The following is a 56,321-nucleotide window of genomic DNA, read 5'->3' on the forward strand; positions in this document are numbered from 1 at the left end:
AGCTGGGTCCTTTTTCTCCATGTTGAACTTGAATGACTAAACCATTAGGCCGACAGAGTAACAGATATACCAAAAGAACACATCCTCTGAATGTGGTGCCAAAAAGAGAACTGAGGAGATTACTTCCTCCCCATCTGACTCATGACTGTTTTGGTGGGAAATCTTCTTGGCCAAGGTTCTGAAATGAGGAAGCACTCTGTTGCTACAGGAATGCCTGAAGAAAAGCTTCTTTGTGACAGGTCTGCACATGGGCAGTCCCATGTGGGACTGAGCATAACACCACAAAGATGAAACAGTGATGCCTCATGGTGGAAAGGTCTTAAAAATGAAGGAAAAGTCACAACACCTAACTAAAGCAATAGTGGGCTAGTATGTATTATGATAGAGGGGATTACAATGAATCCCAGTATAGAAACAATCCAAACTGGATTATCCTTTCCTCATGGAGTTGCACAACTCAGAGAAATAAGCAACAAGCTTTTCAGGTATACCACAGAACAGTAATATTAAATGACTACATTGAGAAGGACGATTGTGCAGATATAATGGTATCAATGTCTGATGCTTCTACACTGCTGCAACCCCTAATACTAAAACGATTGAACACTTCAGAAATACAGTTGGGTCATTTCAGTGTTCCCTTGTCTATTTTCTATGAAGAAAATTCATCAATATAGACCACTTTTCATTTAAAATGAAGACTTAATATAAGGTCACCATACTACACCTTAAATGGCAACACCAAGACAAAAAAGTTCAAGGCAAACTTAAAGTTCCATTAAAATGTAATTTATTTTTCTTCAATACAATGTAACTTCTTTAGCAGTTTAAAAACGAACAAAAAGTTGGACAGCAAGTTCTTAACAATCACCTAAAGGCTGGAAAGAAAGGTAATAAAATCAAAGGATTAAAAGTATCAATATGGAAAGTTTTGATGAACCACATTTAAAGGCAGATTAGGCCTTTTAAGTCACAAGTGTAAATATGACCCCTCTTACCTTGTGAAGATATCAATGTCCAGAAATTCAACATTATACAAATTGATCTGTGGGCCACTAGTTTAGAAAGCCATTAGAAAAATCAACTCACAACTAATTAACCAGTAATTTAGTAGCTACGCAGATTGGTAAACAAAATGCTAGGCAACATAGCAAAAACTAAGCCAAAATCATGTGAAAACCTCTAACGAAAAGTACTTTGCTTGCAGGCATTCTACAAGAAATTCTCACAAAAAGGGCAGAAAATATTTTAAATTAAATCTACTTGTAATCAGTAAACATTGATTTAGATTTAGAAAATCAAGCTATTAAGGAAAATATTGAGCAGATCTCTTCAAACCCATCAATGTAGAATGCAAGACTGTTGTTGCATTGACTCAGTGTTCTTATACAAAAGTAATTTCCACAGAAGTTAACTATATACAGTATACTTCTTTCAGTGGTCATTTAAGTTAATGTTCCAGCTAGAGCCTTAGGAGATGATGCTTAACATCTACAAATGATCCTTGGTGACTGCAAAGAGGCAATTATTCAAATGTTACAATTTGCAGCCATGTTACATAGAAAGGCAAAACAAGAAATGATCAAAACTAAACAAAATTCCTAGCATTCAGCATTATAGGGAAATAGAATCTGAATATAGAATATTCATCTGGATCAGTTTTCAGTTCTGAAACCAGATTACTGGGGAAGGGGGGGAGGAATAAATACATAGGTCATAAAGAAGTATTTAGTTTTATATCTGTCAGGCTTACAACTGGATCTGAAGTGCAAATAAATAAATAAAAGCCATCATTAAACTTTTACTTTTAGAAATTATATGCTATGCGAGCTCACATGGGTACAATAACCTTGTTTCAATGGACAAACCCAGAGTTAACTTTAAGGAAAGAAACCAGCCTGAGATGAAATAGAGAAATGAACTTGTGGACACAGATTTCCCAAACCCATAGATGTGTTTGTTCCAATATTACGGTATTTTAGAAAATAAGCATGTAAAACATCCTTAACATGCTTGTTAAAAATACCATAAATTGCGCTTAGAAATCAATATTGCTACTGCTCACCCCATCAGAAAATTTTAATATTTTTATTTCAAGAACTCTACAGTTTTTTTCTACCGACTTCCTTCCAAGACTTTATTTCACAAACAATTGAAATCTTATTAAAATGTACATTTTACAGAGGATGCCATAATGTTAAAAGCTGCATTTTAAGGCTATCTGTTCTGTACAGCATTCTATATCAGCCAAATAAACAATGTGACTGAGAGCCTATATATAAAACTTGGAAAGTACGGTTAAACTGTACATGAGTGAAAAATGAAATAGTCCATTATTTACATGGCATTTTCAAAACTAAAGTCAATACATACAACATTAAAAACTTGCAGCACTTATCTGATGGGAAAAATGCAAGACTTAAGTATGCAACTAACCACTGTGACTCAGAATAAAGACACCTAACATTGAATCTTAACAGTTCCAAACTAATCATAATGCCCCTCAAGATCACTCCAAAGTCTAAACATTTGAAGTCTAAATCAATTTGAAGTCCAAAATTATCATGTAATAAATGGGCAATGCAACATTCATTTAGTAGGCCATCCGGTTTGAGGTGTAGTGTGCAAGCTATTAGAACAGTTAAAAATGGGAATGAAAGCAGAAGGCAGCACACATTTCTCCAGTAGTCAATTTGAAATGGCTTTTCTAGAAGCACTCCAGCAATTAGTATCATTAACTTAGTATAGAATTGAAATAAAACACAGTCCACAAAATGCTATAGTTTTTACTTAGAAAAGCCTACATACAGCATTACCAGGTACTTTCCTGCAAGTTATTAACATTTCCCTAAAAGAAGCAAATTAAATACAGTTTATCACCAACATACAATTCAGTAGCAGTTAAGACATTTCCCAGACTTCAGTTTATTGATTCGTGTATGTATCTCCCAAGAGAGCTCGGGAAAATTCTTAGCAATCTTTACTAATCTGGAGATATTCTGATTTTTCTCAAGACCTAATCATAAATGGAATGCTTTCTGACATTTTCTTCCATGTGCCTAAAAAATCTTTGGACTTTTAAAAAGTATTGAAAAACATTACTCCAAAGACATCTAGATCAGGATTGCTTACTACTTGTTATAAAAGGTCATTCTACACATATAAAAAAACTACCAAAATCATTTATAAGATTGGGGAAGGGGAGGCAGATCCATTGCCAGCAATGGTACATCTGTTGAAGAAAAATGTAGGATAATTTGCACCTAATAGTATTACCCCTGTTCAATAACTAAATCTACAATGTATGTTCCATAAAACAGAATTATGGTTTAAAATTTTAATTTTGGTTCCCAAATATTTGAAGCTATTGTTGAAATAACAACTTAATTGCATGTACAATCTAACTTACCTGTGATTTCTTCAGGTTTAGCACCGTAATCCAGGTTGCTTTGCCATCACCCCCCCCCCCCCGTCCCATCCCCACACAATAATGAGAAATAATACGACATTGGATTTCTCAGAGTTGGGACAATCACCTACTCTAAATAGATAAACAATTCCAGGATGTTGCATCTACATCCCATTTGATGATTATCTTGAACCATTCAAATTACTCTAGGGGCTTTTGCATTCTCAGTCACCTGTAACAAAGGAAAAAATGCTTTTGTGTGTGTAAAGTGCTGTCAAGTCAGAGCCAACTTACAGCAACCCAGTAGAGATGGTTTGCCATTGCCTACCTCTGTATAGCATCATCATTTTACCCCAGAGCAAAAATAAAAAGGTGAACCAGGAGTTCCTGATTTTGTCTTTGATTCATTTCAGCTTCTGAACCATCCTTCAGTGCATAAACATGCCAGAGGCTAAAGTGAGTTCAGGAATTTTCATCCTTAGATAGCAAACTGCAAAATCCATCCCCAAATAGTATTAAACTTCACATTCCAAGTGTGATAAACAGAACATATTCATAAAGCAGGAATGGCTTCCAAGAAACCCCAAGTGTACAAAAATAAAAAAACCAGTTTCATATTAAAAGATAATGATTCAAAACATTCAAATACTGAACAGTTCACACTCTAGTTACATAATTCAGAAAAAAAAACCAGTGTTCAGAAACCGGGCAAACCAACTGCATTGGCCTGAACTGTACAGATAAAAAGCTGATAACTGCAGCCTTTTGTTGTATAGGATTTAGCCTTCTGAGACAATAATTCGAGGGATCCCAACTGTAGCAAAAGTATAACCTCAGGGTCATTTCACACATTATGGCATGGGTCCAATGATGCCATAGAGTGAGTGGAAAGCTCTTCTTCATGCACAAGAAAAAAAAAAGCAAATACCTCATTATACCTCATTTTCCCTGATCTCTCTTCACTGTCCTCAGCTGCAAACACTTATAGTGCCCTAAACACCATCAGGAGGGCTCCCCAGCTTTCAAGAGCAGGCTTTTGGGGATATATAAGGTCTACAGGTAGGATGTGAGAATTCTGCTTTACACGTATAACTCTGTTTACAGTTCTTAAGGATCCTAACCTACTTCTTTCAGTTATATGCCTAAACAGATTTTGAAAAGTGAGAATGTTTTGTGTAATCACATCTCTTATACATATAAAGAAGCTGGTATTGGTTACAGTTCCCTGTAAAGTATAGTTAATCATATGGCCTTCATTCATGTCTTGAGTAAACATTATGCATCTCAGTTGTTTTACTAAATATTACAGACTATTATTATTCATTTGAAGTTAATATTAAACTGTAGATTCAGTTCCTATAATCATTTGAATCATAGATAAATGAAAATGTTATAAACTGATGTCTTGAAATAATTATAAAATGTTAAAGTTTGTATGTTTGTATCAGAAAAATCTGGGATTTTCTAAAAGCATTTTTCCAATGAGTATATTTTTGTTTTTTTATTTTAAAGGCAATTTTAAAATAAAATGTATGGTATATGGTTTTATCATACATGATTAAAAAGCCAAAATAATTTATTTAGTTATGTTATGACATAGATTAGATGTTTTATCCAACTTTAAACAATCTGTTTAGGAAAAACCTGCAAAACCCCAATCACTAAGAATATTAGGTCTTTGTGTGTTAAGGAACGCACTCAAAATGTATCTTTCTTTTATACAGTTGTGAGTGCCAATTTTGTAGTTTAAAGCCCCCCCCCCCCATCCATTAGAAATCTTGATTTTAAAAGGGGGGAGGAAGGAGAACTGCAATGGCTGCTGCATTCTAAGGAGCTGTCTGGGTCATAGAACCCTGTGACTGACAGGGAGTTTGAATGGAATGTCAAGGACAACAGTTGCAAACTGACAGTTTAAGGAGAAGACTACTAGACAGAATGGAGGCAGCTCAGTGAGCTGAAGCTGTCTGTAAAGGATTCCTTTGAAATGAGAGGGACACACTGGTTTCAGGATAAAGTAGGATCCACAAAGGGAAATAACTCTATTATAGAGAGGGTGATCCCAAGTATTTTATAATAGCTCTAAGGAAAAGAGTGATCCCAACCCTGTTTAAGGAGAAAACTGGGAAAGTGTCTATACATTTCCAACTCCTATTTAAAACCTATTGTTTAAAGATGATTCATATAATCTGTCTCTACTCTGTCAGTTAACTGTTACCTTCAACTGTCAGTTTTCAATCATTTGCATTCCATTCGAACTCCCTGCCAATCACATGATTCTGTAACTGGGACAACTCTTTAGAATGCAGCTGTCCATCAGAGGAGCATTTATCTTCCATCATTTTTAACCAATGTACAATTATGTGTACAGACTTGCCTGTGATAGCAGATAAAACATAGGGAAATGTGTAAAACACTGCAACATCATTTGCAACTGACCAATTATTTTGTCAACAGTATGTCTGAATAAACTTTTTAGTGTTGCATATTGTAATAAGCAGGCAGTAGCATACTACAACTCAATTTCAGACTTCCATTTTCTTAAAAGAAAGCTCAGTCTACTCAGATCACAAAATGTTAATCTACAGTTTTTACAGTTTTACACACCTTCAGCAAGTTCACAAGTCATCTATGCAGAAAGACTACATATTTTTAAAGGAACCACTACTCTAGTATCAATATCATGTGCTGGACACAAATGCCAGTTATTTAGATACAACAGGTTGATGCATATGCAAAAAGTATGCAATGTTTTGTTAGAGACAACACCATCAAATATTGCTGAACACAAGACACTCCCTGAGGTGTAAACATCAAATAACTTGAACAGCTTTACACATCAGCCCCATTAAACAGTTTATTACAACACTACATCTACTGCAATCAATTTGGTGCTCTTTACAGACATTATCATATGAACATTTAAACAAGAACCAACTACTATAAAAACAAGCATTTACTTGACTTTTTTCCATTGCTTGCACATTTTAATTTTCAAACGTATATAACCAGTAATAAAGTTGCAAGAAGCTATATGTTTTAAATCACACAGTTTCCTTCAAATAAAACAGCTAAGCAACATAAAAATGTAAGAGAGCTACTGGTTACCATGTATGCAGATTTGCCTTATTCAGATCTATTCCTGTTCATTTTATCCATGAATCCTTACAGGCTCTGATCGATCGCATGAAGCAAACTGCTGGACAAGCCTTTTTCCATGAAGTTTCTTGTCTGTTGAGGTGCTCCTCTTCCTTCAGCTGTAATGTGTCAAAATTTGTGATGTAGGTTTTTGCTAGATCCCACAGTAAGCAAAAATTGTTGGTTTAACTACACATACACAAATCGTGCATCTACTTCAACATAATAGAGTTTAACAACATACGACAAAGAAACTACTTGCCCAAAAATTAAACTACAATTATTCCAGGACACTTTTAGAACCATTAATTTACAGCAGTGCAGAATGCCATTTAATCATCAGAAGCCACAAACACCTATGTCTTGGGAAATCAGTAAGGAACATTTCTTTGTATTTAAAAAAATCACCAAAAAGCATGCTAAAGATAATATGGCAGCCGGAGCAAATTGTGTTATTTTCAGCCACCACATTGTTTTAAAGAGTTCTTAAACGAAGATAACTTGAACTAAACATTACCCCCTCATCCATATAAAAGCTGGGAAGTGAATGAGAGGCAGCTCAGAGCTAGCTCATATGAACTTGCACAAATGTGGACAAGTGAGGGAGTTATTGCTCGATGAGTTAATTCACTGTATGAACAGAACCTACAGAAAAGGCCAGTTTCCACCCAGATACTGCTGCCAAACAGTCATTCTGAAATATATGAACCAGCTCTGATAATATCTCTTTTTATATTAACACCTCAGTCCTGAATACATTAATCGTATCCAGCTGTTCCTTGCTCACAAAAGACCCAGTTGTGCTTCTGGACATCCATATTAAACCATTATAGAGCAAGCGAGATCAGGAGTAAGGCCACACTTTTCAGTACAGACTAGTAGGAACAACTGGAATTTTCTTTAGTATACACTTAACATACCTGCATCTTCAAACACCTGCGTACATATGTCAAGGATCTCAGGCACATGAACATTTTATTATTAAGTTGTCTATACTAGGAAATTCTTGTTTAATTACAGCAGTCACTTTCACTGCTTAAAGTGTGGAGTCAAGTAAAATATTTAACAAACCACTAATACAATAGCTAAGCTGAAGAAAGAATGATTAATTCTAGTAAGTTTGTTTTTTCTGTAGACATTAATTCATCCAGAGAAAGAATCACCTACCCTAAAAGTTATAGGAAATACAAAAATATTACTGGGTTAACTTTACCCAGTCAACTCTTATTTTTAACTCCACTTGAAAGCAAATGTCTGTAATTTCAATAATACTGACATTCAAGCTTAGCAACATTAAACCGTAACTCTAAGCACTCCTGCTCAGAAGTCAGTCATTGGGAACCCAGGGGAATTTACTTTCAAGTAATGGGCCTAGAATTAACCTGTAATTCATAACTGCAAAGCAGTAAATTATCACTGATATCAATTTTCAAAACGTTGTGAAGAATTTTTAACTCAAACTATTTGCAAAAGTACACACATCAATAAATTATTTCAAATGCAGACATATGGTTGAGCAATTTCAGAAGCAGTATGCAGCGATCACAAAGTCACTCCTAACATTGTTTAGATATGGGTTCCAGATTATTTTTCTTCTCCCATCACTCACTTGTTAATATATCAAAGAAAAGAATAAGAGTTTGGATTTATATCCTGTCTTTCTCTCCTGTAAGGAGACTCAAGGCTGCTTACAAACTCCTTTCCCTTTCTCGCCCCACAACAGACACCTTGTGAGGTGTGTGTGTATGTAGATATATGGTGTGTGTGTGTGTGTGCGAGAATTGTGCCAGCAATATGCAGAACTAAGAGATCAATTCATTCATTTTTATGAAGGATGCTAGACACCTTTTTGCCACAGCCAAATTTTCCTATCCCATGTAATCAGGAGGTGCATTCTAGTCAGTAGTTTACTGAAAGACAGGACTGCACCAGTAGTTTCTTAATGTTTCAGAGGAGTTAGGTGACAGCTGCAAGACTGCAAATTAGAACCTGAAGCTTTTGCAACAACATGTTCTACTGGCATTAATGATGTCTACCACCTCTAAAAGAATACTGTACAGGAAGAAAATCATTTAAGGAACAGTGATATATATTATGAATAAATAGCAATTTTTATCCATGGTAGCACAGACATATTTTTAAGGACTGGCAACACAAAAAGTTTAAGACTTTATTATGTAGACAGACTCCCAGAGTTTAATGAAAAGTTGAACACTGTTCTTTAAAACTGGTTTTTAAAACTATTTAATGAGAAGTTGAACACTGTTCTTTAAAACTATTTCAACATACATTGATTAGTGATCACGGACCTGCTGCTTCTGTTGCAAAGAATCTATGAACCCTAGAACAATTTGCTCTCCATATTTTATGGGTTGTAGTAAAACAGCTTAACATATGCAATAAATTGGCTGTAACTTTTAATTGTGCATAAACAGAAACATTCTGTAGCAACTATAAAAGTTTTCTACATATGGAAGTACAAGCTTATTGCTATTCAATGATGCCCCCCAATATTTCCATCAAAATTACTGGAATGCATCAGTGACAAGAGTGTTAATAATTTTGGTGTTGGACTTTTTCCTTCACACACACATTAAACCTGCCTTCTAAAACTGACATAATATATATGTATCATAAATAATTTTCTATAAGACTTTTTAGTGGACAAATTTTACAGTTTGTATCTTTCTCTACAGCAGTATGCAACTGCAAATTGCAACATCAAAACCAGAACCTCTGTTGATTTGTCAGGCCATGGAACAATTCCAGCAATTAATACTGTAAACCTAAATGATTCTTGATCCAAGGATTTTCAACACAGTTTGGTAAAGATATGAAAACTGTCCATGACTTAGAGCCTGGGAGCAAGAAGACCACATGCTCCTTTCTCCCAATATCATGGAAGTTCTCCTTCCATTTTCTATCTGCATCAAGCTTTCAAGAGACCATTTGTAACTTGGCTAAGCAAGCTCTTTCGAAGCTCGCTCATTCATTCACTGTAAAACAAATGAATTTAGAAATAGCCTCTAGTTGGTGATGGTAACAGGGGATGCCAAACAAATGTGGCAGTAATCTTTGCACGGGAAAATCTTTGCACGGGAAGGCCAAAGAAGATATCGCATGCAATCCTAATGCTCACTTACAGTTCCTAGACCTTACTTTTTATTACCTCTGAACAAATACTGTTTCTTTTGACTTTTCCCCCCAACCTCTGTATTCATAACTGTCAATTAAAATCATAAATAAATATCTGACAAATGAAGCTGGTATCCAAATTATACCCTTCTGGCACAACATCTAATTTTTCAATCATATTAAAAACGTTCAATCATATCCCAGCCTTGGTCGGGAATGGCGGGAAATAAATTTAATAAATAAATGGCTTAGAACCAAAGGAGCAGATGGGGTGGGAAGTGGGAGTGTAACTAATTTCCATCAACTATCATCCCAGTTGCAGCCATTTCTCCCATTCCTCCCTGTTAAGGAATATCTTTTTAGAGGGCAAGAGATGAGAAAATCTTGTTCAGCAGAAGCTCTGCTCTAGATCCAAACCACTGTTGTGTGCCAATTTAAGTTTACTATTGTTAAAACACATCTAAATTCAGTTCTTTTGTGAAGTTAAACATTTTTCCATTTATGCATTATAAAATTACAATTTTGTAATTCACACTGAGCCCAGGACAAAGACTAATGCATTTACATATCCCTCTGTCTGACCTTAATGGTCAAATGGCACTCTGCATTGGATTTTTGGAAGGGAATGCAAGCAGCAAATGTTAGCTATATGTGGTTGAATGCTCTCTAGTCATTCAGTTAGTTTAGTAGATACAATAACAATTTACTGTGTTGTGTGTTGTGGGCACATACAGTGAAAATATATCAATTAGCTTAATAAGCTGGAATCATAGTTCTAAGGTTATTCAGGCTTATATTTTGTTTTCTGAGCTAAAACAATTTTGTTTGTTGTGTCTGGAGTCTGCAAATTTATAGTTTGCAATACATATAGACATTTTATTTCAAGCCTTGACAGTAATAGAGACCTCTCACTGTATAAAAAGCTTCACATGAAGGGTTCTCTATAAAACCAACTTTTTCTTCATAAATTTTACAATTTCATCAACAATGTTTTCCTAAACCGTTTCTCATTCTGATGCTGAAGAATGACACAGACCAAAATAATTCTCTCCAATATGTTAATTAGTTTTTTAAAGGCAGTTCTCAAACCACAGTAAGCAAGAGATTCAGAGCAATTAACTAGCCAAATAAAATTTCCTCAACTACCTGACTTGTCGTCTCCTGCAAAGAATCATTCCAAATGTATAACACAAATTTCTGTGCATCTACTGAACAATGCAAGTTGTACTCACAAAGAGGATAGAACTAGATTAATATCAAGTCCACAACAAAAAACTAACAGCAAAATTACCAACACATGTACAGGATCATTATTCACTATGGAATTATTTTTTTACAAAATAAAACTAAAAGTTTGCTAAAAATAGTAGATGATTGTATTTGTATGATGAATTAAATTGATAAAAGATTATTCGTAGACTATCAGCTCCAAGTAGAATGACTCCAGCTAGTACCATAAATAAATTTGATATGTCATAAGAGCAACACATATGACCTTCTACAATGGCACTTCGAAATGCAAATAACCATGTGCCTTTTATGAGGAATGCTGACTTCAAAGAAATGCTATTCAACAAAGCACTTAAACACAATGGCAAAGATTGATCACAGAGACATATGGCTGTTTGTATTTCGTCAGTTTGTAAATGAAGCATCCTCTTCAACAATTTCATCTATTCGAATAAGAAATGCATCCTAAAAGAGGGGTAGCAAGGTTAAGTAATCTAGCAGTACTGCTAATCCATCTATACACAATTAGGCATTTAATACAGATATCCAATCTATTTTTTAAAATTATAATTTGCTAACATAATGAACAAAAAGTAAAACAACTGAATTAAAATATAGTAGGCTCATTTATCTGACATAATAATATAAACATATTCTACCCGTGTTGTGGAGTATGTGAATAGGAGTCTTCAATCAATTCCTCTCCAATAATAAATAGATTTGTAACAATATTTTTCAGGCACAGTATTCTTACTACATGAATGAAGAGTTTATAAACACTCACTTTTTAAAGAAGGCACACTTCAATTTTGCACAAACAGGCCTAAAATACTCTTCTGGTTTGTGCATTCAAAACTAATCTAAAAGTTTGAAGAGTTTTGCTTATAGTGGTTTGAGAACAGCATACAGAAAAATGTTAGGTCAAAAAGAGATCAGACTCTACATACATATTGATCATTATTGGGGTATTCTGTTCCTTCATAATTCTGCATCTAGTTTCGCTTTTAAAAGAAATCACCATCAACAGTCATACCATGCAGTATTCATTCATCCTACCGTTGACAAATTAACTTTATCTTATTTTAAATACACATCAGATCCTAAGAAAATTTCAAACATTATTTTAAATATTCCACACAGAAATGCACTTGTGCAGGGTGAAGCATAAAATCAGCTCGTTAGCTCATCATGTTTGAAGCAGTCCTAGGATTTGTGATTATTTTTATGAAATTATACTGTCACATATTCATGCTACTATCAGGTTTTGATCTAGATGTGTATATGGCCCAACATGAAAATGTTCATAACCTACTGATGATTTGCACACAGGTTGCTTGGATTTCTAGCAGACTGGTACAAGAAAATAGGTACATTTTAAAACATTCACTATTTTCTTGTATTTTTATATTGACAATATACAAAAAAGACATAACAAAGATACAGAATTTCATGAACACAAAATAACCCAGTAGCCAAGGTACACTGTCAGTGAACATTAAACAACTGACCAAGTATAAGTACATTAAAACCATTTTTGATCAGTTCATGTACCATTCAGTACACAAACGGGAAGTCTGGAAGGGTATATCTGACTTCGGAGAAGCTGTGCACCAATTCGACCCTTGTCTGTTTATTTACCTAACTATGGATGACCATGCAATTTAATCCAAATACCCTATTGTTCCATTGAAGATTTTAAAAACTCGTATTATAAAAGTCATACAGTGTTAATGTGCTTAGAACCCTTATTTCTAGATTGGTTACATTTACTACCAATTTACAAAGCTTCTGAGAGAGAAATGTCATTTTGCTAACCTGCCCAGGTCCGATTATCCCTTGCAATCAATTTTATCATTGCCACAATTACAGTAAATAAAAGCAGCTCAAACTAGCATAGTAAAAATCTAGTCTGAGGCATATACATGGGTTTAAAAAACCAAAATTTTTCAAAATTATCATTTTTAAAGTTTGCTCTTGAAAAACTGTGTGGCAGCATACTAGTGGATATCAAATAGTAAATTTGAGATGTTTAACATACATATTTCAATTCAATTTAATTCAGGCTTCAATTGTAGAAGCAGCAGCTCAAATTAAGCCTAGCAAACTAAAGTTTGAACAAAAATATCTAGAATGTTGGTTTACAATGAACACAGAGTATGACTCTGATCTTGCAACCATCTCCTGTACAACCCAGACTGAAAAAGCACACATGATTTAACTGTTTGCCCAATATGTATACATACACACATATCCATCAGAAATAAATGCTTTACAGAAACCAAATAGAATAAATAACAGATTTGTGTTTTACAGTGATATGGTAAAACACAGTACTCCATTTATGCTGTATCTCCTTTCATTAGACCTGTAGTATCCTGGACCATTAGACAAAGTACTGGATATTTTCTTATGAGATGAAATTAGTGTACACGCATGTGCATGTTAAATAGAACTTGAACATTTGAAACCATAGGAATAGAAACCAAAAGTGATTCTGCATTATGTTTAGAACATTTTTTGCCATAAACCCTCTTACTCAGTTATTAATTCATATGAAGTACTCTAAAGAACCTAGCACATGAGTGCAAAGTCAGTTTCCTACACTTGGCATTTCATTCCTAAACACGTGCATTTGAAGTACTCGTGTCAAATAATTGACCAGGATACGTAGCTATCCAAGTGGAGCATATCCCATTTACTGTATGGGAAACACAACTGATTCCAGCCAAGGAAAAAGGGACACAGCATAAGATCAAAATTTTAAAATAAAGCTTGGATTGACCATTAAAATAAAGCTTAGATTGGCCTGAGCCCCTTGGGGAAGGGCAGGGTTTAAAGAAAGAAAGAAAAGAAAGAAACTATAAAATTTTGTGTTTATATAATTCCAGATTTAGAGCAGTTATCAGACTCCTTGAACATAAAGATGCCACAAAATTTCATTGTTTTTGCTACCAGGCTGTCATTGTTCTAGTAACTGCTACTGAAATACTTTCAGCTACACTTTCATTAAATCTCATGGCCATTTTTATTCTGCTTTATACCCACCTTGAATCAGTCCTCACCCAAATAAAGTTAAGACTGAAATGGGCTTGTAAATGTTTGGTTTGGGGCTTTCATACATTCTAAGCTGTTCACTGAACTGTATATTATAATTAAACAGAAAAAAACATTTTAACTATCACATAGCAGCAACACCTAGAAAAGGTGTCTTCAATCTTTTATCCCAATATTTTAATTAGTGGCAGAAATATTTCTATAGCTATATTTCCCATCATTTATATGCTTGTGAAAAACAGCAACATTCTAAAAATAGCTGTATAATCATTTTCTAATCTCAGACTTCAAGAGTGCAATCCTAAACAGAGGACTTTAGTCCTTTGTAGGACTGTGCTGTCAATCATTCAAGAAAGCAAAGGCAGATTATCTAACTAATGGCAATTTACGCTTTTGGTGCACTTGCCAAGACACTCTATTGAGCATGCTTAGGACCAAAAAGCCTTTTTGTTGTTGGCTGTCTTCTGTAACATACCTGCATTGAGTACTTCTTACACCATGCCTCTGCTTACACATAAGGTAGAGTTAATGAATTGAAACTACTCTTGATGCAATAAGAAGCCATTGACGTTAAAACACAGTTTAGTGCTAGTCATACCCTTCAGGTAAATAAGCCCTGATGCACATTTACATTGTAAATGTTACATATTTTTGGAATAGTATTGGGAAATAAGAATCTGCAATTTTAACATTTTTATATATTTATAAACCACACTGAACCTGTTGCAGGGGTAAAGCTTAAAGTATTTTAAACAATTTTGTTCACAGTGATATCCAAAGTAGTGTTTCTGATGAGTTGGAAACAGAATAACATATAGGAAAACCACATCAACAAGACATACTGAGAAATCATTTGCCAGAGATGAGAATATTCTTTAAAAGAAGCTGGCAAGGAAAAAAAAATAGGAACTGAAACCAAGGTATCAATTCAGTTTCTCTTCATGTGAAGATGGACAAAAGTTCTAAAGATTTAGAGAACTCTTCTAACAATATGAAATTAAAAGCTATTTTAAGTCAAAGTTTTAGCCCCAAAATATATATTTTAAAACTTTTCCTCTTAAAAAAAAACAAGTCAGGATGCTGAGAACCTACTTAGATATATGTGAGTATTGATCAAAACACCATCCAAAGAGGAAGATATAAGCTACTTCACCTTTCCATGTCATTTCTCTGTTCCTGGTTAATTAAACAAAAGGAATATTTTTTTAATTGAGAAAAAAGCACACATATCTAAGTTGGTCCTCTAATATAATAAAGAATATCAGCCTATTGTTGAGGGAACAGCCATGATATTCTGTGTTTTCACGAGACATGATATAGAGGTGTAAAGTCCTTTCAAAATTTAACACAGAAAACTTTCAGAGGTGGAACAAGAACTTGTCAGTACAGTTAGAAGTTGCTAAATAAGCACTATTGATGTGCCATAAAAGAATACGGTACAGAAAATACTGTGATACTGTGACCCACACTGATAAACTGCATTTGCAGCCCCATTATCCTTCATGAAGGTGGTGAAAAGGACTACAGAAGTAACTATGTTGAATTGTTTCCAATCTGGTTTAAGGCCTGGCTATGGGACTGAAACAGTCATGGTTGCTCTGGTGGATGACTGACTCTGGGAGGAACATTTTATTGTGCTGATGTTTTAATAAGTTTCTGTTACTTTTTAAGATTCAGTGTTATTATGCTTTTAAACAGTTAGCCACCTTGGTGGCCCTGAGAAGGGAAGAAAGACTGCATTCCTCAAACAAATGCATACATGTGAAAGATGTCTTTCATTCAAAGAGACTACTACACAGTGCTGCACCACTAATGTTGATCTAAATTCAAATATTTATTCATGTGCAAGTTATTGTACAAGAATAATAATTTGTTTCATGTTCTAGACTATTAAGAGGTATGGAAAATAGAGACCATATGTTAACCATGCAACAATGAAAGGAAAATAGGGTTTTCATAAAAATTCCTTTTGTAGTCCAGGCTTTGTGAAGTGGTAAACAATATGTTTTGAAAAAATGACCAAAGGAATGTACTACTTATCACCAGACCTGATGTCAGTCTGTTAACTCAGCATATGTTCTTCACCTTGAAAAGGAAATCAATGTCCCTGGTATAAATAACAACTTCCTTGTTGGTGCCAGAAACAGTACATTTGTGTAACTTTGTATTGGTATCACTTTGTCCAATAAGCAAGAACAAGAACATAGAGAGTTCCTACAAGGCTATAAAAATTCCAATTCATTAAAGACCTTTAGAGATCACTTAGCAGCAGCTTTGGCATATTATAGCCATGCAAAGTTATTGGAATGAAAACATGAGACTGCCCTGATATATGGGCACCTCATATCCCCAAATATTTATGTTACCATCCTCTGAAGTGGTTATGGAAAAGCTGCTGCGATAGACCCAGCTTAATTATATAGATTGTCATTTAAAAAAGCAACATTACAAAGCATTTACACAATACCAGAAGACATTAATTTAGTTAAGCAAATAGGGACCGGGTGGTGGGACAGGAATTTTTTTTTTAATACTTACCTGAAATTGCCTCAACACGGGAAATGAATTTAGGATAGCATACAGCTTTACAATTTTAACATTTATTCTCTAACACAATTCCAAGTTAATGTTGATTTAAAATTAAACCAAACCGTAATCGTGAAATCTGAAACTAATATACCCACCTCCTTTAACGATGACGATACTCTCGTTCTCGATCTCGCTCTCTATCACGATCTCTATCACGGTGCGATTTTTTTGATAATCTCTCCACGTTCATAGGCTTCTTTCCGGTATGCTTCGATAATCATCATGGCGATCGACTTCACCGATTTGTGGTACTGCTTTTTCTCCTTGACCTGCTGTACAGCAAACGGTCCTACTCTCTCGATGCGGCTCCACGTCTTCTAAAAGAAATTACTTCATTAATTCTCTTAAAATGTATGCATTTGGTAGCAGTAAACCCAAACCTCTGGTAAAGAGTATTAGGCATGGAGAATGTGGCCTCAGTCAAGGAACAGAACATGCTGAACTTCAGGACTCTTCTAGACCTCGGTGTCTAAACTGCAGAGTAAGAAGTGTGGTATCACCACATTTTGGTGTCACCAAATAAGTTAACAGCTTAATGTATTTTCTCATTCAACAGTTTAATAAGGTTGTGGATACTGCAATGTCACTGAACAGTACTTGTATCAGTTCTAACTATTTGAACCCAGTTATAGCATGTTCTCCTAGCCAAGAAACTGAAGCTTCACAAAACAGGTGAATTATTCTAGGACTCATATCAAGTTCATTATAGTACTCTCTAATAAGGTTTCCCTCCCAAAACCTATATCTGTTTATACACAAAAGGTTTACCTTGACCCAGAACCATAAGATTTTGACTCAATTCCATGAAGGCAATCTTGCAAGGAGCTAATAAGTACTTTGCAACGATCATCAGCCGACACTTTGGATTGTTTAATTAAAGAAATTGCAGTCACCAACGTTTCTATAGCACTTCCATAGTCTCCTAGAAGGTGAAAAAACACATATGGATGAATATGGTTTACATATATGGTTTCTAAACATCCAACCCTACTGTTCGTTGTCTTCTACAATTATTAGAACATGTATTACTGCAGTCTAAACAACAATTTCCACAAAGAACAGATGGCTTGGTGATCCTGCACCTTGACCATACTGTTGTCGGTTGTAGAAGGTGGCTTGCTCAGACCTGAATAGCCCCAGGCTAGTCGGATCTCATCAGATTTAAGAAGCCAAGTAGGGTCAGCCCTGGCTAGTATTTGGATGGAAGACACCCAAAGAATACTAGGGTTATGATAGAGAGGCAAGCAATGGCAAACCACCTCTGAACATCTCTTGTCTTGACAACCCAATGGGGTCACTATACATCAGCTGTGACTTAATGCAAAAAAAGAAAGAAAAAGAGGTTGCTTATATGACTGAATGCTCTTCAATGAAGAAAACCAGATATTAGGGAGAAGGCTTCTAGTCTAATTAAATTCATATGTTGTAGGAGCCCTTACCTATAGTCTGGACTGATGTAGTCCAGTCACAGACTTACCACCTGTTTCTGGAAATATAGTCTAGTTCGATCTGATGGGGCTTTTAGAAAGTTATATTTTCAAAGATAATATTCCTCCCAGGATTAGTTGTTACAGATTCCCAACACAAGTAATTTCTATGACTATAGAACTGGTCCTAAGAATCCATCCCACTAGCAGCAGAGTCTTCCACCAGGACTAGAAGCCTTGGTTTAGCAGACAGACACATTCTTGGTTCAGCAGAAATACACAAAAGGAGAGACCACCACTAGAAGGAATTTATGAATTATGATTATGGATAGGAGGAAAAAAGCCATACTGACCAGCACTGGCATCTGAAACAGCTCTTGAAATGGCACTGCTAGAGATGGCCCTATTTCTATTCATGATTTCTTCAAATTCTGCTTCACTTAAAGGTGTCCTTGCAGCATCCATTTCTCTGCAAACATACACAAGTTCAAGACTTTACTTCCAGCTAATCACAGCTATATATTTAACAGTCTGCAATCTTAAGCAAAGTAACACATAAGAGAAAGGGGTTTTTTGCTACATCAAGATTTTTAAAATGCAAAACCTGCACACTAGAGAAAAAGGGGCACTAGCACAGAAGCAGTAGTTCTGTAAGTAGTGCTGAAACCTTCCGTCAGATGGTCTACTTAAGCAGTGCTTTTCATCATCAGAGAGCTTTACAATATGCTTACGAATCTTCTACACTTACGTAGGTTATTTCTTCAAGCGTATAAATATATATAGATATAGAAAATTGCCCTGCCCAGTGAGTGAGTATCAATGAAGATGCTCAGCACATGTGTTACAACAGCTAGAAATCAGACTACATAACAAGTAAATGCTGCAATGTGCTGGCTGTACACCTAACAGCTCAATTACTCATCATTAGTAGCAGAAAAATACCTAACAATTCTGAAAATCCCCTCTTGAACACATTTCATCTGTCAGTAGCACTCACAAGATATTACACATGTACCATAAACATGTACAAAATGGGAGCACAGAAGAACATTCTAATACCACCCCCTTTCTATACGCTATTACCAGATTATGATTACAGAGTCTATGGATACAAGCTCCATCCCCCGTAATAGGGAATACAATTTTGGGACTACAACCCACACACACAGACTTCATGCTCAATCATCCACTGGGCAGGACCAGTGTCTTCATGCCCATTCCTTGTCTACTCATGTTGATTTCAACCCATAAAATGTCATCTGCAGAAGGCTGCTTAAAACATAAAATCTGGATCTGATAAAAACATGCTTTTTTCTATTCCTAACTTTCGTACGCCTAGAGCAGAGGTCTGCAACCTGCGGCTCTCCAAATGTTCATGGACTACAAATCCCATAAGCCCCTGCCAGCATGGCCAATATGCTGGCAGGGGCTGATTGGATTTGTAGTCCATGAACATCTGGAGAGCCGCAGGTTGCAGACCCCTGGCCTAGAGACATATTGCCCACCACTTCTTCCTTTTACATGGGGCAAATATTAATCTAAATAATATAACTTAATTGACTTGACTAAGGCATCAGGAATGAAGATCAAGCTTTAGAGGTTGGAGTTAAGACTATACATCCTTCATATTCCTTTCAGCACTGCAAAGCTGTATGGCTTAACTTGCTTTTGAGAAATGTTTCTTTCAAGTGTTAGTTCTTTTGGTAGAAAGAAAAATGCAGAATGATAAGCAATGCTATCCTCTTAAGAGTAAGAAGTGGATCAAGATCCTATAGCCGATTTAGCATAAGAGGAAATGTCTAAAAATTCATACCTCCCTGCGTTTTGAGTATTATTTTTCGATTGTCTCCAATACAATGGCATATGTAATTGTTCTCTTATGGACATGTTATTTCCAGTGAAACGCCTATGATATATAATTGACAATTTAAATATAGTTATGGATTGTAGTTGAGATCATCATGAAAATATTGGACATCATGTGCAGAGATTCTACTTCGGCTTTCACCACCCTCAACCCTCCCTTGCCTACTAGAGATCTATCTTGATATACAAGGATAACAATTTGGTTTTATTAAGAGTTCTCTTAGGTATTTTCAAGCAATTATGTCCCAAACTCTACATTTTGGAATGGTGCTTGGTGAAGTTTAAAACATAACATTTTCAACATTAATTCAGTGGATTTAGTCAGAAGTGCAATATAAGACTAAACTGGTTTTCCAATAAATAATCAAGCCAACAAAACCTTCCTAGCCACCATAATATACAACTAAATTTTACATAACTGACAGCCTATTATGAGACAATGTAACACGCACAGAAGATAGGCAACATCAAAGAAAGAGAAGCAGCAACAGATATAAATTAACAAGAGTTCTTCAAAGATGACTGGAAAACAAATGGGGGATTCGAACAAGCAAGGCTGCTTGATGAAGAAAGCAGCAATGGAGTGTTTTAATACAACTACCCACATTTTGAGAGCAGTCAAGGGACTGCAGTGGGTGAAGCAGACAAAAAAGGAATACATCTCAAGACTTATACAGTGCACAGAGGGTTTCCTTTCAGAGAATCTGTCCAATGGCAAAAGTGGACGAAACACAGAATGGACTAGCACTTATTCTGTGTTATATAGCTGAGGAACAGAATTAAACCTTTTGTGCAGAAGTAATCTTGGTAATTGGGTCATTAAGATACTAACAATAAATAAAGGTGTAATACAAGGTAAAATGCTAACATATCCTTGCAAATATATCCATATATTTATGCACAAGATATAAATTATATGAACAATAAATGCATAATCAATCTAAGGTAAATATGTAGCTAGAATACCTGAGTACTGTATTTCATGTACTGGTTCTCAAGCTATGTAATAGCATCCTCCAGCCCAGCCAGGTGCAAAACACCAGGAAAAGTAACACCAAGATACAGGGAAGGAAAGGATTTTGAGTCAGATATATATTTGTTCTTCTTGACAGTCAAGGGACAGGTGAGTTGAATGACCTCTTGAAAGGATCACCCCGATTAGTGTTGTCTCTGTTAGAATGACTGCTGTCCCAACTTGCCCTAACATTACAATTAATTTGGGAACTGTACCTTTGGTGTTTCAATGACATTTTTAAGGAAGAGGAGGCAAACGTCCTGCCTAATTTTGATGCTTGCTTTTTTTTTGCTCCAAACCATGCATCTCCGCACACAGCAGTGCACATCACTCCTTCCAAGGATCTCTGTGCAATCTGCTTTAGAATACATGCATGGTATAATGTTCCAGGAGTAGATATCTAAATACTTTAAAAAGAGGATCCCAATCTAAAAGTCTGTGAAACCATGATTTAGCAGCAGCCTCACATTTAAGCAACTTCCAACACTTCCTAGTGCAAAGGGAAACAAAATAACCTAAACAGACTGAGTGTGGAACCCCTAAATGGGAACAATTATCTAACAACACAGAAAGGCACTCACCTGCCTGGTGGCCCATAATCACCTCTATCATATGGTGGAGGTCGGCCGTATGGGTCTGACGGTGGTGGACCACGGCTGTCTGATGTGGGTATACCACTGTTGGCTGGTGGGGGGAAGAAAGCTGGATTCACGTGTGGGGCTGGTGGGGGAGCACCAGGTGGTGGCCCAGGCAAGTGAGGAGGAGGAGCCAGTGTCAAAGGTGGCCCTAGTGGACCAGGTGGACGAGGGGGGAAAGGGCCTGGAGGTGGAGGAGGACCTTGTTGTGGGGGTGGAGGGCCTGGTGGTGGGCCATATCCTGGAACCGGAGGTGGAGGACCAGGGGGGAGTGGACCCAATGGAGGCTGGCCAAAGGGCTGTCCAGGAAACAGAACTGGAGGAGGAGGGCGGTCACCGCGATTGGGAGGACCAGTTAATGGAGGAGGGAGAACCTGGCCAGGTGGTGGAGGACCTGGAGGGCCTGGAGGGCCAGGAGGACCTAATGGCGGACGTGGAGGAGTCTGTCCAGCTAAAAGGGGGGAAAACAATTTCCACAATTAAAATCCTTCTGGCAACTTTTTCAGCAAGATTACAGAATGACTTCTATTTAAAAAAAGGTTGGTAACTGATCTTTATGTTTTCCTTTATGAATCTACGCAGTTAGCAGAAGATGGGACAACTTTAGAAAAGCATAAGGCATGACAGTTTACTTAAGCTATCTGTATATCACAGCAAAAAGGAACATGGCATGTCAGCAAAAAACAAATTCCTATTGGTTATTGATTGATACAGTAAAAACAATAAACAGGAAAAATACATTTGTGCTTTTGAAATGTGGTGTAGTGAATAAAGTGTTTGAGTAGAATAAGAGACAGCCAGGTTCAACCCTCATTTTGCCATGGGAGCTTACTAGGTGACTGTGGGTCAGTCACTTTGAGCCTATCCTACCTCAAAATGTTGTGAAAGTAAAATGGAGAAGAGAATGATGTAAGCCACTTTGGGATCCCACTGTGATGAAAAGTGGGGAATAAACGAAGTAAATAAATATACAGTATTTAGGGGTTTTTTAAAATTGTATTGTATCAACTTTCTATTTTTAATGTATTTACAAGTAGCTTTCTTTAGAAAAGCAACTCCTAAACTCGTATTTTTTAAAAATAAAAACTAGGGAGATTGGAAAGTTACACATTTCGTACAATGCAAAAATGTTCTATCCAACTTTAAACTCAGTGCAACTTTTAGGGAATCTAACATCAAGCTTATTCTTTGAGCTTAACTCTACCAGGCCTTAACTGCAATTGGTCATCTAATGAATTATTCAGAAAATACATTTCAGTATCAGATATCCCTACATCAATCCAGCAATAAAAGCCCTAGAGGTTAGCATGCTGAGTTTAATATCTTCTATCTATATATAGAAGTAGCAAAATACAAAACATTAAAGAATTTTACCTGGAAAGGGTGGAGGTGGTCCTCCTGGTCCAGCTGGTCCAGGAAATCTGTCCCCACCAGGTAGGGCACCAGGAAAACGACCCCTCCCTCTATTACTTGGTGGGAATGTTGCCCGTGAACCACCCCCTGGAGGACCAGCTTTTCCTTCTCCTGACATCTGCCCTGACTGTGTAGCTGCAGTAGTGAAATAAAAGCATGACATACAACATCACATTAGCAAGGGCTTTCAAATCTGAAAACAAAATCCTCTAGCTCAGAGGTCTGCAACCTGAGGCTCTCCAGATGTTCATGGACTATAAACCCCATCAGCCCCTGCCAGCATGGCTTCAACCATGTATACCACATCTGACACTTGTTAACTTAAAGGCAAATATCCCTTTCACTTCACTGAAAGCAGCTGAAAGCAACACTTACTTTTCCTTGACTGCAGTTCAAATTGACTCAGAAACTGCTTATTACATGGAGTTACAACAGGATTTTGACCATGCAATTCTCTTTTAGGCAACAGATCCATTAGTTTTTTGGATGAGGCTTCAGATCCTACACCTACAAGAGCAAACCTGAATAAGATAATGGAAGAAAAGACACATTTTCAGAAATCTCAAAAGGCTATATATGAAAATTTGGAATATTTATGTTTTATCTTAAACTATATATACCCATATATATAACTGCTGCACTCATAGAATTTGTATACTTTATCTTAAACTATACCATTTTCTAGCAAAAGAACACAGGAGATGTGTGCTTTAATCCACCAACACTTCCTGGGTGTTCTTTCTAGTGGAATGCCAGAAAGAAGACACCCCCCCACCCCGATTCTCATGCAGCATCTAACAATTTTATTTAAGTGCCACCTGTGTCAAAATCATTATTACCTGAACTATTAGACATAATAATTTGAAAAATGAGCATTTATATTGCTCCAGATGGCTAGTAACAAGACTTTTTCTATAGTTGCGCCTGCCATTTTGTTTCCTGTGGCAGCAAACAACTAAAGAAAAAGGGCACAACTCTAGAAAAAGATACGTCTTGCTGATAGCTTAGGGCAATATAAATGCTCTTTTTTAAAAGTACTATGTTTAATAGTACAGAGAATAATGATTTTGACAAAGGCGGCACTTAATAAGATCGTTAGACTATGCTCAAGAATCTGCATTTCCTTGAAATGTGGAAACACATTGCTGCAACTTGTCGCAGCACATATGACCACACTTGGTTCTTTTAACCAATCTCTTTTAATCTCTTAGGCTGAGATGCTTAATGCCCATCTTTCTCTCCACAACAGACCACAACTTTTGAGCCAGGATGTATCACCTTCATTTGAAGATAGAATACAACAGTACCAAGGGTAGAGACAGAAGGGATGAAAATTGATTGCAATTAACAAAGAAGACAAAAACTGAATTACTGTAGATTCTTTATGGGGTGACGGGGGCTAAGAGTTGAGAAAAGAAGACCTTTCCTAACTTTGTCCATAATGGAGTGGAAAGGAGAAAGAGGAGTAAAAATTGTTCAAATTACCATGTTTAAAAGTAAAGCCAAAAGGTCTTTTACAGTAGTGATGACAAATAGGGACATAAACAATATTCTCAATGCTATAACTACATAAAGTATACTCTGAATATTACAGCTACATAACAGCCATGATCAATAACAATGAGAATTCTCACAAGAGCTCGCCAACTTTTTATGTGCTGCCATGTACACATGAACAGATTTCCCTTTTATAACATTTTCAACTACTTCTCAAAATTTCTCATTCTGCTTGCCACTTTCTCAAGTTCATTTGTCCTTCTATGTTCTTAGGCCACATTACTTCCAGGTAAGTAAGATACTATTAAATCTTATTTCCTGTCATAGTGTTAGAAGTAGAACAGAAAAAAAAGAGATAATATATTTCAACTTTCTTACCCCTTCGACTGACCATTAGCACGGTTTTCAAAAAATTTTATCTCCAGAATATCATTTACACCAAGTGAATGAACTGCTTCAGTTAAATCTTCATCTGTGGTCCACTGTAAAATATTCATAACCAACACTATAGTTTTAGGTTACAGAAAAAAGAGCATGATCCCTTCGACACTACAATCATTTAAAGTAATTCATCAACAGAGCATAAACATATACACCTTCCATACCAACCAATTCCATTATCAAAATTAACTTTGAGGCTGTTTGAAAGATGGAATGCTCTTTTCTAATCCTACCTGATAATTTGAGCAAATTACGTTTTTATTTCTCAAAAATAAAGTGCCTATTAATATAATGGAATATTAAACTATAATGTTTACCCACTCAAAAGCCCTTGTTACAATAATTAACAACAGAAATATGCAGCAATGTGTAATACTTACCCAAGTAAGATTTCCAATATACAGTGCAATTCTCTTTCCGGTGTATGTGTAGACAACATTTGGTGCTGATCCTTTGCCTACATCATCTCCAACAGAGGGTGGGAGAGAGTCCATATAATCACGGTCCTCTGGTGCATCGCCGTTATTGGCAGATGGAGAAATGACGTCGTCATACAAGTCTATTTGATCATGCCCACCATATTCTGCTTCCTAAAAGATAGTGAAGTTATAGATGCTAGATTAAAATGTGTTCAATAGTCAGTGTTTTTGCTCAAGAGATATTTCATCTAGAACTAAAGGTTTGGGTCTGAAAGTCAAATCCAAGTTTCAAAATAGTAGTGCTTTATAAATGCAAAATTCAAATATGACTGACCTCTTTTTCATTTAATGTATCCTTAAGAAATTCACCTTTTTACATTTTTAACATAAAATTTACAGTTCGTTTATGTTTGTGGGGTAAATGGATCATTTTTCAAAAAGTTTGTTAAAATCTTTCTGAAAATCTTCCCATTAATCTGGCTTTGTATCTAAGGGCAAACTAACATTTGTTGCATTATGCATTATTCAAAGTTACCCCGCCCCTATTTCTTTCTTTTAATGCAAAGCTTTAAGTAGTTTCTGGGTTTAAGTGAAGGCCCAAATGGGACAGCTATCTTTGCCTGGCATGCATATGTCCACTCCAAATCACATCCCCAATTTCTTTTCAAGGGGTATCCAACCTTGTTTAGCCAACCTTGTTGGGGCTCTTTGGGAATTTTAAAAAAAGTCAGTGGATACCACCACATAATGACTATCATTTGAGGGGGGTGGGTTACAAAATGTTGGGAGATTCTAAGCCAACTTCCCCCCTAGGAGGAAGGTGCTTGCTTCCAAACTGAATTCCTTGAAGATGCCAAAATAATGTATCTTGATCGCCTATGAAGCCCCTCTTGCTTCTGAAGACTTAAGTCAACTGCAGCTCATGAAAGCTCATGCTGAAATAAATGTTGTTAGCCTTTAAGGTACCACTGGTCTTTTGCTTTGTTTTGCTATGACAATAAACTCCTTCACAACCCACCTGACCAGTCACTCCTCCTCTCTCGTGTCGCTAGAAAAACTTCATCTCACTGTATTCAATAGCCAGATATGCAGCCTCCATGGTTCATTCATAACATTTGCTCTTTATTATTATTTAGAGTAACTACAAAAGATGCATCCTTGTACCCAACAGTTTTATTGAATATCAAGCAGGAAGAATAGGTCCAATACACTGCCATGTTTGCAAATGCATCAATATATTCAATTAACATTGAAACACCAAAGCATCCTTGATGCTATCATTGAAGTAAAAATGAGCACAAGTTATAGTTGACATAACCAGTCTAATCTTAAAAGAAAATTATTCAAAAGTGGTGTGTTAAAAGACATATTGTAATAGTTTTAACAATCTTGTCTTCCTTGCAAGCTTTCTGGAAATTTTAGTCAATGATGATGCTGAGAATTATCTGCTAGAGACCCCTTTATTTCTAGGATTGTGTGTGAAATGGATATTACCACAAATACAAGTGCCTACAGTGAACTTCAAAAACATAATGGAAATTTTCAAAATCTGAAGTGTGGGAATACTACTGAGATATTTGTAGCAAAATGATTTGTTCCCAAATTACTTGATATTACAGTATTGAGAATTCACGATACCTGCAGAAACACCAGATGATCAAATGAAGGGACCTGTACCTTCCACCAGGGCCAGACATGGGGAGGGCGGGGTGGGGGGGCGTAGTGGCTGCCTCAGGCTGAGAGGGGGCATTGGTAGCCACCAGCCCTTCTTCCCATTTCAGTGACCCTGACCAGAGGTCAGTGCCTGTTCCAGTTGCGTCACATGCTTGTCTTGCCCATGGCTGAAATGACTAGCCACCTCCAGATCCAAGCACTAAGGCAGGCAGGGAGGCCACTGTGGTGCTGTAGCCAGAGGCCTGAGTGCTGTGTGCCTGCGAAGCCGCCTGGGAAGATACACTGCCTGTGCAGAGTAGGCAGAGGTAGCCGAGGAGTGCCCTGTTCCTGGGGGACAAGGATGGCAAGGACTGCAGCTGGAAACTTGTGCCATGGGACTTGCAGTCCCTGCACTTGGTAAGCCTGCATCATCTTCCCCATCATCACTTTCTCCATCCTTCTGGCTCTCACACGCATGCAACAGCTGGGGACAGGGAAGCAGAAGAACTATTTTGTGCACCAGTTCCAAGGGTTGCTGGTTCCAAGGCACCTGGGAAAGAGTCTGAAGAACTGAAGGGACTAATCAATCTGGCAAGTACACTCTTTCAAAGATGTTTATGTTAATACTCTGCTGTGGGCCACTTCACTAAATCCTTGTCTGGATGATAATGGAGAGGGATGAGTGATCATATGTTAGGCTGTCACCCTTTCTAGCAATATAAACCAATTTGTGAGACCTTGATAGCTGGAGTGTGAGATCTATCACAGACCATGGATGGTTCACATGAACAAGAAGGCACGTGTGAAACTGTTCACCTCCCCAATAAATTTTTTTCCACATCACTGAAGTTAGCCTCCTGACCAGAGGATTGGAAGGTAGCAAGATTACTGAATGTAAGACGACTTCTGTTACAATGAATATAACGGAGAGTTCTGAGGAGTCAGAGTAGGAAAAATTCAAGAAGAAAGAGAGATAGCCACAACCATACCACTGGAAGTTACAAACAAGGGGCAGGGTGGTAATACGCCTCTCAAATAATGCAGAAGTTATTTATTAACAATTCATGGAAGTCTATACAATATCATTTAAAAGAGTTGTTAATTATATATGTATATAAAGAAGAAATATGTATACAATATATGGGGGACATCATTATGTGCCCTTGTCTTCCTCGAAAAATATGGAGATCTGACCCTGCTTCCCACACAACTGAATCCATGTGGGAATTTTAAAATATATTTTCTGAACAACAATGAGGATGCTGAATGTTCTCGGCATTTAACTGGCCCATTTCATCACCGTGTTACCCTGGTGCTCAAACGGTTTTTTCAACCCAACATGTTAAATTGAGGGGCTGGTTTGCTACCCTCATTTTTGCGGCACGCTTCTACCCTAAACTGTTTTCTGAAATAAATGCATTCTCTGTTGGCTTGCCAGACGCCTTTGCAATGACTCCTTTGCTGAGCACACCTGGAGGGGAGAGGTTTCGCCTCTCGCACACATCTCTCTCGACGCCTCCGGGGAAGCGGCTGCTGCTTGTTCGCGCCGCCGTCTTCCAGCCTTTCTCATCTCAAGGGAAATGAAGGCGAGCGGGAGGGGGAGCGCCACACAAACGCCACAACGCTACGAGGGACTCGGGCTCCTTGTTCTCCAGCTCCCGGGGCCTCCGAGAGAAAAGCAGAGAAGAGGAGGCACGCAAGAGACCTTCCCCGCTACCGGAGCACTCGCCTCGCAACCTACTCGAAGCGCCAGGCGGGAAAACTCGCGGGCTCTTGGGTCAGGCGCCACAGTCAACAATGGCGGCGCCGTTTCCGTGCGTCCTGTGAGGCCCAGCCAGTCAGCCTCTCCCTCGCTCCCTCTCACGCGCGCACAGGCATCATCACCCCCTCACGCTCCCCACCTCCGCCTGACTCGAAGAGCCGCGGCCATGGCGGAACCCAAGCGCGCGGCGTCTCCTCTACCTGGTTAAACTCCTCTCCCACATCGGCGTAGATATCGATGTGGTCCACGCCGTCCGCCATATTCCGCTTCTCTTCCTCCTCCTCCCTCACCGCTGCAGCAGCCAGCCCCGCCCGCCGATACAGCTGCCGCAGCCAGCCGCTGCCACACAAGAGGGGGGAGATGTGCTGAGGGGGGAAAGGGGGTACGACGTCACTTCCGTGGAAACAAAGGAGCTCCCGGTGGTGAACTTTGGCGTCCCTGTCTATGGGGTGGGGAATGGTGGAGGACTAGCATTCCCGAGGGGGTCCACGAGAGGGCGTGAGTGGCAATACGAAAATTACACTGCTTAAGCTTTCGCCATTTTCCCCTCCCCCGTACGTGCCTCTTTTGAGACACAGATAAAGAACCACAGTAGATCTCCTGTGAGCCACTGTTCCTGTAGTATCGTAGGCTCGGCCAGCCGTTGGTTTTAGGGCTACCCTCATTAAGGCCTCTTTGCTCGGAAATCCCATTGGAAAAAGGTTTACCGCCCAGTAAGTGCATATGATTTTGAACTATTCCATGTACAGTTAACTCATATGCGAACTTCATTGAGTTCACTTTCTCCCTGTTAAGTGTGTATGATGTGTCTAGGAAATTTTACATTAATGATGGTCTCCTGAGGCCTGACCCAATTAGAACAAGAGGCGAGAGGTAGGGTGAAATAAAAGAAGTTTTTGTTGTGCTGCAGCACCAGTTTTCAGTTAGACAGTGGGTTTCCAGGTTTACTGAGTCATAAAATCAGCATCATCACAGCATCACTGGTAAGGTCAGAAAGTAGTTTCTAGATTAAACTACCAAATGGAAGGTGCTGAATTAACCACATCATCCATTTCTAAACTTGACTCCAGAGGTTTCAAGAAACCTGCCAAGTCCATAAGGAAATGCCCTTTACCTGGCAGTTTCAATAAATTGCTGAAGCAAGAATGGGCAAACCCAGATAATCCCTGGATTCAATGACCAAAAATTTGGCACACTATCTAAAGGAAGCCATGGAAGACCTAAAAGTACCATTGGTCAATGATCCAGTGGTAGTGCTACACTCAGGCCCCTTCCGCACATTCCGAATAAAGCACTTTCAGACCACTTTCACAATTGTTTGCAAGTGGATTTTTCTATTCTGCACAGCTGCAAAGTGGATTGAAAGTGTATTATTCTGCATGTGTGCAGGGACATAGGTATAGTTTTTTATGGGGGTTCGGGGGTGGGGCCACACCCCCACCCGCCCCTAGGGCATGGCCATGCCTCCCCAAGCCCCGCCCCTGGCCTAGCACTTATAAAAGCAGCTCTCTAAGCCAGGGATGGCAGACTCCCCTGCCCTGCCCCCCACCAGCTGGGCTCCCAGCCGGCAGCTGGCGGTTCCTTCTGCCCTCCCCTCTGGGCAAAGGCATAGAGGGAAAATAGAGCCCGGTGCAAAATCTGAGCCCCCACCCCCCGGCAGACGCTGTGATACTGGAATCCACCCCCTAACAGCATCACTTTCAACGGTGTTTAAACTAGAGAGCCCACATTCTCCTTTTAAATCCACCTTAAAGGGAGAATCTGGGGTTCCCAGTTAAACAGCATTGAAAGTGATGCTGTTTGGGGGTGGATTATCCCCCACCCTGAAACAGCATCACTTTCAATGTGGCGTAGTGGTTAAGAGCAGGTGCATTCTAATCTGGAGGAACTGGGTTTGATTCCCTGCTCTGCCACTTGAGCTGTGGAGGCTTACCTGGGGAATTCAGATTAGCCTGTGCATTCCCACACATGCCAGCTGGGTGATCTTGGGCTAGTCACAGCTTTTCGGAGCTCTCTCAGCCCCATTCACCTCACAGGGTGTTTGTTGTGAGGGAGGAAGGGCAAGGAGATTGTAAGGTCCTTTGAGTCTCCTACAGGAGAGAAAGGGAGGATATAAATCCAAACTCTTCTTCTTCTAAACTGAGGACCTCAGATTCTCCCTTTAAATCTATGCCGAAGGGGGTGGATTTAAAAGGAGAATCTGGGGAAATTTGGGGGGTGCCTGCTGTCAGGGGTGCAATTGTTAAGCTAGAAGCACCAAACTTTCAGGGTATCTTTAGGGAGACTTCTCCACTGTGATACACTTCAATTAGATTTGGTGAAGTTTGGTTCAGGGGGTCCAATGTTATGGACCCTCAAAGGTGTAGCCCCCATCTCATATTAGCTCCCATTGGAAACAATGGGGGATTGGGGCACCCCCTTTGGGAGTCCTTAGCTTTGGACCCCCTGGACCAAACTTCACAAAACGTGGGTGGTATCAATAAGATACTCTCCTGATAATACATCCCAGGTTTGGTGAAGTTTGGTTCAGGGGGTCCAAAGTTATGGACCCTCAAAAGTGTAGCCCCATCTTCTATTAGCTCCCATTGGAAACAATGGAGGATGGGGGCACCCCCTTTGGGAGTCCATAACTTTGGACCCCCTGAACTTTGGACCTCACCAAACCCGGGTAGTATCATCAGGAGAGTCCCCCAAACAATCCCTGAAAGTTTGGTGCTGCTAGCCCAAGTATTGCGCCCCCTGCAGGCCAAAAACAAAAAAACCCACTAAAAATGTTTTTAAAACCCACAAGTGGAGGGGCAGAGCTTTGGACATGAATGGGGGGGTTGAACCCGAGAACCCCACCCCCTTACCTACGTCCTTGCGATGTGCAGAAGGGGCCTCAGGGGCAATTCTCTGAAAAGATGAGGATAATGCCCTAAAAGACCAATTTGATTTTTAAAAATGAGGCAGCTATAAGAAAGTCATATGAAGCTTCTTCAGTGGCCATCAGAGCACCAGCAATTCTCTCTAGCTTTGTGAAAGTCATAGTAATATGGGCAGACAATAGGCTGCAGGACTGCGAGACAGATCCCTTAGTGTATAAGAGATCTCTTCTCAAAATGAAACATTTAGCTCAATTCACCTCTGACACCACCCAGGACACTATCCAATTTGATGCAAGAGGCCAAGCCACAAACATCCTGGTTAGAAATTTATGGCTGAGAATTTGGAAAGTGGATCTCCTAACTAAATCCAACTTATTCTCAGAAAAATGTACAAGAAGGCTTCTTTTTGGTGACTGTACACTGGAGAAAGTGCTTGTCGAAAGTAAAGATTTTAAAAAGTAAATGTTTTCAATATCAGGAACAAAAGACAAAGACGACAAAGCCAAATCATATGGTTCCTTTTGCCAATACAGATCTCTGCAGGGCAAGGACCTGAAGACTTTCAGACCCCACAGATCACAGAATTACTGATCCAGATACACAAGAAAGAATTTCCATCAAGGAAAAGAAGAAATCCCAACCCAAAAGGCAACTCAGCATGACTCTCGCATAGGAGGAAGCTTTCTCCATTTTGCAGACAGAGGTCAATCTCCATCTCAGACCATCAGGCACTTGAATAGTGCAAGAAGGTTACCAAATTGAGTTTCATTTCCCCCCTCCTTTAAAACTGTACCAGAACAACAAAAATTCAATTGAGTTTATTTTTTAGTGTCAAAATGGTCAGGGGGATGGAGAGCAATCTAAATCTAAAAAAACCTAAATTTATGGACAAAGAAAAAGAAAATTCAAGATGGAATAATCCAAGATGGAATAATCAAATCCATCCTACAAACATTACAACCATAATTTTTCATAGTTATTTTTGTATAATAAAAAATTAGGATACTATTACTCATAAATATCTTGTTTATCAACCTAAAAGCCATTTTTATTATCTAACTCTTTTTCCCCTTATCAATCATATTCCTCACTATTATTTTGCATTTTATTAATTTTTAACCCAGTTATCTCTTCAAAGTATGCTTTTGCTTCCACTACTGTCTATTCATTCTAATTCATAACTTAAGATCATTACTAAGTCATCTTTGTATCCTTTTAATTTTAAGTTTCTTGTTTGATTTTTAAGCCTGATATCAATAATCTTTTCTAATGTGATTACAGTAATCAAAGCACTCCCAACAGATGGCCATCCAGCCTCTGTTTAAAAATCTCCAAAGAAGAAGCCTCCACCACTCTCCAAGGCAGTGAATTCCACTATCGAACAGCCCTGACAGTCAGGAAGTTCTTCCTAATGTTTAGGTGGAATCTCTTTTCCTTCACCTTGAATCCATTACTCCGTGTCCTAGTCTCTGAGGCAGCAGAAAACAAGCTTGCTCCCTCTTCGACATGACATTCCTTCAAATATTTAACCATGGCTATCATGTCACCCCTTAAGCTACGCTTCTCCAGACTAAAAATCCCCAGCTCCCTAAGGCTCTCTTCGTAAGTCATGGACTCCAGACCCTTTACCATTTTGGTTGCCCTCCTCTGGACCCGCTCCAGCTGGTCAATATCCCTCCCGAACTGAAGTGCCCAGAACTGTACACAACATTCCAGGTGAGGTCTAACCAATGCAGAATAGAGAGGTACAATTACATCACTCGATCTTGACACTATACTCCTATTGATACAACCCAGAATTGCATTAGCTTTCTTGGCTGCCGCATCACATTGCTGACTCATATTTATGGTCTACTAAGACTCCCAGATCCCTTTTGCATGTAGTGCTGTCAAGCCAGGTGTCACCCATCCTATATCTGTGCATTTCATTTTTTCTGCCTAAGTGTAGTATCTTACATTTATCTCTGTTAAAACTCATTTTGTTTGTTTTGGCCTAGCTGTCTAATCTGTTTAGGTCATTTTGAATTCTGACTCTGTCCTCGGGGGTATTAGCTACCCCTCCTAATTCGGTATCATTCATAAATTTGATCAGCATGCCCTCTATTCCATCATCCAAGTCGTTGATAAAAATATTGAATAGCACTGGGCCCAGGACAGAACCCTGTGGCACCCTACTAGTCACTTCTTTCCAGGATGAACATGAGCCATTAATTAGCACCCTTTGAGGCAAAGAATGTGTTGAGTAGTTCTGTCTTTTTTCCATTCCCTGTTAGTATTTTGCCATCTCCTCCATGCATCCTATCGTTTTTCTTCCTTTTGCTACGGACATAACAAAAAAAGCCTTTTTTGTTGCTTTTAACCTCTCTGGCAAGCCTTAGTTCATTGTGAGCTTTAGCTTTTCTGACTTTCACTCTAGACATCCTGCTTATTTGTTTGAATTCCTCTTTAGTGATTTCCCCCCTTTTCCACTTCTTGTACATGTCTTTTTAAAACCTTAGCTCAGTTGAAAGTTCTTTAGACAGCCATCCTGGTTTCCTTAGACACCTCCCATTTTTCCTCCTCATTGGAACTGTTTGAAATTGTTCCCTCAAGATCTCACTTTTAAGAAACTCCCAGCCACCATGAACTCCTTTCTCTTTTAGTATTTTTGACCACGGAATCTCACACAGTAGATTCCTAAGCTTACTGAAATCTGCTTTCTTAAAATCTAGAATGTGTGTATGACTATGTTTAGCATCCCTTTCCACTGTATAAGAAACTCCAGGAGAACATGATCACTCCCACCTAAGGATCCTACCACTTTCACTCCACTAATCAGGTCATCATTATTGGTTAGGAGAAGATCTAAAATAGCCATTCCCCTTGTTGCTTCTTCCACCTTCTTGACCATGAAACTGTCTGCAAGGCAAGTGAGAAATTTGTTGGACCTGATTGTCATGGAGGAGTTTGACTCCCAGCAAATATCCAGATAATTGAAATTTCCCATTACTACTATTTCTCTTCTTTGTGCAAGTTTGGTCATCTGTTCCAAGAATGGCTCATCCATCTCTTCAGATTGGCATGGGGGTCTATAATAGACCTCCACAATTAGATCAGTGTTGTTTCTCTCCCCTTTTATTTTTACCCAGATGCTTTCAGTCTGGCTGAGCATCCTTCCATTTAAATCAGCAAATCGACTTCCTTTCTTTTCTCCAAAGCCAAAATATCCAAAAGAGAAAAATTGGCATAAATTGGATGTGCAAGGGGCATTAAGAATATACACTGATAGGACAAAAGAGTTCAGGAATACAGATTCTCTGTTTGTACTGTATGGATCCAATAAAAAGGGCAAGAAGACCTCAAAACCCTTGATTGCCAGATGGGCAGAATTGTATATTAAACAGGGCTAAGAAAATCAAGGACTATCAAGGAATTACAGCACTTTTATTTTGTGTGGCATCTACATCAGTGGCCTTAGAGATAAGTGCACCACTAAAGGAAATCTGTAGAGCTGTTCCATGGACAAATGTCTCTACATTCATCCAGCACTACAGAATCACCCAGACTACAGGATTACTCAGACTGAGTTATGCAACGTGGTACCATAAACCATGCAGGTAAACAGTAGGAGTAATAAGGGGACTCAGATGAGACCCTCCCAAGGCAATAGTTTAGACATATAACCAGTCTGGATCATGGGAGCCCCACTGAAGTAGAATGACACTTTGGACTTACTTGAAGGCATCTTCTCTCTACTGGGTCAAAGTCATCCATTACCTTCACAAAATTTATATGAGACAAAGGAGGCTAATTACATAAAATGTGGAACTGCATAGCTAGACTTTTGGATGAGTGGAGAGGACGGCCCACAGATATCTAGGAGAGCCTGCAAAATTTGCGTAGCCCTGCCTCTAGTAACTGGGGGTGTGACCTAACCAGTCTGGATGACTTCACCCCACTGAAAAGGTAAGTCCAAAGTGTCATTATGTGAAAAAAGATTTTGTTTTCTTATAGAATTGTCTTTTTTGTTATTGTTTTGGATAGCATTTAAGCAATACCCAAATGAAGTTTGTTTAAAAGGACAGTCTTTGTATGATAGACCTAGGGTAGGATAGCTAGATATCCTGCTGAATGCTTCTCTAGATTCTTGCACAAAGTCAGCTGTAGCAGAGCAGGGCCATGAGACGAAGATGGAGCTCTCTAAATAGTCACTTTTATTTTCTAGTTACTTTGATCATACTGGTAGATGGCCTGTGCTAAGAGATGGACAGAGAATACAACCCTGTTAATTTTCCTGGACCTCTCACTGGCTGTCAGTACCACTGGCCATGGTACTTGGACCACCTTTTCAGGTTGGAACTAGGTGGTATTTTTAGGAGTTGCTGCTCTGTTCCTTGGCCTCTGCATTACAGTGTCCTGTAAAGTTTTAACTTGTTCCCCATTCTTCTAAACATCTACATAAAGCCATATCTATCCCACCCCGACTTAGCCACAGTAATCTGAGAGATGTTACCTCATGGCTAGACTACTGCAACTTGCTCTATGCAGGCCTGCCCCTTGAAACTGACTCAGAAACTAGCACTGATCCAGAATGCAGCTGCTAGGCTCCTCATGGGAACATTGGTGAGAGAGCATATAACAGCTGTGCTTCGTCAGCTGCACTGGTTGCTAATGGAATTCCAAATCAGGTTTAAGGTTTGAGTATAACCTTTAAGGCCCTGAACAGTCTGGGGCCATTGTACTTACAAAACTGCATTGCCCCATTCTGCCTGCAGAGGACACTTTGATCTTCTGATAAGAACCTTCTGGTAATCCCTGGACCCAGGGGCATGCAATCGACCTTGACAATAGCCAGGGGTTTCTCTGCCCTGGCTCCAGTGTCAGGTGACACTGGGGTCTTGTGGGATCTTAAACTGTTCCACAGGGCCTGTGATACAGAGATAATATTCATACATACTTAGAGTGAATTAGTACTCTGCAATGTCCAGGCATTCTGAGTTGCCACTCCCAACAGTCTGATAGTTGGAGATAGAAGCCTACAGTCCCATAAGGTAAGGGTCTTCCAGCCAGCTAGAGCAAAGGTTAAAAGGCCTAAACAACCCATTATTGTTATTTGAACACTGGGAGACAGGATCAGTGTTTGTTCCACTATGTGTCCAAGTACAGGGAGGCTAAGGAAACATAGGTAATGTTTATGGTTAGTTGTCCTTTGTTTTCTTACATCTGTTATAACCTACTGCATGATAGTCATTTTCCCATGTAATGTGCTGTCACTTGTTAAGCTGTAGTAAATAGTCTTTCCTTTTTACCGTAAGTAAGTAGATTGTCTGTGTATATACACACACATATACATTTGAGCAACAAGATGTATTTCATGGCAGTTTCACATGCGTTATCCAGACAAACCAAATTTGTCAAAAATGCCTACATGAGAGTTAAAACCTGTTTTCAGATTCAGATCAACAGATATTAATGAATGTTAGAGTAACCTTCACAAAGTACTGGAAATCTATAGATCTACACAATCTTAAGGACAACCTTATAAAATTTAGAGATTTAGTAAACATGATTATATCATTAAAAAAACCTAATGTTGCAAAAAATCCAGCACTGTTTTGACACAGGAAAACAGTTTGGAGGGAAGGCAGGAGCCCTTTCTCCCCCCCACTGTGGCATTTTGAGCCCTTTTGGGCTGTAATTTTTTTAAAAGCCATTCCCTGCGGGTGCTGTATGCAGGCAGAGAGAGGAAGAAAGAGGAAATTGTGCCTGGGGCACCACTGCCGCAGTGTCGCCCGCCACGGAACATCCCCGCCATGCCCCTCAATGGCCCGGCCACACCTCTGCTGCTACTCCGCCTGGGACGTCGTGTCCCCCCCCGCCCTGCGGGCAGGGACACTACTGCATGCAGGGGATCCTGGGTCTGGGGAACCGGGATCCTCCTTTTTAGAAGCCTGCATGTGTAGTTTTGCCCAAGTTCTTTCCCTACCCTGATACCTTTGCTCTGGTTCTGAAAAGGCATCCCAGTTTTTTTGAAACCAGGGACATAGAATTATGATATCTGATTCTGAATAACAGCTCTAGAGTGTGGGTCAAAGTATGCATAATGCTCAGATATGAAAGATTTTTCTGAACACTGGAGGGAATCCCCATGTTCACAGGTAAATTCCAAAACTTTTTAAAAAAGGGAGTTAACTTCTCCAAATTGAGAATGCTGTCATCTCATGAAATATCACAAAGATCACAGCTGGCATTTTAGGGTTGCCTACCAACCGAAACAATGGATCCTGGGTTTTGGCAATGGATCCCGGTATACATGTGTGTTCGGGAGAAAAAGCAGCAACTGTAGCGAAGAGGGAGGAGGAAACATCAGAAAAGGACTGAGAAGATAAAGTGGAAAATGGGTGGGGGGAGAAAGGGGGATAGGATTTGGAAGACAATTGGGGGACAGTATAGGCAGGAAAAGGATTTACCTCCTCTGTGAGTTTCATGGTTCCCCAGTTCGTATTACACTATACTGATTTTAGCTATATAATGATGCTCTATTAATATACCAAATACCATAAGAGATGATGTTTAATGTGTTTTGTGTGGAATGTGATTCAGTGCATGAGAGTAATCTGAAATGGTCTTGAAACCAGGAACTGGAAATATATTCCCATCAGACAGTGCTCCACTGATTCATTTATGAAAGGCACATTGTGGTACTGGAGGCCTTGGTTGGCATATTGCATACATCTAATGTTAAGTCAGCCACTTAATTTTACTGTCTTTTTCTTTTTTGGTGAATTCCTTTTTCCTCTAAAGTGGAATTATTTCTCCTATTCCACAACTCATGGCTTCTTAATTTTTCTCCTAGCAACCATGTCAATAACCTTTCATAACCTGCACTGAAGAGCGAAACTTGAAATGTCATTTTTCTGAAAGGCTCAATTCTAGTTAGTTGTTGTATTAATAATGCTGGCCCTCTGCCTCCATGATAGAGATGATGACTTATACCAGTTGATAGACCAAGACTAGCATTTCTTTTCTAGGATTTCATGAACCATTTGTAGATTCAGCTGAAACTTCTTCTAAGATGCTGTGCATTGAAGACAGAGATTACGAAATAGTTAGAGTAATAGAATCATAGAGTTAGAAGAGACCAAAAGGGCCATTGTCCAACCCCAGCCATGCACGAATAAACAATCAAAGCTCTCCTGACATATGGCTATCCAGCCCCCGTTTAAAAATCTCCAAAGAAAAAGACTCCACCACACTCTAAGGCAGTGTATTCCACTATTGAAAAGCCCTTACTGTCAGAAAAAATTCTAAATTTGTGTACCTTAGTTTCATAAACAAAGTTAATGTTTGATCTGTCTCATGTTCTTGAGTACTCTGGAAGTTCGTTCGGCTCCAGTGGCGATGTGTCTGGTAGAGGGGTCGGGGGTTCAGATCACTGAAATTCTGGCACAACTAAATTTCATGTAATGGCAGTGCCTGGATGTTCGTTTGCCCGGAAGCATGTTTTGGGGAATTGCACAGAGCAGTACAGCCTCCACACATCCCAGCGCCACACATTGGGGATACTTGTGTCAAAATATCAATATTTAAATAATATGTATTCAGAGATTCTTCAGCCGCTATGCCCTGGTTTGAACCTTAAGGGGGTTTTTTTCCCAACCCTCCCCCCAATTAATAGAGAGAGGAGATCAGCTCAGGGTTTTCCTTTGAATACTTTGAACACTTATGAGTTATACAACTCTAAAGTTGGGGGGAACTAGAAAGAGACTGAGATCCACTTTATCACATCATCACAATAACATAAGCACCTTCTCTTGGCAACGGCAGTGAACTCCCCAAAAGAGCTGGGACCACATGGTGCTAAGCTATGTAATCAAGTTAGTTTTAGAATAGAAAGCTGTTTTTTATTTTTCTTCCATGTAAACCTTTCCTAATAGAAAGTAAACTCATTTATATAAAACCAGCAACTGTCTAATGGTCTCTTCTTCTGCTACTCTGCTAAATATTAAGTTAAGAAATCCAGCACTTTGTTTGCTGAAATGACTTGCTCATCGATATATTGACCATAATTTTTTTTTAAAAACCAAACAAGTTTGTACAGTGTTACAAACCATTTTGTACAATGTTTAAAAATGGCACCCTATTCAGCTGACTGCTGTTATTGGAACACAGACTGGGAGGGGGAGGTTTGGAAGGAACCCTGCAGGCAGACTGAAAGCAATCTGAAAGCACGCATGTCCAATAGAGGAGCCATGAAAACAAGCAAACATTAACCTCATGTGGACACAAGCAAAACAGCAAGCTGGGAACAACTAGTTTAAGGGAATGGGATATAACTAACATGATACCCCAGACAAAAAAAAAATCTGGGGCCACAAAATGGGTAATACCTGCCCCACAACCAACATGAGGAGAGAGTGCGAGGTAAAGGACCAGTGGGTTATAATGATTAACATTCCCTGAAACAAAGTATCTACAATTAATTTGGATGGGGATTGGGTTAAGCTTTCCACGTATAATCAGCCTACAATAAAAAAATTAAATGCTTCAGTTTATTCTAGAAGTCCTGCCTTTGTCCATCTTTCTCTCATTTACTCACTCACACATACCAACAGACACTTTCTTGGGTTGCACATTAGAAAACAGCATGGGGTGAGAAACAGACTTCACGTAAAAACACCAGAATTCTTTCATACAATTGGAGTTATGTGAGATGCTATATCAGGGGTAGGGAACCTGCGGCTCAGGAGCCGCATGCGGCTCTTCTGCCCTTGCACTGCGGCTCCACGAGCCAAGCCGCCGGCCCCATCCTTGCCCGCCCTGCAGGCATCAGGGCAGGTGCACCAACTGCCCACGGCCGGCTGGGCTGCGCCGCAGGCTTTCCCTCTCGCCTGCCCCATTAGAGCGGAGTGGGCGCTTTCCCGGTGGCCGGCGAGACCGAGCAGCCAGCTTCATCCTTGCCCGCCCTGCAGGCAGCAGGGCAGGCGCACCAATTGCCCACGGCCAGCTGGGCTGCTCCACGGACTTCCCCTCTCGCCTGCCCCGTTTGAGCGGGGCGGGTGTTTTCCCGGTGGCCGGCAAGACCGAGCCGCCAGCTTCATCCTTGCCCGCCCTGCAGGCAGCAGGGCGGGTGCACCAATTGCCCACGGCCAGCTGGGCTGCTCCACGGATTCTCTCGCCTTCCATTTGGAGCTGGTCGGGCGCCCTCGGCAGGCCGGCTTTTGTAGGCTGAGCTGCTGGCTCCCTGATCCTTTGCCCGCTCTGGCAGCAGGGCAGACGATCCATGCTTTGTCAGAATGAGCGGAGTAAAAGGTAAAAAAACCCAATATATACAGTGTTATCTTTATTTTAAATGTCAAAAATTATTTGCGGCTCCAGTGTTTCTTTTCCCATGGAAAACGGGTCTAAATGGCTCTTTGAGTGTTAAAGGTTCCCTACCCCTGTGCTATATCAATAAAAGTACACAATATGTTATATTTGCACATGAAGTTTATGGGTGGGGATCAAATTCATGTGTTAACCAAGGCATGAAAAAGCATGAACAGCTCTAATAATAACTGCAATTATAGAGGGCTATTATTTCTGCACTCTAATCTGGTGAATTCCATCTCAGTTGTGTGTTACTAAACTAATTAGAATGTTTTTTTTTAAATGCCATAAAGGTGTTCTTTGTTTTATTGATGGCTTGTAAAGTGATCCTATTTTGCAGTGTGTACAACATACACTATCATTATATTTAATGGTCAGTTGAACGACTTGTATGTGAACATCACATGCTTGAAGCAAAGATTCCTTTGCAGGCTAAAGTTAGTAAATTACTTGAATTGAATTCACTTCCCTTTTTGAACTGATACTTTGTTTCTATGTTTCAGGGCCTGTGTACATGTGACACTGCTTGTTGATCGTCCTTGTGTCTAGCCCTAATCCTGTTAAACCAGACATCCACTGGGAGTTCTGTGTGAAAAACTGATTCCCAGAAAAATGGGGGCTTGATTTACAGTGTGCAGAGACAAGGAGATTAAGCCTCCCCTCCTGCCATTTTTCTGATCTGAAACAAAACCCCAGGAAGCACCCAGGGATTTACTATTGGTCCACTGGGGAAACCTAATTGTAGTCCATCAATATACATAAGATTCCCCATGAGGTAAACAGTAGCTCCCCACAGTTGTTTTAGGTGAAGTAAATGTCATGAAGAGGAGACAGCTTAAGCTTGTGCTATAGCCTTGATCAGAATCAAGCCTCTGTGTGCCTGGAATTGTCTTCAGCAGAGAACTCCCAGCACACATCTGGTTTGACAGGATCTGGAATGGATCCATACATAATATAACATACACTTAGGTTGTCTGATTTCTGAAAGATGGTGGGATAATCTAATGGGCTAGCGGTTCTGGCAGCTTCTGTACTTGTTTTAATGCCCAAGTAGGGTAGTCAACGATCTTCTGCATGCCCACAGAAAAGCAGAGAGCAAGAATGTAATAACACCAAGAGATGCTTCCAAAACATCCTGTTGTACACTGATGGTACTCCTGCATTTGTTATGCATGAAACACAATGGCTAACTCAGTTCAAAAGTCCCTAGGAATACAGGAATATGATTATATTATTTGACTTTTTCTTTCTCTTGAGTTAGGTGCCTCTACTTTTAGAGGCTTAGAGGGCAGCAACTGATCCCTGCATCTGCAGCCTTCTAGGTCCATCCTTAAACATAGGTGTGGCCGAGTTTCCCAGAGGTTTCTGGACCTACATGGACCAGGGCTATAGCCCAGGAGGAAATCTGGGAGGGTGAGGCCCAGAGAGGATGGAGACCACTGCCTGGCTGGGTGCTGCTTAGATTATTTGGGTGCAGGGTTAAAGTGACAGAGGTTAGAATTTGGGGGCAGGTCCAGTGGTGGGATTCAGCAGGTTCACACCACTTCGGCAGAACTGGTTGTTAAAATGGTGCTTATAAACAACCAGTTGTTACATTATTTGAATCCCACCACCGGAAACGGTTGTTAAATTATTTGAATCCCACCACTGGGCAGGTCCCACTATTTGAGGGGACTCTGAAGGCTGTGGCCGAGTAAAGTAGGGTAGTGGTTGCCAGTGGAATGGAAAGCAATGAAAGCTGCTGAGCGCAGAGAGTGAAGTAACTATGTGGGAAAGCCTGCATCTAGAGCACTGCTGTCCCTGAATAAATACAGAGTTCTGATTTGGAGTGAACACCTCATTTGTCATAGGGGCAAGATATGCAGCATTGAAGGAAAACCGCTTCCCAGCTTGTTCCCACCTAAACCCATCCTTATAGTGGTGGAGATGCCAGGAACACCCACGTACAGCAGATTCTCACAGAGAGACTCATCAAACAAATGGGAGAGGAGGAGGAGGAGAAAAAGAAGAAGAGGGGGAGTTTGAATTTATATCCCCCCTTTCTCTCCTGCAGGAGACTCTAAGGGGCTTACAGTCTCCTTGCCCTTCTCCCTCACAACAAACACTCTGTGAGGTGGGTGGGGCTGAGAGAGCTCCAAAAAGCTGTGACTAGGCCAAAGTCACCCAGCTGGCATGTGTGGGAGTCCAGTTGTTGGAGAAGATGGTTCTCACTTTCCAGCAAGAGGCGCAATGCCAGCAGGGGAAGCTGGGCCAACAAGTATGAGAGGCAGTCCTGGCCAGTGGTGGAGTGGGGGGTGGCACCATGAGGGGAGAGCATATCCTTATTTTAAGATTGGGAAGATGAGCCCAGAAGATGACTTGAAGGCTTTCCTAAATACTTTTGAGCATGCGGCTCAAGTGGGACCTTCCCAATAGGTGATTTCTTTTTTCATTTCTAAGCCACTCTTCCCCTTAGGGGCTCAAAGCAGCTTCCATTAAAAAATAAGTTTAATAAAAGGATGCACAGCATACAATAATCTAATCCAGTGGCCAGACCTGTGCTGCTTGTCTTGAAGAGCCGCTAAGCAGGCAGCTGTTCAAAAGGTCTCCTGTTCCTGCCCTAAGGCAGCTGCGTCTAAAGATCCTGGCTGCGCTGACTTCTCCCCGCAGGAGTCGGAGACTGGGAAGTTTGCTGCGGGGCCTCCTGCAAGCTCGCCCGGCTCTCCCCGCCTTTCCACGGCACCGGCGACCACGGAAGGCGGCTCGGACGGCCCGGCTCGGATTCGAGCGGCTCCATTGGCTGCCTGCTTGCCAGAGCCACGAGTTGGGGAACCGGCGGCTGCTGGGCCTGCCGAAGCTTCGCGGGGGCTGCTTCTGGCCCCGGCTAGCCGACGATGGGGTCTCAAGTCGGGGAGCCGCCGCCGCCGCCGGTCGATCTTTATAGGGACACGATGGGGATCGTTATATCGACAGGGATCGTTATAATCGGCGTGGGCAAAGGGGAACACAAGGGGGGGTTGGCGCTTGTAATTCACGATTTTGGCCACTGGAGGGCAGCAGCTGCGTCCCCCAGCGGCTCCCTTTCCCAAAGAGACTCCGACACGCCACAACCTGGACGTGCGGCCTCGTGCGAAGGCGGCGCCTGAGAAATACAATTTTTAAAAAAAGAATTGCTACTTATTACAAATATGCTAGGTGGAATCCACACATTCTCTTTCATGCGCGGCTGCTCCGCACATGGCCGGCTGTCGATCGGCAACCCGAAGGGTCAGTTGTACTTCACAGAAACTCCAAAGCCCCTTTGGTTCCAGAGCCGGAAACTGCTCCCCGGATGGACGCTCGGAAACGGCCGAGGGCTTCCTGAGACTGCGTTGCGTGTGTGGGCGGAGCATGAGCGGCGTGCCAGAAAGCGGAAGTTGCCGGAGGGCTGTAGGGGGCCGTCCGTTGCTGCGCGGGGCTCGAAACGCCCCTCAGTCGGAGAAGCGGCGGCGCACTGAGGAGAGGCGGCCCCGCTTGCCTGTTCCGCTTGGCTCGCCTCCCCTCCCTCCCTCCCCCTGTCCCGCCCTGCCCCGTCCCTCCCCTGTGCTTCTCTCGCCTGACAACTGGGTGACCTTGGGCTAGTCACAGTTCTTGGCAGCTCTCTCAGCCCCACCTACCTCACCGGGTGTTTGTTTTGGCGGGGTGGGGGGTGAGGGAGGAGATTATAAACCCCTTTGAGTCTCCTACAGGAGAGAAAGGGGGGATATGAATCCAGTTCTTCTTTCTGAATTCTCCTCCCCACCTCCCTCACAAGGTGTCTGTTGTGGGCAGGTTAAGGAAAGGTAAGTGTAAGCCACTTCGACACTCTTTATGCCCTGGAGAAAAGCAGGGCATAAAACCAACTCTCCTCCTTCCTTTGCCTGCAGTCGCAGGACTTCTCCATTTCTAGGTATTTGGTGCGCTTCAAACACAAAAAGATGTTGCACAAAGCACTTGCCTGCTAGGAGGGCTGGAGGAAGAAAAGTCATCGAGTATATGCTCCTCAATCTGTTAGACCGCATAAAACCATGCTACTTGCTTCTGCTTCCTGACCAGAGTTGAAGGGGCCCAGGATTTTCTGGGGCTGCGTAATCCGAATCACATTTCGCAAGCAAGTTGCTTTTCCTGGCTGAAATCGCCTTAACTTGCCACCCAACTTCCATCTCTAGATTGGGAAGCAAGGCTTTCCTTATCCCTGCATTTCTAGGCAAAGTGGAACCTGCTGAATTTCTGCCTGTAAGATCTTTTGCAGAAACAAAGGATAAAAACACTCAGATGAGAGGTGTAGCTAGGAAGAATGGAGCCCGGGGCAGAATTTGAGTTTGGTGCCCACCCCCACCCCCCAGCAACCACCCTCCCCCAACATGACCAACCAATAATTTTTTTGCACCAGGTCATTTCAAAGTGGATTGGGAGGCAGGGAGGCAAGGAGAGCTGGGTCTCCCCATGGATCCTGTGATCCATGGGCAGAGCAGGCTAGCTGGGGGTGGGTGGGGGCTGGAGAGCTGGCACTGCCCAGAGTAGGCCTGGCTGCGCTTTTAGGGTGGGGGAGGAGAAAGGGAGGGAGGGCTTCTGCCGGGCCCCTGCAGGCCTGTCTGGGGTTTGGGGGTGGGGGAAGAGGGAGGGAAGGCTTCTGCCAGGCCCCTACAGGCCCGGCTAGGCTTTTGGGGTATGGGAAGAGGGAGGGAGGGCTTGCCCGGCTGGGCTTTTGGAGTGGGGGAGGAGGGAGGGACAGCTTCTGCCAGGGCCCTGCAGGCCTGGCTGGGCTTTTGGGGTGGGGGGGGGGAGGGAAGGCTTCTGCAGGGCCAGGTCATGCTTCCCCCCCCCCCCACGCCCCACTTACCTTTTGGTGCTGGGGTGGTCTCAGGCAGCCTGGCAGGGCTGGGCGTCCTTCCCTCCTTGACCTGGCCCCTCCCCAACAGACTGCTCTTTCGGCTCTGCTGGAGGCGGGGCAGTCTACAACAGACTGCTTCTCAGCCAGCTCTGTCAGGAGCAGTCTGTTGGGGCGGGGCTGGGCCAAGGGGGTAACGGGGAGGGGTGTGGGCGGCGATTTTGCGCCCCTCACGTGACTCAACTAGGGTGTACCCGGGTCAAATGTCTCTAGATGTTCCCATTGTATCTTCGCCACTGCCATTCATCTTTCCCGCATGGGGCAAGAAAGACTCAGTGATCTTGCTGTGCTAAGTGTGGAAAGAGAAGAGACTGAGAAGGCAAACTTTGAGGACCTCATCAACACATCTGCAGTGGCAAAGGCTAGGAAGGTGCCCCTGATGTAGCAGGTTTCTGACATGTTTGTCAAATGTTTAATACAGGTGTTTTCTAAGTTATTAAGTTATTTCTAAAGACTAAGTTATTGTTATTGTAAGACTTAAGTTTTCTGAGTTATTAAGTTATTTCCTAAAGCACTTTTCACAGTAAAAAACATTTAAAAAGCATGTTGAGAATGTTGTCAAAATTTTTGATTTCTGCTGAGTGGCATGGACTATTGCTGTGTTCCGATTTGTGAGTTGGGACATTTTCTATAATGTGATAATGTTTTAGAAATGATCTGGTGGAAAAACCATTGTTTGGTTGTGGTGGGGGAGGGAAAAATGGCCGCCCATGGGGGGGCGGCACCGAATCTAGGTTTTGCCCAGGGTTCAGATTTACCTAGGTACGCCTGTGCCCCCTTTGCTGAGGGAGGGCTGGTGAGGGAACCTGTTACTAAAATTTTTGGATCCCACCACTGGGTCAAATGTCTTTGGGCTGTGGCCATATAGTCACATGGGGGTCATAAAATTGCCCCCCACAACCCTCCTCCTCCCCCACAGGTCCATACACTGACTTCAAGTCCTGGTGCAAAAAAAAAATTGTTGGTCGTGGTGGGGGAGGTGGCCACCAATACAGGAGTGGTGGGGGTGGATAAGCGGAAAACTCAGATTTTGCACTGGGCTACATTTTCCCAAAATACGCCTCTGTGCGGCACACTTGCACCATAGCAGTGGGCTGCAATGTAACTATGCCGCTGCTAGCCTGCTCCCTGTAAGGCTTCAATTTGTGGCAGTGGCAGGAAAAAAGTATTTTCTTTTTGGCCATTAGTAGCCACAAATGCATCAGCTTTCCCAGCAACTGCACCACAACATTCCCTGGAGATGTTGTGGCAGGGTGGAGTTGGGGTGGGGGCAGGATGGATAGGACTGCAAAAACCAATAAGGGGCCACCCAGCATGGGGACTGAAACCAAATACCTTTCAGGGGCATAATGGGACTTGGTTAAGGATGCTGGCTTGCTGTCAGCAGCCTCTCCCCCTTAATGGGTTAAAGTCCTGTCAGAAGTCCTTAGGCACCTGCCTCAGCATTCCTCACTCAGAAACCACATGAATGAGAGGTTGGGAACCATTTATGGAGCCAGAATCTCCGGAGCACCAGCAGCCACACCACCTGGCTCTGAAGGATGCATCTAGCCTCTGGCTCCTATGTTCTCTGCTACTGCTCCTCTGCTGCCATCTGAAGTCTGTCTGCTACATTGGTTTATCCTCATTCATTGGCCCTTGAACGCCTTTTGCCTTCAGGATGACTGGCTCTGTCACCTTGTTGAGCTAGGGCACATAAGTGGCCCCCAACATCAGTTGTAAATGTCAGGGAAAAGAGTCTTGTGATGAGAGAACAGGGACTGGAGCCTCAACCTATGTTAATGTTACCAGACTGACCTATAGTGGGTTGGGGATATCCTGCTTTTAAGTCAGCAGTTTCTCTACTCATCCTGCCAACCCTTGGGTGCCTAGCAGTGTAGTGCCAAAATGGGGAGCCCATTCTCTACATTGGCTCAGTATACCCACAAAGTCACAAAAAAACCTGGACTTGCCCACAGCGGCAATGCAAAGCATGTATCTCACACCTTTCCTAAAAGGATTAAGAGAGCACAATGATGCAGCCCTGAAGAGCGTTCCTATCTCCAGTCCTGGACTGTGCATCCCTGCAGAGCAAAGGACTTGTTAACATGTTTGCCCCGAGTGTTCTGCCCAGTGTTGCATTAACCCAATACTTCTTCCTCTGGGTAACCTCCCTAATGACCACCTCATTTGCATTGTCATTATTCTGTAGCTGTAATTCCATCAGCTAACTTTCCCCTTTTCAGGCATTCCCAAGCTTGTCCATCAAGCTAATGCCTCAACCATTAGTTTAATGCCTCAACCATTAGTTTAATGACTCAACCATTAAGGTTGATGTTTGTCTCTTGTCTTTCACCAGAAAGGTAGGATTCCTCCATGCCTTTACAGATAAGCTCTCTTAACATGGCTAGAGGGCCTGATCTTCCCTATAAAATAGGCCCTTGCCCAATACTCAGTGTTCAGTGTGTTTGGACTGCTATTCTGGTCACATTGTTTCACCCAGTACTTCTGAGCCAGCAAATGGTTCAGTTGCTGCAGCATGCCACCTGCTTTCTATCCTGCTTCCTTGGAGCCCAGTGCAGGTCACTGGACTCTGCTTCACGGACGCAAAGCCACTTCAGGATCTGGTACAATACCACCCCTAAGAATTCCCCCAATTCCTCTGCTACTCCAAACCTATCCCCTCAAAACTGCTTATATCCTAGGACTGTATGTGTGTTCTGCTGCTTTGATTATTGTGTGATTGGTAACCCCTATTATCCCTCAATAAAATTGTTAAACTTTATTCACTCTCCTGAGGAATTTCCTGCAAAAGCTGATCTTGGCATATATAGGTAACAAAGAACCTAAGCTTGCCTGCTCTTTTGCTAAGTGAAGAGTCTGCTCTCGCTAATTCCCCACTCTAAAAGGGAGAGTCCCCCACCACTTCGGGTAACATTAGCACGTTTCACAGTCTTTTTCAATGCCAGTACCTAGCCTCACAGTCTTATCACCTTTGTAGAGCTCCCTTCCTGCCTCTGCAGCCTAGATGGTAGTCTTCCTCCCCCTTGCTCAACTTGATTTACTCCTGGCATGGCACAAAGGGATGGTGACCTGGGTCATTGGACCCCAGGTTCCTGGATGAGCACTCCAGCAGGGAAAACTGGGGCAGCCATGTTGTCAACAGGCATGGATGACATAATAGTGATCTTTCTTTCTCCACTCCCTATTCTAGTTGTTTTCAATAGCAGCAGCAAAATATTACACAGTCCATTGCCAGAAATGAATACGTTCTATACCATCACATTGTAATCAGCGTCACTCTTTTTGATCTTGACTGCACCTCTGTTTGTATTTGTGTTTCTCAAACAAAAGGAATTTAAAATGACCTTTTCCTCTTTTAACTTGACAAGGAGTGAATGAACTGAATAAAATGGAAGGCAACCCCTTTCCCAAGTGAGACATTTATTGAGTTATCGTGTGATACCACACTAGGAATGCAAGCTAATGCAGACTATGAATGCTGCTTGGCTAACTAGTTCTTTAATCAGACTGCTGAAAGAGAATTGATGAGCTGTGTTTATGAATGAAGAAAGCAGAGTGTGTTTGTTTTGGAACACTACATTTTCCTTTCCTCTTCAACTGCTTGAACTGCTGGAGAGACAAGTTTTAATCTTTATTTTAATTCAATCACTGTATTTTTACAATGCAGCATTATCATCTTGGTCTGACTTAAGGCTATGTTGAAAATGTTCTAACACTTAAACACCAAAACACTATACCTAGGTTGCAACAATATATAAAGTAAATATCCATCTAAGCAATGAGTGTGTATGTATTAAACAAACAGCATGCAAAGTGAAAACAGGGAGATCTGCAAAAGACACAGCACAGCTCTCAATGTCCTGTAAGGGAATCGTCTAAGGCCATTTCCCCACTCACCTTTTGACGCGCGCTACTCGCAGCAAGTAACACGGGGTCCAGCCGCACTCCCCACTACATTTGTGGCAGTATCACAGCCACCCCGATTTTGCCACTCTCGCGCCCCCTCAGCGCGCGTCATTTCTACACTTGTTTGGAAGAGCGCCTTTTGGAAAACCCCTCACTGAGTGCGGGGCAGTGGGGACGCTCGGGGGGTGACTCCAGGTTTCAATTTTCCCACTGGTAGTGACGTGGAGCCTTTCATCAAATCAGGAAACAGTGGGCTGGGTGTGATGCGCACGCACCCCCCTTTTTTTCTCCGTGGAGCCGAGATCGATGTCGTTTTGTGAGGATGTGGAGCCATCTAAGCACCATTCACACACCGCTCCTCTCCCGGCCCTTGCAGCGGCATTAATTGCTCGTGTCCCTCTCTCTCTCTCTTTTTAAGGGCAGCCAAACTGGAGCTCCCTTGTCCCGATTGACACGTTTGTGAATGAAGAGGCAGCAGTGAATGTGAATTACTGAGGCAGCATTAACACAATGGGACGTGCAAACGTGGCTTCGTTTTAAAACCGAACTTTGTCCCTGTTTCAATGTGTTAGTCAGTTCTGCCTTAACCTGCCTTTCCCCCCACCATTAACCAGAAGGGGAGCTGTGGCTTAGTCTGTTAAGTGTTTATGTTAGTGTGTAAGAGGTTCCCAGTTTGAGCCCACCTGGATACAAGTATATTTTAAAACATTTTTTTTAATTTAGGCTCCGTAAAATGCTGCAGCCACCATTCCATTTTGCGTCTCAGGGGGTGGGGGAGTGGGGAGTGTGTTTGTGTTCACCTTGCAGTTGCTGAAAGCTCACTGGCAGTTTATGTGCACATAAGGCAAAACTGGGGGAACAATGAAAAAAACCTGATGCCCGCGGCCAGGGGAAGAAGTAGCATTTTGCTTTTGTCTCCTGGTGAAGGAGAAGAGGGTCATGGAGAGCCATAAGAACTAGCCTGCTGGATCAGACCAGAGTCCATCTAGTCCAGCACTCTGCTACTCGCAGTGGCCCACCAGGTGGCTTTGGGAGCTCACACGCAGGATGTGAAAGCAATGACCTGCTGCTGCTCCTGCTCCTGAGCACCTGGTCTGCTAAGGCATTTGCAATCTGAGATCAAGGAGGATCAAGATTGGAAGCCATAGATCGACTTCTCCTCCATAAATCTGTCCAAGCCAAGGCAGAGTTTCAGGCTCTCATCTGCCCTTCCCAATCACTTCCCCGCGATTCACACAGGTGAGAAGGTCTTTTATTGCCAGCCAATATAACTAACTACAAAGGTGAAAGTAAAATCATAGGGGAGGAAGCTCCAGCTGGACTCGAGCAGCTCCAGCTAGCCAGGAAGGAGAGAGAAGGCGGCGAGCGCACAAGTTCTCTTTTGGCACCTTGACTCTTTCCACCTCCTGCTCCTTTTGGCAGCCTGCCAGTTTCCATTGCAGAAAACAAAATTCCCTCCCCAGAACAGCGCATCAGCCAATCAGGACAGCCCCTAAGCGGATCGTGGGGAGTCCTGCGTAGCTGCTGCACGGCTGCAGCATTCATTTGACCAAGGTTCCGAAGCTGCGGTGGGGACCATGAGCCCGCGCTCAAAAGGTCCCGCAGCAAAGGAAACCACAGCTTATGACCTCCATTTTGTAAGTGGGGAAACGGCCTAAGAAAGAACAGGTCTCAGATACTGATCATATGAAAAAGGTCCAGAGACTGGTTCGGGTGGGTTTTCCGGGCTGTGTGGCCATGGTCTGGTGGATTGTGCTCCTAATGTTTCGCCTGCATCTGTGGCTGGCATCTTCAGAGGTGTATCACAGAGAAAAGTCTGTTTCACACAGCTGAATCCGGCTGTGAAAGCCTTCGACAATACAAGGTCCAGAGAGTCCAAATTTGTATGACCTCACCAGTTTACGCTTATTTTGTGGATGCCAGTCAACTTTCTTAGTGTAATATTTCAGATTTGCCTATAATATATATCTTTGGGATATATATTGTACAAATTGAATACAATCCTATAGATGTGTACCTACCTAGTCAGGCTAAGCAACAGACAGATTTGCAGAATCCCCTTCTCTAGCCCCTGGCTTGCCATTGATTGTGGCAATTTGAAATCTGCTTGGAGATAGTTGCTGCAAAAATCAGAAAGGAATGTGCAGCAAGCAGGGTGATGGGTTTTTTTCAGCCATTTTTCGGCCAATCTGAGAGTTTCCCTGTTTTCCCTGGTCCCCAAGAAGGCACCCAAGGAGTTCGGGCTTATCTATCACCTGTCTTACATGAAGGGGTGTTCAGTAAATGACGCTATCAACCCGGACTTCTACTTTGAGAGCTATGCATCACTAGATTAGGCCATTGAGATCATACATGATTGTGGCCAGGGGGTACTCTTCACAAAAGGCAACATTTATTCATTCATTCGTTTGTTTGTTTGTTTACATTTAAAATACCACCCCATCCCCAAAGGGCTCTGGGGGGTGTACAAATCGATAAAACACAGTTATAATAAAATTCCAATTAAAACATCAGGTAACAACAACTCAAACCTCAACTCTAAAACAGATGGCAACATCAGCAGTAAACTCACCAGGGCAGTCAGACATAATACATGTGTACTCCAAGAATAGAATATGGAGTTCTTGGAATGCAAGGGATGGCACCCTCAACAGCTGACCTCTCCAAAAGCCAAGCGGAACAACTCTATCTTGCACGCCCTGCAGAACTGTTCTAAGTTCCACAGGGCCTGGATGATCAGGGGGAGAGTGTTCCACCAGGTTGGAACCAGGGCACTGAAGGCCCTGGCCCAAGTAAAGGCCAGCCATATCATGGAGGGGCCCTGGACCACCAGCAAATTGGCCTCTGCCGAATGCAGAGATCAAGCAGGGAGATATGGGGACAGATGGTCCTTAAGATATGAAGGCCCCAGGCTGCGGAGTGTCTTAAAGGTTAAAACCAACACCTTAAAGATTATCCAGAACTCTAGCAGGAGTTAGTGCAGCCGGTGCAGCATGGGTGAGATATGGTCCCATATCGAACTGCCCATGAGAAGTTGGGCCGCTGCATTCTGTACCAACTTCAGCTTTTGGATCAATCGTAAGGGAAGGCCCACAAAGAGCGAGTTGCAATAGTCTAGCCTGGAGGTGACTGTTACATCGATCACTGTGGCCCCATCAGACTGGGAGAGGTAAGGGACCAGCCAGCATGCTTGGCGCAGATGGAAAAACTCCACCTGAGCCATGTGGGCGACCTGGGTCTCCATAGAGAGGACTGAATCCAGGCAAACCCCCCAGGCTTTGGGTAGAGGGGGCTACCGTTAAAGGAGCCCCCTCTAGCAATGGCGGCTGAAACTCCATTCCACCCCCTGCGACCCACCCACAGGATCTTCGTCTTCAGTAGATTAAGTTTTAATCTGCTTTGCTTCAACCAACTGGCAACTGCCTCTAAACAATGATGGAGAGCCGCAGGGGCACAAATGGTTCCCACCAACTTGTTGCTCTGGGTATCCTCCAGCATCCATGCTGGGGAAAAGGTGTTGTATTGGGTTCAGCAAGCATGCTGCCTGACAATAGAATCCATCCCCTATAGTGCACTCTTTGCTCCTATATCTCTAATCAATAAACAAGTTATGGCTAGCTATTATATTTACCACCTAATAAGAAAGTGTACTCCAAGAATAGAATATTCTCACTTTAATATGCAACTTATCTCTGAAATCAGGCTCCATCCCTGAAGACTGGAAGATGGCCAATATCACACCAATCTTTAAGAAAGGATCTAGGGGGGACCCGGGAAATTACAGGCCAGTCAGTTTGACATCTGTTCCTGGTAAATTAGTAGAATCTATAATTAAAGATAAAATTATAAAACATGTCGAAAAGCAAGACCTGCTGAGAAAGAGTCAGCATGGCTTTTGCAGAGGCAAATCCTGTCTTACAAACTTACTAGAGTTCTTTGAAGGTGTAAACAGGCATGTGGATAAGGGGGAACCAGTGGACATTGTCTACTTGGATTTCCAAAAGGCTTTTGACAAAGTTCCTCACCAGAGATTATTGAGAAAACTCAGCAATCAAGGAATAAGAGGGGAAATCCTCCTATGGATTAAAAACTGTTTGAGAAACAGGAAGCAAAGAGTGGGTGTAAATGGGAAATTCTCACAATGGAGAGATGTGGGGAGTGGTGTCCCCCAAGGATCCGTTTTGGGATCAGTGCTCTTTAACCTATTCATAAATGACCTGGAAGTAGAGGTGGGTAGCGTGGTGGCCAAGTTTGCAGATGATACCAAATTATGTAGTGTGGTGAGAACTGCAAAGGATTGCGAAGAGCTCCAAGAGGACCTTGATAAATTAGGTGAGTGGGCTAAGAAATGGCAAATGCAGTTCAATGTAGCAAAATGTAAAGTGATGCACATAGGGGCAAAAAATCCAAACTTCATATACACGCTACAGGGGTCAGTGCTATCAGTCACAGACCAGGAAAGGGATTTGGGCGTCTTAGTTGATAGTTCCATGGGAATGTCAACTCAATGCATGGCAGCTGTGAAAAAGGCAAACTATGCTGGGGATCATTAGGAAAGGAGTTGATAATAAAACTGCAAAGATTGTCATGCCCTTATATAAAGCAGTGGTGTCATGCCCTTATATAAAGCAGACCACACTTGGAGTACTGTGTTCAGTTCTGGTCGCCACATTTTAAAAAGGATATTGAAGAGATAGAAAAAGTGCAGAGAAGGGCAATGAGGATGATTGAGGGACTGGAGCACCATCCTTATGAGGAGAGGCTGCAGCGTTTGGGACTCTTTAGTTTGGAGAGGAGACGTCTGAGGGGGGATATGATTGAAGTCTATAAAATTATGCATGGGGTAGAAAATGTTGACAGATAAATTTTTCTCTCTTTCTCACAAAACTAAAACCAGGGGGCATACATTGAAAATGCTGGGGGGAAGAATTAGGACTAATAAAAGGAAACACTTCTTCACGCAACATGTGATTGGTGTTTGGAATATGCTGCCACAGGAGGTGGCGATGGCCACTAACCTGGATAGCTTTAAAACGGGCTTGGACAGATTTATGGAGGAGAAGTCGATTTATGGCTACCAATCTTGATCCTCTTTGATCTGAGATTGCAAATGCCTTAGCAGACCAGGTGCTCAGGAGCAACAGCCGCAGAAGGCAATTGCTTTCACATCCTGCGTGTGAGCTCCCAAAGGCACCTGGTGGCCCCTGCGAGTAGCAGAGTGCTGGACTAGATGGACTCTGGTCTGATCCAGCTGGCTTGTTCTTATGTTCTTATGTTCTGAAAGTGTTATGCGTTATTATTTGTGCGGACCTCCCCTCCCTCATCTAGGATCCAGCAATGAGTATCCTCCAACCAGTCATCAAGGTCTTCCACTCTTTCTCCATGTGTCCATGTCAGCTAGCCCCACAGTAAGTAATCACATTTAAACATTTATTTTTAAACATTATTTAAAATGTTTAAATTGTGCTCCTTAAGAAAGCGTATTTTTTTCCTTATGGAGTTCAACACGGCTTACAACACAGATAAAACACATAAAATAAAATACATTATTTTAAAACCCAAACTTTAAAATTACAACTCAGGATAGTTAATAAACTGAGTCAAATGTGGTCCTAAATAAAACTCTTCAACTGCCTCCTAAAGATCAAAAGTGAGGAAGCTAGGCACTCCTCACTGAGGAGGTTGTTCCAAAGCTGCAGAGCTGCCATTGAAAAAGGTCCTCTCTCATGTACCCGCCAAATGAGCTTCTCTGATTGATGAGACAGAGGCTCTCCCAGTGATCTTAATTCATGGGCAAGAACATATAGGAGACAACAGTTCTTCAGACACCCTAGGTACAGGCCATGTAGAGCTTTAACTATCAAAACCAGCACCTTGAATTGGGATTTGGGGGTGGATCACAAGCTAGTGTAATGTTGGGGTGGGGTCTCATGCAGGGCCAGAGTGAGGAGGAACTGTGCCCGGAGCATGCGTGCACCCTGAGCCCCTACCACGCCCCCACCCAGGCCTGCAACGTTTCCGGAACACCAGGCCACCCCCCCCCCCACTGGCGCGAGTCCAGTGCATTGCACACACCCCCGCGCGCCCACTTGGCGCTACCCCACTGCCGGTCTCATGCTCCTGATAGCTGGACCTGACCAGAACCAACAACTGTTCACTGTGTCTAGATCTGATTGATTCAGGAATGGTGGCAGTTGATGCACCAGCCAAAGCTGAGCAAAAGCACTCCAAGCCACTGTAGCTGCCTGATTTTCAAAGGGCTCTCCTTTCAGTTCTGCCTGTTGCAAAATAGGACTAGTTTGTACCTACGCATCAGTGTTCATCTTTCAAAATAGTCAAAGGTGACTGCTGTATCAAGTAGCACTCACAAACTCAGCACCAGCACCTTTGGAAAGTTTGACTGTTTTGAAAGATGAACACTGACGCGTAGGTACAAACTACCGGTAGTCCCATTTTGCAGCAGACAGAACTGAAACAACAGCTATCCTAGCCTTTTATTATTTATAAGGTTTCCTTCCTGTAATTGAATTTTAACTACTGTTTTTTTCCTTAAAACAGATTTATTGTAAGCTGCCTTGAGTCATAGAGACATGGCGGGGTATAATTGTAATAAATAAATAAAATAAAAG

The 56,321-nt window shown here is 41.6% G+C and overlaps 1 protein-coding gene across 4 annotated transcripts; it reads right to left on the minus strand.

Annotated features, from left to right (window-relative positions):
- Positions 1 to 773: 773 nt before the first annotated feature.
- On the minus strand, positions 774 to 29,062 carry CPSF6 (cleavage and polyadenylation specific factor 6). Of its 4 annotated transcripts, XM_048502492.1 has the most exons (12): positions 28,881 to 29,026; positions 28,390 to 28,583; positions 25,227 to 25,436; positions 24,784 to 24,887; positions 23,284 to 23,429; positions 22,870 to 23,043; positions 21,442 to 21,946; positions 19,793 to 19,885; positions 18,333 to 18,448; positions 17,321 to 17,474; positions 16,648 to 16,869; positions 774 to 6,663 (listed from the first exon to the last, which is right to left on the minus strand). In XM_048502492.1, the coding sequence occupies exons 2-11, from the start codon at positions 28,486 to 28,488 to the stop codon at positions 16,842 to 16,844; spliced, it is 1,629 nt and encodes a 542-aa protein (XP_048358449.1). In that variant the 5' UTR covers positions 28,489 to 28,583; positions 28,881 to 29,026; the 3' UTR covers positions 774 to 6,663; positions 16,648 to 16,841. The 4 variants fall into 4 exon arrangements, with proteins under 4 accessions (XP_048358449.1, XP_048358450.1, XP_048358451.1 ...); XM_048502493.1 differs by lacking the exon at positions 28,390 to 28,583 and having other exon boundaries at positions 28,881 to 29,062; XM_048502494.1 differs by lacking the exon at positions 19,793 to 19,885 and having other exon boundaries at positions 28,881 to 29,025.
- Between the last annotated feature and the right edge of the window lie 27,259 nt (positions 29,063 to 56,321).

Source organism: Sphaerodactylus townsendi, linkage group LG06, assembly GCF_021028975.2.
Source record: "Sphaerodactylus townsendi isolate TG3544 linkage group LG06, MPM_Stown_v2.3, whole genome shotgun sequence".
In the NCBI taxonomy this organism is placed as follows: Eukaryota; Metazoa; Chordata; class Lepidosauria; order Squamata; family Sphaerodactylidae; genus Sphaerodactylus; species Sphaerodactylus townsendi.

What these genes read in the sequence shown, in the direction of transcription:
- CPSF6 (XM_048502492.1), bottom strand. Translation starts at nt 28,488, where the DNA reads ATGAGAAAGGCTGGAAGACGGCGGCGCGAACAAGCAGCAGCCGCTTCC. An exon ending in TGAACTGCAGTCAAGGAAAA is followed by an intron (nt 23,044 to 23,283) that starts GTAAGTGTTGCT and finishes TCACTACTGCAG; the next exon opens with CTACACAGTCAGGGCAGATG. An exon ending in ACCACCTCCACCCTTTCCAG is followed by an intron (nt 21,947 to 22,869) that starts GTAAAATTCTTT and finishes CCCCCCTTTTAG; the next exon opens with CTGGACAGACTCCTCCACGT.